The sequence below is a fragment of the Astatotilapia calliptera genome, chromosome 13, assembly GCF_964374335.1.
Source record: "Astatotilapia calliptera chromosome 13, fAstCal68.1, whole genome shotgun sequence".
Classification (NCBI taxonomy): Eukaryota; Metazoa; Chordata; class Actinopteri; order Cichliformes; family Cichlidae; genus Astatotilapia; species Astatotilapia calliptera.
Window position 1 is genome coordinate 3,804,182 of NC_137434.1, and position 72,089 is coordinate 3,876,270.

At 41.3% G+C, this 72,089-nt stretch overlaps 1 long non-coding RNA gene and 1 pseudogene across 1 annotated transcript; both read left to right on the forward strand.

The window, feature by feature from the left end:
- The first annotated feature begins 19,281 nt into the window (after positions 1-19,281).
- Positions 19,282-20,413, forward strand: LOC145419810 (uncharacterized). Its single transcript, XR_013901144.1, has 2 exons — positions 19,282-20,100; positions 20,382-20,413. It is a non-coding gene; the product is annotated as an uncharacterized LOC145419810 (long non-coding RNA).
- Positions 20,414-27,140: 6,727 nt separating this feature from the next.
- LOC145419801 (uncharacterized) lies at positions 27,141-35,928 on the forward strand (annotated as a pseudogene).
- The last annotated feature ends 36,161 nt before the right edge of the window (positions 35,929-72,089 follow it).

Here is a 72,089-nt window from a genome sequence, read left to right on the forward strand (position 1 = left end):
TCAGGATTTCCACACATGTAGGTAGAGAGCAGAATGCATGGTTAAATCAATTATGGCAAATCTTCCAGGTCTCGAAGCCACAAAGCAGCCCCAGACCAAAATACTACCACCACTGTGGTTGACTGTTGATTTGATGTTATTATTATGAAATGCTTTGTTAGTTTTACACAGCATTTTAGATGCAACAAGATGCAAAAGTTCAACTTTTGTCTCATCAGTCCAGGAAATATTTCCTCAAAAGATTTGACAATCATGTTTTGTTTTTTTATTTGTTTTTTGACAAATATGTGTTCTTTTTGGCCTAAAACGTGACAGATGTGCAAAAATAAGAGCTCAGGAAGGAGGCAGATACTTTTTTCATAGCACCATGGACTCCACACCCCAACTTTATTCTATTGCTTAATAAATAAATAATTTAAAATGTCACTTTTACTTTATTTTATTTTTATTTGAGCTCTAAAACTAACATTTAGGCTGTCAAAACAGATGGATATTCCAAAATATAATACAGACCACAGACGCTCTCTATTTGATTCCCAAAGATTAACTCCTTTTAACACTCTGATTGGTAGATCGTCCAGTTCCGGTGGAATCAGGCACATTACATATGTAGTCTTATCAGTATACGCACCCCAGCATTGATCTCCAATGTGTCTCCAGTGAAAGATGCCTTTGTGAAAATTGCTTTGATAAGTAATTAACAAATATGTGAGAGCACAGTGTGAGAGCACGAGAATAGTTGAGATGCTGAGTGCGTCCTGGGACTCACAGGATTAGTTTCCAACACAGGTGTATACCAGCTAAGCTCATTTATGTTATTACTTTATGGCATTTTAAACCCACTGAACAGTGTTGGCATCTATGTCCTTCAGGTTGGTTTTTCATATTAACAACTTAATTTGTCATTTCTTTTGATTTGACAAAGATCTGACTGGCAGCATCTGTTGAAATACATTTTCAGTCTGGAGTTAGTATGTAGATGTTTCCATTAATGAGATTAGTCATAATGTCAAAAACTACCCAAACAAGACCCACATTACAATAAACTAGATTTTTCTGTAATACATGAAAAACACCAACTCCACCATGAGACCCTATCTACTATCTCTGCTTGCCCCTCCTGCTCCCCCTCCAAGCACGCACACCAGTTTACACACTCTGTGACTGTGGCAGGGACAGAGATGAGCTCAGGACAGCTGCACAGCAGCCTCAGGTAAGACAGAAACTCCCAGTCTTGTACACAAGGGACCGACATGTACGCCGACATCTGTTGACGAAAACACACACACACACACACACACACACACACACACACACACACACACACACACACACACACACACACACACACACGTGCGCACAGACACGCACACACAGAGTCTTTGAACTTTTTCTTTTTCTTTGGCTAACAACAAGCTTTTGTTTTGGGCAGCCACCATGAGTTACATGTGGACAACTTTGACAACTTTGCAACTTAGTACAAATCTCCCAGACTCTCACAAGCTCTGATCAGAGCCTGTGGTGCACAGAGGAAGGGGAGTTCTCACACTAGCTTGGGGCAAATACACCATCTCACACACAGACACACACAAGCACTCAGAGTCCCAGCAGTCTTCAGCTGGCATGCGTGAGGCCCGGCAGCTGCAGGCTGCCAGGCTGTCTGGGCCTAGACGTTTACCCAGAAGAGGGCCACTGCCAGTGGGCTGATGCTCTACCCGTGGCCCAGGCCTAAAATAAGGCCTTCAGAGGTTTAGTCCCCCTGGCTTATGTGTGTATGTGTGTGTGTTTAATATTGCTGTAAGTGTTGGCAGTAATGTGTTGGCCATCTGGTAATCTGGACCCTCTAGGGCCACACATAGCATTACAGTAGCAGTGCTGCTGCCACAGCTATTTACAGGCCTACACTCTCAGGGACAGGGACACAAATACAGTACAACCACAGCAGCCAGCCGTATAAAGCTAGATCGTGACATCGCCAGTGGAATGCATTATGGGACCACTGTTCACACAAGTCTGACTTGATTATGGAAAATTCAGAGGCAGATACTGCTTTTGGGTTTGAACGTTAAATTGTGAACATTACAAACTAATTTTAAAAGCAGGAATAACACATTCAACTTATGTAGTTACATTTCATAGGGCTGTTGCTACGTTATACACCACAGATTTTTTAGTTATCTTAGCTGTGTCTAAATAGCTGTATGGATAACTCCCTAAAATGACACTACTTTACCGCATGCAGGTGCAGGGATAGCTCAGCAGGTAGAGTGTTTGCCCCATGATCGGAAGGTTGGAGGTTCAAATCCACTGAATGGCAGCCCTTGAGCAAGGTACTGTCTTTACACACTGCTTCCCGAAGGCTGGATTGGTAACTACCCACTGCTTCACTGTGTGAATGGGTTAAACGCAGAGGACTAAGTAGCTATATAAAGTATACCTTATTATTGTTTAGATTCTCTTTGTATCATCGGGGTGTTTTTTCAGTTTTGGTTAGTGTGTTTTCCTCCTTATTACCTGTTGGCATCTATTGTTCTGTTGGTATTGCACGTTTGCAACTACCCAGAATGCATTGCGGTTCCCAAGCTCTGTAGGTACACACCCACAGACACACACAAACACACAGAAACTGTAAAGACAGCAAAACAATTACAAAATTGTGTGCACAGATATAGGAAAACTTGTTTTTTTCAGAAATGCACAGAAATGCGTACACACAAACACACACACACACACACACACACACACACACACACACACACACACACACACACACACACACACACACACACACATACAGCCAGACTGAGACACTCTCACCTTCTAACTCTGCTGTCCTGTTTTCTGTTGCTTCATTGTCCATATTCTTATGTAATTTATGAAAATGTGATGTGCTGTTTGTGCTGCTATGTGATCCATGGACACCTAATGTTCTCCACCACCTGCTCGGCGTTTGGAGTCGGGGTCCTAATGTGACAGCGTGGGCGACACCGGACAGACCGAGAGCAGAACAGCCAATGACTCAGCAGGCTTCAAAAACAGCCAATGCCGAGAAATAATTGAAAATAAAAGTGCTTTATGTAAGGCAAGTGTGGTTAATGAGCTGTAGGCAAGTGTGATTTCTTTAGTTGGTATCTGCAAACCTTCTTTTGTTCCACTCCGTGGCTCTCTGTTACTGTCATTTTGTTTTTTTCCTTTGCTTTGTTACTTAAAAGTAATGCTTTGGAGTGTGTTTTGAGGTGCTGGCAGAGTATGCTACATTTTGTGTAGTCTAAGAGTAACTACTGTGACTTTGGCTCACTCCCTTCTCCTTTCAGTTCTTTGTATTTTTTTTTTCTCCACTGGCCGCTCTTGTTCTTCAGTGGGCTATTCGTGGTCATGGATATTAACAGATGGTTACTTGTGATTTCTAAGACTTAATCTGTGTTTCTCTGCATCTAACACTAAAGGTGTATGACGTCCAATGAGAAGCAAAAAGTTCAGCCAGTGTTTTGCCACATTTTGTCATTTCATGCAGGGATGTATAATTATTAAGTTGTTCGGTATTGTTCCTTTTAAAATTGTGAACATGATCAAATATAAATTCACCCGACACCTTAAATGGTAAATGGCCTGTATTTATATAGCGCCTTACTAGTCCCTAAGGACCCCAAAGCGCTTTACATATCCAGTCATCCACCCATTCACACACACATTCACACACTGGTGATGGCAAGCTACATTGTAGCCACAGCCACCCTGGGGCGCACTGACAGAGGCGAGGCTGCCGGACACTGGCGCCACCGGGCCCTCTGACCACCACCAGTAGGCAACGGGTGAAGTGTCTTAAAATTAATACCACTGCCATAAAGTCTCCTTTCATGAAGCATTTAAATAGTTTCTGTTGACACTATCAGGAACACCACAATGGTTTTGGTTTTGTTACTGTTTGCTGGTAATATGATGGTATATTCACAATATACTAAAAATAAGTGTTCTTTCGTAGTTACTTCTGTAACTTCTGTAAGTGCACCTGGTGTGGAGATTGTCTCAGCTAATAATAACAGTCATAAAAAAATACAGGGCTCACAAGTAAACGTCCTCTCCCCTGAATAATTTCCGATCCCAGAGATGTTTGGAGCCAAGAAGGTATCATTTACAATTGGTTTATTTGGCAAAGTAAGTTCTTACACAAGGTATGTAGCAGATCTCAACAAAAGACATGGAAAGAACAAATGTAAAGCATTGTAGAGTAGGAAAGACAACAACAACAACAACAAACAAGAAGCTGATTTTGTAGTATATGTACTGGCCAGGCAAGATGGAGCTTGCCATTTTGTGGCTGGCAATTTTTGTGCAATGGCTTTAAAAAAGAAGATATGCCCTGAGATGCAAGGCCATATTTCTCATTTCTCATCTAAAATCCATTGTTACATTTTAGAAAGTTAATGTGCAGAGTGTTTCATTTAAATATTTAGTAGCTGCTTATGGGTTTTTTAAAATAGCTTTATATACATTTGTTTTCATGTATTTGTGAATGCACAGAAAACATTCACCTTCTTTTCATGTCTACTGTTTCCTTTGTGCTCTACCTAGAATTAACTGTAGAGTTTGGCGAGTTATCCTTAAAGGGTTCCTACGTGGACAAAAACTCTTCTTGTGTGCATAAATTTTGTCCCCCAAAACAAAAAAAAGGACTGTTAATTAATTAGCATGCAAAAGTGTAATAGATTCCTTTTTTGGTGTCTTCAGTTACAGTGTTCTGCCTACAATAATACCCCCATAAAATTTACATTATGACTGAGCTACCACGTAATAACTGAACGTTTGAGTGACTGAATATTCTCTTTTCCCAAGGATGAATGTCCATTTGATTAGAGGAGGTATGCGGACTTATCAGGGGGATAATAGCCCGACCAAAGGAATCAGTGCACAAAATGAAACGTCTCATGCTTCTCTGACGCACATAGGAAGCAAACGGTGTAATGCCAAGGGCATATCAATTTTCAGCTACATCATATCCTTATTCCATGTATGTTTCTTGCTCCATAGCTATGAAATGTCTTCTATTTCCATTTACACTGGACCCTGGAAACATGTCAAATAGAAAAAGAAGAAACACTTGTAACCTTGTCAAAATTCATGAATTTCAGAATTTGTAGGCAGGGTGGCCTTGAGGTCCTCCTCTATATGAAATGGTCTAAATCCAATGCCTAGGGTAAAATATAAGTTCTGCAACAGGAACAGTGTAACTACTCACCAAGTCCCCCTAGAGGCTACAAGGTTGATTACAGCTGCCAAAGGGAGCATTAGGCTATTAGCTAATTTAAGTGAACAATACCAACATATACATAAAATAGATGTTCTGATGTTTTGGCCCAGTTGGAGGCTCAACTTAAATCTGACAGCTGACTGTTTGTGACACGGTGAGCTTTGAGCTAGGTAACTCTTCCAAAAAGAAAAACTTTCTTCACAGCTACACAAGGAAATGAAGGCTAAAGCATCACATCAGTCAAACGAACTGTAGTAATATGTCCACTTTTCTCAACAGAAGAACCATAATATCAGTGGATGGAATGGGGGCTGAAATGACACGAGAGTTGCATCAAATCTGCCTTTTTAAATCAATTTTTATGTCCTAGAATTTGTATTTACACAACCCTTGTGGACACATTTTAGAGTCAGGTTGAGCTGTAAAGCCTGAATTTCCCCTTAGCAGGTGGCAGTAATGGGAAACTGGAGATAATAAAACAGTGACGAAAAAAACCCGTTAAGCAGAAGCAAAAGACCATTAATATCACAAAAATCTTATGAAATATGTAATCCTAATTGCTAATAGACTTTAATCTTTCTGTAAAGTTTGCTGTTGGTAAATGATGCAAATCCTTGTCCCATAAGCAACTAAGCTGCTCCCATGAAACTAATTGATTTTGCCAAAAGATTTTACGGTTTTAAATTTGTGAGCTGGTTACATGCAAAGTTTGCAGGGAGGGATTTGTTAGAGTGACGATCAAAAACTGAAATAGATTACTTGCATTAACACATTTCATCTGATATGCTGTTATACTTGCCCTCATTTAGATTTACAAAAAGGACGAAACTGAGAAAAATAAAACATTTTGTTTAAAATAATGAGTTAGCAGGCAAGACACTGGCAAATGTATTTGTTTTCTTTTTTGGCCAACACTGGGTGTAAAATTTGTTGTCACCAGTGTTCTGTACAAATAAAAAAAATTATAGTTATTAACCGATACGGCAATTTTGTGTATTCATGGTCATACTACTACATATTCATTTAGGTTATTCCAAGCCTTTTTCCTATGTCCTAATGGAAACTAGATTTTGAGAATAATATCTGCAAAGTAATGACTCCACTATAATTAGCAAACGCTATGGTTATGAGTGTTTTTGTTTGAAAAATTAATACCACATTCTGCTTTTCACAATTGGAAAACCAGTGGATTTGAGCATTTTACTCCTCCCCCACAGCCAACACTACGCACACACACACAGACTCGTCCCACATTTCTATGTCCATACTATTATCCATTTTTCACGTCCAATTGCTCTGTTATGGTAATCGTTGAAGGCTCGCCATGGGCTGATTACTCACAGCTGACTTCAGAAGCTTCTCCCTCCTCTCTCCTGCCGTTTTCCTGCTGGCTCTTAATGCACTATTAACCCATTCCTGCTTATTAATTCCTTCCCAGTCATTGCGAAGCGTCCACTCCATGATATCTGTCATCATTCCATGCCTATTAGCTCCTCGGCCAACAGTTATTTCAAGCATGCCGCCACATTTCTTTTTTGTCCCCCCCCTTCTCTCCCTCCTCTAACAGTCTGTTTAAGGAAGTGTAATTGCTGTGGGAGGGGGTAGGAATTTAGGATACTGCTGCTCCGAGTCTGAGCTTCAGTTGTATTCTTGTTGGTCTTACAGTATGCGATTACGGAGCCGGTGATCTATTTGTGCTTTTTGTATTATGACTGACTACGTGTTGATTGACTACTGCAGGGTTGATGTTGTCTTTCAGTCACTATCTGGACAGAGCCTCTTCTGTAGTACTTTTATCTACATGCAGTGAAGTGTTGTGGTAGGCTCTCAACTACCTTTTCCAAATGTGAATAAAATGACCAGATTATATCATAAGGATGGTTTTCCAAAATACATTACTTGATTTGTTGGCTGACTTCTAGAATATTTGACATTTCCATTTCCATTGCAGGAGTTTTCTTCCTCTTCTTTCTCGGGTGGGAGGGGAAGGGGGGTGTCTAACTGTTTTGGTAAACATATTGTCCGTAACCAAAGTTTCTAAAACAGACCCAGTGCTTTCCTTGGTGGAGTACAGCTGTTATAAGTCTGTCTGTTGGGTCTTTTCTAGACAGATATTCTGCCTGAGTACTTTATGTTCTCCTGCTATAAATCCTAATGGTCTGCTCTTGGATGAAGAACAGGAATATTCCTCACAGTGGATCTTGGCAGCTGAATCTGGAACCACTGCTGGTGTCAGGGCCTGTGGTTTTGGACTGTCCTGAGACATATGGAGGAATGCTGGAATAACACAAAACCCTTAAGTTAGCAGGGCTCAACCACAGATCGTCTCAGGTTTCTGTAAGACCACATTAAAGTCGAGTAGTAGCTCTAAGTGTGGTCTTTTTGATGGAACTTTTACTGATTTTTCTACAGCCTGGTTACACATGACTCCACAGCATCAATCAATCAAAAGCAGTGTTTGTTCTACGTTTTTTCACACAAACGCTGAGCCCAAAGCAAACTTGACCACGAGTGGCCCAAAAGTGCCAAAGCAATGAAAAACTAAATTATAAAGACAGCTGTTACTGCAAATGATCTAAGACAATAACTACAGACTGGGTAGCAACCACAACCTAACAGTTGTGTTGATATTATAAGATGGTGCAGTCTACACAATCCAATTGTGGGTAAAACCAGTAACACTAAGCTATATCTCACATAACTCCAAGTACATCCTATGGAAAAATGCTAAAGACTGTAAAAAAACAAACAAAAAAACTGGTGTGCATGGTGAAAATTGTTTGTTGGGATACAGTAATGTCTGGCAGCCACAAAAAAGTTACATTTTTTTTAATAGGGTTGCTAACATAAACAATGTACAATGAACAGTTTCAGTATTCATGAAAGAGATTGCAAAGAACTAAACAGATATTAAGTGTCAAATTCACATATTTGAAGTTTCTTATATGTTAAACTGCGCATTTCACCTCCTTACACTTTAAATGGGTTGCCAGTGATCTGGTGGATGTAAGTGTACGTCTCTCCATTTTGCCATTATTTTGTCGTTACCATTTGCCTTTTAAAAGCTTTTCAATTTCACAAAAGAACTCAGAGAATCATCTAAAGAACTCCAGGCCTTGTTTGTTTCAGTTATGGTCAGTGTTCATTATGGGGGCATACACTGTACGATTTTTGGCTCATTTTGAGACGATTTTTCCGTCGTGCGACTGTTTTGGTGATCGGCCTGAGTTTCACCTTCCTCGTGTAGCATACGTGGGGTAACGAGAAGCGATTGACACCTTACGACCAGCTCCCGATCGTCAAATGCTTGGTCGTAAGAAAATCAAACCTGTTTGAAATCCTGTCGGCCTTTGTGAGGGTGTCACCGCAGCCTCTCACACTGCAAAGTGAAAAGACGGAGCAGCACGGCAGTGCAGCGTGTTATCTGGACACAAGCGATGGAGGCATTACTTGTAGAACTGTGGAAAGCTCATCCGAGCCTTTTCGATGTGGCCTCACAAAATTATCACGACCACAACAACCGTGAAAATAGTTGGATTTACATGCTGCTCAATCACAGCTGCCTGATCAATGTTTTTCATTAGCAATTTAGCAAAGTTGATGGTGGTGGTGTGTCTGTGTGAGTGATAGACAGAGTGGGAGAGCGAGCGACAGAATTTCTGTTATAACCTTCATTTTATGGAGGCACAGTGTGAGCACTCAGGTCGCATCAGAGCATCGGGCCGTATAGTGTGAGACCCTGCATCGTGACCTACGAACTTCTAAGCCCTGCGAGTCAATCGTGCAGTTTGAGCAGAAGCTGAATAACGCGACTGAAGAAATCGCCCAGCTTTAGGCAACAGTGAGAAGGAGACTGGGCAAGAATGGCATCTATGGGAGTGCTCCAAGGTGAAAATAACTGCTGACCAAAACAGCCATAACGGCTCATCTCATTTTTGCCAAAAAATGTCTTGATGATCCCAGGACTATTGGGAGAACATGCTGTGAACTGATAATACACATGTTAAACTTTCTGGAAGGTTTACACTTTGTTTCATCTGTCATAAAACTAACACAGTGTTTCATAAAAAGAGCATTGCAACCAACAGTCAACATCGGTGGTGGTAGTGTGATGATCTGAGGCTGGAGGACTTGCCTTTATTATTCAGACCATGAGTTCTGCTCTCTATCAGGAGGAGAATGTCTGGCCATCAGTTCATGCCCTGAAGTGCAAGTGCACTTGGGTTATGCAGTAGGACAATGAGGCGAAACACAACAGCAAGTCCACCTCTGAATAAAAGAAAGTAAGAAAGGAAAGAGTCTGAGTGGTCTAGGGAAAATCCAGTTGGCATGACCTTAAACAGGTCTTTATGCCTTTAAACCCTCCAATTTGAAAACAATTTTGCAAAGAAGACTAGGTCAATTTTTTTCCACAGCTATGTGAAATACTTATTGCTAGTTATAAGAACACTTGATTGGTTGTGTCATCCCTGAAAGCAAGACATGCTGTTATTAAATTTGCAGGGTACTAACTTTTTCACATAGGGCCAGATACATTTGAATAGCTTTTCCCCCTTAATAAATGAAATGAAAACAAAATGATGTCTAATTTAGAAAGAAATGTAGAAATTACAATCATGAAAGAGAAACAAATGACGGGTGAGTAATCAGTCTCTCACACTGTTATGAAGGAGTTCTGGTCCACTCTTCTTTATAAGGTTGTTTCATTGAATTGAGCCTTGTGGTTATTTATTCATTTATAGATCCCATAAGGTCCTGCCACAGCATTTCAGTGAAGTTGGACTTAAGCCATTACAAATTCTTTTCTTTTTCAGCAATTTCTTTGTGCATTTGCTGCTGTGCTTGAGGTTATGTTGTATGGTCTGTTTTCAGTAAAGCTTTAGGTTTTAGATGCCTTCACATTTAACTCTAGAACTTTTTAGGTGTAAAGAGGAGTTCATGGTCAATGGCTACAAGGTGCCCAGGTCTTGTGACTGCAAAACAGCCCAAATCAACCCTTCAACTACTGTACTTGGCAGTTATGAGGCGTTTGTGCTTATGCTGTGGTTGGTTCTGACTACATACATAGCATCAAGAATGGAACTGCTTATAACTAAAAGTCCAAGTGGAAACAGAAAGAATAACTTTGTATAAAGAATGAATTTAACCATTGTCATCAGAAACTCAGCCACATAATTAACAGACACTGGCAGATCTTAAAAGCTGAACCATCACTGAAATGTCTCTCCTTAGATCATTTCGAAGAGCTCAAACAATCAGAGATAATCGAGTACATATTTTTTAGCCAAGCAAACTAAATGATGCTTGGCTTCAGTTAAAAGGAAACTTTAGTGCACCCAGAAAGTATTCACAACACCTCACTTGTTCCACATCTTGTTGTTATGGCCTTATTCCAGAATGGATTCAGTTCATTTTTTTTTTACCTCAATACTCTACACACAGCATCCCATAATGACAAAGTGAAAAACATTTGCTTGAAATTTATTACAAATAATAAACAAAACTGTAGCATTTTACAGTATTGTCATTGTCCGGTTGGAAGATGAACCTTCACCCCAGACTGATGTTCAGAGTGCTCTGGAGCAGGTCATCATCATCTTTGCACATTACTGCATTCATCTTTCCCTCAATCCTCACTAGTTCCCCAGTTCCTGCTGTCAAAGACATTCCCATAGTATGAAGCTGCCACCACAAAGCTTCACTGTAGAGATGGTATGGACCAGTTGATGAGCGTTGTTTGGTTTCCTCCAGACATGACACCTGGGATTTAGGCCAAAGAGTTGAAGCTTTGTTCCATCAGACCAGAGATTTTTGTTTTTCATAGTTTCAGTCCTTGAAGACCCTATTGGCAAACCTCAGAGAGAACTTGAGAGAACCCATGCAAGAATAAGCTTGTCTTAGTTTTTCACAGGCATGCTTATAGTCCTGTGAACACTTTTATTTTTACATGAATGATGAATAATGAATGTTTACACACTAGCCGCTGCGTAAATAATTAAATAATTATGCTACCAATGCTTTGAGCCATATTCTATGGTTACTTTTAATGGAAGACGTAAAAAGTTCTTGAGGTGCTCTGTAAAAACTAGTCAAACTTCATTTTGAAAAAGACAATAAAAGTAGCTAAAGAGCTTTAATAATTTTTATAGACAATTTTGCACCGATGTGGCACCTGTTAGTGTCTAAAGAATTGATTGTCTTTTAATTTGCATAACGCTTCTTTGTTGTAACTCGTATGTGGCAGGAATGAAGGATCATGATTGTTAGAAAGCCCACTGTTTACACATTATTTGCTTGGTTGAAGTGTAGTGGTTTGTTTATAGATAGTGTTTGCGCTGCGGAAATTGATATGTCCTACGTCATTGAACTCACCATATCTATGCTGACGCTCCTTGAATGCACCACTCTGTGCCGTGTGCTGCTAGTCTGCCTTGTAGCTGCTGATAGCCAGCATTGCTCCTTGTGTCCTCTCATCAGCATTTCGTGGGTTTTGGTTTATTGCTGTGTGTGAATGCCAGAAGGTGGGTTCTGTTTACATGATGTTCCGTATGTCAGATGCTATTGTGTGTATTTGTTCCCTCGTGACTATGCTCATGTTATCTTATGCTAATGCGCTAAGACGCTATGTAAGCTACTAAGCTAGTTAATGCTAATTATAAATCTTGTGTAATTATTGAAGTTGTTATAGATGTGAGTGTTGAATACAGTTCCTTGTGCTATCTCTGTGCTAGAATAATGTCTGGGCATGTTGAATGTTTTATGTGTGCTGTACTGATAGTTGCTTTATGTATCGTTACTACAGACCACAGCTGAATAAATCTCCTAAACTTGGAAGCTGCCTCCGTGTTCTTTAACCGGAACACTCCCACCATACCTTGCCGCTCTAAATCAAATCAGCTAAACTCCCGGAGACAACATTCTCTCCATTTTATAGTCCTTCGAGCCGGATTAGAGTACTGATTAAGGTATGGAACAGACAGATGTCCAGGCTGACTCAGCACCCCCACGTGTTTCGCAGAGAGAGCGACGGCCACCTACTTACCTGACCGATTATGAGGTTTCAACACTCCCTCTTGAGGGACAAACTCAAACCAGGCAACCTGCTACTGCTTCTCAGTGTTCACATAGTGGTAAAACACGCTCATCCCAGAGGAGCTCCAGATCCAGATCCACAAGAGCATCACGCTCGGCGATAGGCAGATTCCCTTCCCACGCATTATCAGACCTGGAAACAGCCCAGCTCGAAGAGCGATTGAAGCAGATGGAACTTGAGGAATTCCAACAGCACCTAGAAGAGGATCAACAAGTCGAATATGAGTGTCAACGACTTCAAGCTCAAGCCAGAGAGGCCCAGCAGCTACAGGAAGAAGCCATTCGAACCCAAGAGTCATTGAGCAGACAGCTGGAGAGGCGACGACAGCTAAAGAAGAGGGTAAACGAGTCGGAGATAGCCAAGATGGTTACTTCTCTCCTTAAAGAGAAGGCACAAGAACCCAGTGGTTCCAGAGTCTCATCATGCCCATCGGAGAATAGTAATTCGAGCACCCATGCAGCTCTACCTTCAGTCGGTCCCGTGGGTCATCCTCCTGTACCGCTAATCGCTCCACCCTCAACACTTACTGTGGCTCAGCCTCCAGCGCCTGTGGTAGCTCCACCTCCAGTAACCATGGCCTCGCATCCATTGCATTCTCAATGCATGCCCCAAGTGCTGCACCCAACTGTTCCAGCTGGACCTCGGTCTACTACCTTTGCACCTGATATCTCTTACCAGGCATCTACTCCATTCTCAGTTCAGCCATCGCAGTACGCTCATGCAGCCTGCACTAACCCTGCCGAAGCAGAGTTATCTTGCACTCCCACCCGGACTAAGTCCGAGCTACATCAACTACCGACAGCTAATGCCTACCCTTTCCTCGCCACAGGTCATGGCATTCCCAAACCTATGATTCCCTCCTTTGAGAGTGGCCGTGAAAGTGACTTTGCCTTATTGAAAATGGCCCTTGACAACCTGTTGAACAGTCATCCACAACTGAATGAGCAGTATAAATATCAAGTGCTGCTTGGGCACCTACGGCTACCTAGTGCAATCCAGCTAGCTAAGACATACATGCACGACCCAACGCCGTACACCACAGCCATGCACGCCCTGCAGGACAAGTATGGGCAACCCCGTCAGCTCGTCCAAAGCGAATTGGGCATAATTCTGAATGCTCCAGCTATAAAATTCGGCGACGCAGAAGCCTTTGATGCATTTGCCTTGTCTATCCAATCTCTAGTAGGGATGCTTAAATGGTAAATGGTAAATGGCCTGCATTTGTATAGCGCATTTCTAGTCCCTAAGGACCCCAAAGCGCTTCACACTACATTCAGTCATTCACCCATTCACACACTGGCGATGGCAAGCTACATTGTAGCCACAGCTGCCCTGGGGCGCACTGACAGAGGCGAGGCTGCCGGACACTGGCGCCACCGGGCCCTCTGACCACCACCAGTAGGCAAACATGGGGTTAGTATCTTGCCCAAGGATATTTGGCATGCAGCCAGGAGGCAGCCTGGGATCGAACCACCGACTTTCTGATTAGTGGCTGACCTGCTCTGCCACCTGAGCTACAGCCACCCCTAATGCTTAGGACACTGGAGGGCCAGAACGGCTTTGAGCTAAGATGTGGGTCTCATGTCGACCGACTACTGAGTAAGATGCCACCCAGTTATCGCGATGGGTTTGTAGAGCATTGCCTGAACCAAGGCATTCTTCGGACAGGTACTGACCAAACCTATACCCTGCCTGATCTGAGTTCCTGGCTGCAGATGAAATCCCAAGCGAAGCGCATCGCAGGTAGAGCTGCTTCACTCTATAGTCCTGAAGCTTATAAGCTGACAAAGAAAGACCAGCGTCTTCCCAATAAACCAAAGGAGAAATCTACAGCCTTCTTCCTGACTTCCCGGGAATCCCCCAGCGCAGAAGGGAGTTCTTTCCGACCAAAGACCTCATCCAGACCAAAACCATATTGCCCGCGCTGCGAGAATTAGGAGCATTTCCTGAACGCTTGTGTAGAGTTTAAGAAACTGACCACCGACCAGATGGTGAGGTGGTTAACTGATGAACAGCGGTGCTGGAAATGTGGAAAAACTCACCAGCCGGAGGTTTGCACCCTCAAACGACCTTGTAATACCTGCAGAGAACAACACCTGACTGTACTGCATGATGCTATCCAGCAGATCCAGAAGAGTGTGCTCATGATGACTGCTCCGACTACAACAGTGTACTTGGATAGGCCGAACCGTTCCCCCAAGGTGATGCTGAAGGTTGTAAAGGTCTTGCTGTACAACAGGGACCAAACATTGGAGACTCATGCAATACTTGATGATGGCTCAGAACGAAGCATCATTTTACCACAAGCTGTTCGACGCTTAAAACTCACCCCAGAGCCCGAGACGCTTACCCTGCGGACTGTCCACCAAGAGGTAGTGCAGCTTCGTGGCGCCTCAGTCTCCTTCCAAGTGTCTTCCCCCTACAAACCTGGGGAGAAGTATCATATACAAAAGGCATTCACCGCCGATGCCCTTGGTCTCTCAGAACATTCCTATCCGGTGAGGATTCTCCAACACCGCTATAAACACCTGCGTGACTTACCTCTGCCTTTGGTAGACCATGTTCAACCTCTGCTGCTTATCGGCTCTGACATGCCTCATCTCCTGGCCCCCACAGAACCAGTTCATCTGGGCCCGACAGGGGGACCCATCGCTGTCCATACCAAGCTTGGTTGGTCGCTCCAAGGTCCCATCAGTATCGACCAGACTCCTGCAACTGAGCAGCAGTGCCTGTTCACAACAACCGTTGTGCCAACCAGTGAGCTTTTCAGGAATGTTGAGCGTCTCTGGCAGATTGATACGCTCCCTTATGTGAGCGAGAAGCAGGTAACCCGATCAAAGCAAGATCAGCAAGCTCTGAACCTACTCCAGACATCCACTATCAGGGTCACTGTCGATGGGACACAGAGGTATGCCACACCACTGCTTCGTCGCGCCAACTCCGCCACGCTTCAAGCTCCTATGGAAGCAGTCTTGCCAAGTCTGCGCAGTACAGAGAGGAGACTTGTCAAAGACCCACAACGTGCCGAAGTGTATTGTCAGGAGATTCAGAAACTAGAGAAGTTGGGCTATGTAGCTGTGGTGCCACATGAGATAGCTAGAACCACTGCAGAATCCTGGTTCATACCTCACCACATGGTGCGACACAATAACAAGGACAGGATCGTCTTTAACTGCTCTTTCCAGTACGAAGGGAAGTCCCTCAACTCTATTCTCCTCCCTGGACCTGCCCTAGGTCCATCTTTGCTAGGAGTTCTTCTTCGGTTTCGACAGTATCCAGTTGCTGTGAGTGGCGACATCAAAGGTATGTTCCACCAGATACACCTGTTGCCAGCAGACAAACCAGTGCTGCGCTTCCTCTGGCGGGACATGAAGAGGAATGAAGAGCCGAAGATCTATGAATGGCAAGTGCTACCATTTGGCACTACATGCAGTCCTTGCTGCGCCATCTATGCACTGCAGCAGCACGTCCGGGACACTTGTAGGTCCAATCATGACCTCGTCGATTGTGTAGAGCAGTCGTTCTACGTGGATAACTGTCTCCGCAGCACCCACTCCCAAGAGGAGGCTAAGGCCCTAGTCGACAGTCTGCGCCAGCTGCTCCACACCGGGGGCTTTGAGATACGTCAATGGGCCAGCAACATCCCTGCTGTCATTGAACATCTTCCATCCAATGTCAGATCTGAGAGTAGTGACCTATGGCTCTCTCAGTCTAGCACGGACCTTTGGGAGCCAACTCTGGGATTGACATGGGATTGCCTTCGTGACTCCTTCAAATACAGACATCGACTGGGGGAGAGAACTGAACCCACACTGAGGAACGTCTACAAAAAACTTGCGTGTCAGTATGATCCGCTAGGTTATATAGTACCGTTCACCACACGGGCCAAGATTCTGGTACAGGATCTTTGGAAGGACCAGCTCGGCTGGGACGACCCGATCCAGCCACCTAGCCTTTGTGACAGATGGCTTGCCTGGGAAAAGGAGATTCCTGATCTTATCCAAATGGAAATCCCCAGATGTTATGCACCAGCGTCTGCTGATTCATCTGCCTCGAGCAGAGATCTCCACATCTTTTGCGACGCTTCCGAGAGAGCGTATGGGTCTGTCGCTTACCTACGGACAGAAACTGCTCAGAAGGAAGTCTATGTTGCCTTTGTAATGGCTAGATCCCGAGTGGCCCCAAAGAAACAGTTGTCCATGCCACGGTTGGAGCTAAGTGCCGCTCTCACTGGTGCACAACTAGCTGGTCTCCTTCAAGCTGAGCTCACGCTGCCCATTCGGAAGGTTGTTCTCTGGCCGGACTCTACTACCGTCCTCCACTGGATCAAGTCAGAATCTTGCAGCTATAAAGTTTTTGTGGGCACGCGGGTGGCAGAGATCCAGAGTCTTACAGATGGGAGTACCTGGAGATATGTGGATAGCGCGAATAACCCTGCCGATGACATTACCCGGGGCAAGACCTTAAAGGAGCTGTCACGACCACACCGGTGGCACCAAGGCCCTGAGTTTTTACGTCAATCCGAGGAACATTGGCCGACCAGCCCACCAGTATATCCAGAGCCAGAGGATGGTGAGCTGAAGAAATCATATTTCTGTGGACAGGTTAGGGTTAACTCCTGCCCTCAACTTCCTGAAATCAGCATGTTCTCTACCTGGAAGACAACAGCGCAGTCCCTACATGGGGCGGCTGACCCAAATTCAAGCTCGCACAGTGAAACAGATGATTACATCAAAGCTGAGAAACTCCTCCTGATGAAGGCCCAGTCAGAGTCATTCCCAGATGAGGCTAATGCACTCAGGTCTGGCAGACCATTGCCAACCAACAGCCGTTTGAACTCCTTATCACCCGAATATGATAAGGATACGGAACTCATCAGAGTTGGTGGAAGGTTACGAAGAGTTGAGCAGCTGGAGCTAGACACGATCCACCCGATCATACTCGACCCAAAACATCCTCTGACTAAGCTCATCATCCAAGATTTTGATGAGACCCTCCTTCATCCTGGACCAGAAAGAGTGTTGGCTGAACTACGTCGCCGGTTCTGGATCCTCCGGGGGAGGGAAGCAGTCAGACGGTATCAGAGGGACTGCAGGCAGTGTCAGGCTTGGCGTGCCAATCCATCCATCCCAAAGATGGCAGATCTGCCACCAGCTCGTCTGCGTCTGTATAAACCACCCTTTTACTCGACTGGAGTCGATTGTTTTGGACCCTTTACCGTGGAAATTGGACGTCGAACAGAGAAGCGTTGGGGCATAGTCTTCAAATGCATGACGACCCGCTGTGTGCATCTAGACCTCCTCGAGAGCCTTGACACTGACTCCTTTCTGATGTCGTTAAGGCGCTTTATTGCCAGAAGAGGCAAACCCTTTGAGCTCCTGTGTGACAATGGGACAAATTTTGTCGGTGGAGCCCGAGAGCTCCATGAGGCCTTTGAGACCATGGCGCCTCAGTTGAAGGAGCGTTTGGCAGAGCAGCAGATTGCTTTCCGTTTCAACCCTCCCAGTGCTCCTCACTTCGGTGGTGCCTGGGAGAGAGAGGTCAGGTCCGTAAAAACCGCTCTTAAGGTCGTACTCAAGGAGCAGACGGTCCCTGAAACTGTGCTTCGTACGGTCTTTGTGGAAGTGGAAGGCATCGTAAATGCTAAGCCTCTCGGCTACGTCTCATCAGACATAGCAGATCCAGACCCCATCACACCTAACATCCTGCTGATGGGACGCTATGATGCATCACTCCCTCAAGTGGTTTACGATCCCAGTAACCTTATTGGGAGTCGGAGACATAGTCAAGTTCTTGTCGACCATTTCTGGTCCCGATTCATCCGTCACTACCTGCCTAACTTGCAAGAGAGACAGAAGTGACAGAAGGATTCGGAGTGCCTCAAACCGGACCAAGTGGTGCTCATAGTTGAGTTCTGGTCCACTCTTCTTTATAAGGTTGTTTCATTGAATTGAGCCTTGTGGTTATTTATTCATTTATAGATCCCATAAGGTCCTGCCACAGCATTTCAGTGAAGTTGGACTTAAGCCATTACAAATTCTTTTCTTTTTCAGCAATTTCTTTGTGCATTTGCTGCTGTGCTTGAGGTTATGTTGTATGGTCTGTTTTCAGTAAAGCTTTAGGTTTTAGATGCCTTCACATTTAACTCTAGAACTTTTTAGGTGTAAAGAGGAGTTCATGGTCAATGGCTACAAGGTGCCCAGGTCTTGTGACTGCAAAACAGCCCAAATCAACCCTTCAACTACTGTACTTGGCAGTTATGAGGCGTTTGTGCTTATGCTGTGGTTGGTTCTGACTACATACATAGCATCAAGAATGGAACTGCTTATAACTAAAAGTCCAAGTGGAAACAGAAAGAATAACTTTGTATAAAGAATGAATTTAACCATTGTCATCAGAAACTCAGCCACATAATTAACAGACACTGGCAGATCTTAAAAGCTGAACCATCACTGAAATGTCTCTCCTTAGATCATTTCGAAGAGCTCAAACAATCAGAGATAATCGAGTACATATTTTTTAGCCAAGCAAACTAAATGATGCTTGGCTTCAGTTAAAAGGAAACTTTAGTGCACCCAGAAAGTATTCACAACACTTCACTTGTTCCACATCTTGTTGTTATGGCCTTATTCCAGAATGGATTCAGTTCATTTTTTTTTTACCTCAATACTCTACACACAGCATCCCATAATGACAAAGTGAAAAACATTTGCTTGAAATTTATTACAAATAATAAACAAAACTGTAGCATTTTACAATATTGTCATTGTCCGGTTGGAAGATGAACCTTCACCCCAGACTGATGTTCAGAGTGCTCTGGAGCAGGTCATCATCACTTTGCACATTACTGCATTCATCTTTCCCTCAATCCTCACTAGTTCCCCAGTTCCTGCTGTCAAAGACATTCCCATAGTATGAAGCTGCCACCACAAAGCTTCACTGTAGAGATGGTATGGACCAGTTGATGAGCGTTGTTTGGTTTCCTCCAGACATGACACCTGGGATTTAGGCCAAAGAGTTGAAGCTTTGTTCCATCAGACCAGAGATTTTTGTTTTTCATAGTTTCAGTCCTTGAAGACCCTATTGGCAAACCTCAGAGAGAACTTGAGAGAACCCATGCAAGAATAAGCTTGTCTTAGTTTTTCACAGGCATGCTTATAGTCCTGTGAACACTTTTATTTTTACATGAATGATGAATAATGAATGTTTACACACTAGCCGCTGCGTAAATAATTAAATAATTATGCTACCAATGCTTTGAGCCATATTCTATGGTTACTTTTAATGGAAGACGTAAAAAGTTCTTGAGGTGCTCTGTAAAAACTAGTCAAACTTCATTTTGAAAAAGACAATAAAAGTAGCTAAAGAGCTTTAATAATTTTTATAGACAATTTTGCACCGATGTGGCACCTGTTAGTGTCTAAAGAATTGACTGTCTTTTAATTTGCATAACGCTTCTTTGTTGTAACTCGTATGTGGCAGGAATGAAGGATCATGATTGTTAGAAAGCCCACTGTTTACACATTATTTGCTTGGTTGAAGTGTAGTGGTTTGTTTATAGATAGTGTTTGCGCTGCGGAAATTGATATGTCCTACGTCATTGAACTCACCATATCTATGCTGACGCTCCTTGAATGCACCACTCTGTGCCGTGTGCTGCTAGTCTGCCTTGTAGCTGCTGATAGCCAGCATTGCTCCTTGTGTCCTCTCATCAGCATTTCGTGGGTTTTGGTTTATTGCTGTGTGTGAATGCCAGAAGGTGGGTTCTGTTTACATGATGTTCCGTATGTCAGATGCTATTGTGTGTATTTGTTCCCTCGTGACTATGCTCATGTTATCTTATGCTAATGCGCTAAGACGCTATGTAAGCTACTAAGCTAGTTAATGCTAATTATAAATCTTGTGTAATTATTGAAGTTGTTATAGATGTGAGTGTTGAATACAGTTCCTTGTGCTATCTCTGTGCTAGAATAATGTCTGGGCATGTTGAATGTTTTATGTGTGCTGTACTGATAGTTGCTTTATGTATCGTTACTACAGACCACAGCTGAATAAATCTCCTAAACTTGGAAGCTGCCTCCGTGTTCTTTAACCGGAACACACCCACCATACCTTGCCGCTCTAAATCAAATCAGCTAAACTCCCGGAGACAACATTCTCTCCATTTTAATGATCATATGTCATTAAATTAAAAAAGGACATGCTCTTTAGTTTGCAAAACTTGGTGTTGCAGATAACAATGCGCACAAAAAGACAGAAGTAGATGAGTGAAGAATTAAACAGATAGCTTCAGTGGATGACTCAAAACCTCCCTTTGTCTGCTTTAAAAGTTTGAAAAATTGTCTAATGCTATCTCACTGTAAGTCTGACATCGGAGACTTTGACAAGCTCTTTCACATTTCTCAAGCTCTTCCTTTCAAGCATTATGGGGCCTTAAAGTTTAATATTCTGCAATGTTTTTATTCACTATACTACATCTGGTTAATTCATCTTTTAATTTATCCTCTCTGCTTGATATGGCGCAAAAATGTCTTTGAACAAAACCTCACAGACTTTCAGGTCTGCGTGGTGAATGATGGTGATCCTTAGACTAACCTAGCACTTTGCTATTGACTGCTGGGAGTTTTTTAGAAGTAAAATAGACCTTTATTTTTTTAAATTACTGACAGTATTTAAGGACTATTACATTAGGACTGAGCTTGCTCTCGCACAGTTGAACATCATCCATTGTCTCATCCCCCTTCTTCTTAGTTCCCTTTTTAACTTTCCATCTTATTCAACACTAACCCTGACGATTTGGCATTCACACCAATTTGCCATTCACAACTTTGCTAATAACTCCAACCTTTTATTGCATTACCAGTTCACCACTCAGCTGCGGAAGTCATAGGCTAGCAGTTCTCTCACTAACGTGTTAGCCCCTTTTGATTTCCAGTTGCATATCAACCTGCAATTACAGGACCTGGTCTGGAAACTGTCAAGCATGACTGCAGAGGTATTGGAGTTATTGCAATTACACTCTGGTAATTGAGCTGCCACGGGTGACGATGTTAAACACTGTGTCTATAGTGGGAGTCCATGTTGCCACTGTCTCATTCCATTTTACTCCTTTTCTCAGCATAACACAATGTTTGAAATTCCTTTTTTCACCAGGCAGAGACCGTACACTTCAAAATAGCACGTAAGCCGATTTGTTTTTCATCTTGACTTCATGACCTTTTAGATATCAAATGAATGTTATATTATAAAAAACTTATGTCAGCACTGTAAACCCAAATGCTCAGAGTACTTAAATAATTAAGTAATGTCAGCTTAAGCTTTTAAAAACAGTCCTACTAACTCAAACAGCTTAAGATCATCTAACATTTTCTTAGTTCGGTGTATTATTTTTAATAAACTTTGGCTATTTTGCATATTAAGTACCTGTTACTTAAAAAAATAATTAATTAATTTAAATTTTATGGCAGTCATCTTGTAATGTTTTGATTCCTGGGGTCAATTTGACTACAAACATAAATGATATTAGTCTTTAGTCTGATATAACAGCTGGGTCAAGATTATGAGAAAAGACAATGGAGCATCAGTGGCTCACAGACAAATACAGTTTGACAAATCACTTTTTTTTTGCTTTGTTCTTTTGTTGTTGTTGCTTTTACTCTTTTTAAAACATGACACAATCATTGTAACGTAGCCATTTTTTTTTACTGCAATTCATTTATTGGGGCATTTAAAAATCTGCAAAAACCCCAAGCTTTAAAAATTCTAAACTTACCTTTTTGACCATGTAACCTGACCTTTTTGAGAGGTATGTATCAGGCTTTTGAAAGGCAGTTTCAGTCTCTTTTAACAATGTCTAATATTATTAGAAACCAAATGTGCTAGCAGCTTCTCTCACTTTGTTCTCACCATAGCAAAAGATGCAGGTAGGTCAAAACTTGGAGTACCCCTTAAACCTGAAGAACAAATATCACAGTATGGAGAACCATAACTATCATTTTATCATAGGTCAATTAATTTTGAACTCACTTAGTAGTTTTGCTGTAGTAGCTTTGCTACCCTCAAAGGTGTTCAAACAGAGCATGCCCAACATGTTCTTTGCCAAGCTTGACAGCCATCCTTTTAGCTGATGACCTTTTTCAAATAGATGGCTCCCAAAACAGGTAAGTGACCAAATGTTTTGGCTGCAATTTGAAAAAATTCGCAGTGGAAAGAGACTTGTCATGAACCTCACACTGAATTCTAGCATTAACCCACTTTGTTTTCAATCTTCAACATCTTTTGTCCACCATATCCACTATCCCCACTTTGCACACAGTTAAACCGCCTCACTCTTGCCTCTGTTTGTCACTTGGGTTCAGTTGCCTCAGAACTGTTTACTGTCTAGAACACAGATCATCAGTTGTTACTCATTCATATGTAGTTTGTTCTACAAAAATACAGAGTTGTAACTAAAATAATAAATAGCTTTCAAACATAACTCCTACACACTGGTTGACGGTTAACGACATAAAAGTATTATGACAATTTGCAGAATCTTCTGAGTCATGACTAGTGTAAACCACCTTTCTGATTAAGATGATGCAGATATGATTTGTAATAAAATCATTCTGTGGATTAGTTGATTCATTTTTTTTCATGCTCTCTTATTCATTCAGGACAAGTCTGATGTGGCAGATCTGGTTGGTTGTCATAGATTACTCATAATAGTATGACAACCACCCAGTTCATTACCAGTCTGTGAAAGGCATTCATTGTGACTTTGTGGAGGTCTTCCAAGAACTGCTGATAAACATCTTGGTAATGTTTGGAGTGATCGATGAACTACACCTACTACTGCAATTTTCACAACACTGTATTCACTCAGAGTATAGTAGTCTGGTAAACTGTTGTCCAACAGTTTACCAGACTTGTCCTGAATGAATGAATGAGAGAGCATGAAAAGTCTCAAGAGTCGTGATCACTGTATCAGAGCACAGTAGTAGTTTTTTCTAAAAGTCATTGTTATGAATATGAATGTTAACTAAGCAGGTATTGAAAAATAACAGAACCAGGACAGTAGTACAATGTATACATACAACAGTTGATCAAACAGTTTCAAAATTATTCAAAAGTAATATTGCTTTTGGCATTCATTACGTTTTAATTTTTTTATTTTAATATTTCTTGAATATTGACAGTGCAGTGTGTTATTGATGGAGCCCAAGAAAATACTGCTGAACTGAAGAAATGTACTTAAGCTGTTAAATTTAGCAGTACACGATCCAATTGAGGCAATCGGTTGCCTTAATTTGTTTTACGTTTGGTGAGACATGTTTTTGAGTTTTCAGTGTCCATATCTTTGAGTTTTGTTTAGTAAAAAAAATACAAAAGTGAAAAATAAATTTTTGCTAAACTGAAAAAGTGACTCTGCTGTACTCATTTCTTTTAAGCTACATCTACTTATTTCCATTGAAGACAAAATGAAAACTTTAAGTTCTAGTTACTAAAAATATTTACATTTAATTATTAAACATTTTACTTTTATTTTAGTCAAAAGGTACACGTCAAATAAAATCAAACTATCAGAGTTATGATAAGCTTAAATTCCTAAGTTTAACAACTTCAAAAAACGTTAAGACAATCGGTTGCCTTAATGTTTTTAAGTTCTGCTAACTTCATGTTTACAGTGCAGTAAAATGTTGCTAAGAGACATATTGCTTTTTGAAACTATTGAATGGAAGACATTCTTAAAGCAGCATAAGACAGTACTGAAGATGTTTATTTTTGAAATGTTGGCATATATTGTAGTTCTCTGCTAAAACATCAACACTGATGCAAACTGTGTTTGAAAAGTGTAAAACATTGACTTTGGCATGCGAACATTTCAGGCTGTCAGTGCGTGGATACATCACTGTTTCAGATACATTTCACTTGAGGTAAACTGTAACTGTAACCATGACAATCTATTATACAATTTATACAGCCTTTGACCTACTTGTGTTTACCTGACTGCTGTGGTCTTTCTCTAAGCGTGAGAATCTATCAAAGAAATCCAACATAATTCAGTATTCCTTTAATATAACAATCTTCCCTGTGAAATTGCACAACTAATACCACCTGAAACTGTGATCAACATGAAACTGTTATTTTACAGTAAACTTGTCTTAATCTGCAACAAGTTATTAGTGAAAAAAAAGATTGTGTAACTTTTATAGTTTTTATTGTTGTATGTTTGAAATATATTTTTTCTTTTGTTACTGTATTCTCATTATATTAGTTTAAAACACCTATCTATTTATAGAACAAAAGCTTTTTTTAAAGTATTTTTTCCTTTCTTGAATAAAGGCAAGATATGTGTTTTTGATGTAATTCCACGAGTCCCTTGCGGCTCATACTGATGGAAACACTGATGTATTCAAAATTTTTCTCATCAAATACACTAAATCATATCACACATTTATGTCTAAGAACAACTAAGGCGTAGATGTGCTATTGTGACAGTTAAATAATCAGTTTGAACATTTACATATCCATAATCCTTTGTTTTCACTCATGTGTAACTGTCAAAAGTGACCATGACCATCTTGAAGTTGCTTTCTAATTTTATTGGTTAACTTCTTATAACTTGCCTAGAAACCCATATTAGGTACTTTCTAGTTGCTAGCGATGAGTAGATTCATAATCTCAATTTAAGGTGACACAGTTAGCAGTTAATGCACCACCTCAAACAAAATGAAGCATAGAAAAACATGTTTATCACCCAAAGGCCTATCACACTTGAGTAATTATAAAAATATATTCTGTTCATTTGAAATAAAATTTTTAATCATGACATGTATTTATTAATTTTAGTATATCGTAACACAGTATCCATGTTCAATTTAATTTTCATTTAATTGTTTCATTTTTCTGTGCAATATTTTGAAATGATTGTTATCCCCTTCATTTGTCCCAAAAGGAAGATATCCAAGATGACATATGGTGACCTGTCTGTAGATGAAAACAAGCAACAGCGATAAAGGTTTTAGTGGGTTAAATAGTAGGTGGATAGGTCAGTATGTGGCAACCTGTTAAAGGCATTAAGACGCTTTTAGTAGAATTCTGCATCTATTTCGAGAGTCTCCACATGAACCTGCAACTTGTACTCTTCCACATCTCCTCAGTCGAGCCACAGTGTGAGAGAAAAAGTTGCTTAGCTCAGTAGTTTCACTGTGAGGCTATCACTGGTGTAGAGTCCTCCTATCAGCTGGCTTCTGTCAACTTCTATCTCTCCACTTCTCTCCCTTTCTCCTACTCCTTCTGTCTTCGCTCTCTTCTTCACTCCCTGCATGAACCCAGCTTTACTTCTTCCACGCATCTGCATAGCTATCTATCTGTCTCTCTCACCCTTTTCCTGTCCTCTTCTGTGTGCCTCTGTCGTTCAGTCTGTCTATATCCACTGACCCTGTCCTCATTACCGTCACAACACTGCAGCAGCTGGTTGCCTGAGTCACAGCCACCATTGTCGATTCCTCACTCGTCCAACTCGCACCCACTTAACAAAGTGAGGAAGGGAGGGAGAGACAGATACTGAGTAGAAAACAGGTGAAAAGAAGAGGGCAAGTGGGGAAAAGGAGAGTGAGGGAAAGTGTGAGTGAGGAAGGCACAGATTTAAAAAAAAAAGGGAAAGTGAAATTCACAGAAACAGGCAGTACTTCAAAGATATGTACTTATGCTTGTGGTTTTAAATGAATAGATTTTCTCTTTGGCATCCGTATAGATATCAGTCTCTATTCTGACATAAAACAATCAAAGTCAGACTCAACTTTTCTATTTGCTATTGCTTTCTAAGAACTCTCCTATGAAGTAGTTATAAAGACATTTCTACAATCATGATTCAGCAAGTTTCAGCCTGTGAATAACTGGAGAGCTCTGGTATGTGAAAGGCAGCAGTTCAAATATCTAATAGTATGATTAAGGATATCCAGGCCACATTACTGGCCTGCACAGTGACATCACATATATGACATATATGACATAATCAGAGATGGGCAGTAACGCGTTACTTGTAACGCGTTACTGTAATCTGATTACTTTTTTCAAGTAACGAGTAAAGTAAGGGATTACTATTGCAAAAACGGTAATTAGATTACCGTTACTTTTCCGTAGGAACGCTGCGTTACTGCGTTACTAAAACCGTGATTTTTTGCGAGAATGTCTCACGATAAGCGAGTGCGCCATTAGTGACAACAGCTGTGTGCAGATCAACAATGGATCATATATCGATTGTGGGAGAGAGTATGAGCGTGCAGCGTTTAAAGCTTGGAAGTACTGACCTTACTTTGAGTTTGATTCCATAAAAAGTGACAAAAACATTTGCGTCCATTGTGCGTGGGAAGAAAACTTCTTTTTACAGCGAAAAAAACCCCTAAACAAGCACCGAGTGCGCAACAACGTAATGGGAAATTCACAGAGAAACTCGCGGATTCTTCAACTGACCGCTGCACACCTGCACCAGGGTAAACCTCCGCCTACCCCAGTCCTGCTTTACAGGTGAAAATAGAGCAAAAGGACCGCTGAGTCTTTGACTTTATTTATTTTCTGCTGTGTTTTACTTGCATCTATTTGAAAGACTGAGTGTAAACACAAAAAACATTTTATTAGATAGAGAGGTGATATGATCATGGCAAGTTCTTCTTATTTCATTGTGTAATCTTCACATGCTTCATCTGAAGCACACTTTCTGTGTATTCATTTGCTAATTTATAGTCAGAGTATTCACTTACTGTTTCTTTAAGGTTTTGCTAGCTTAGCTTAGCTCGTAGCCAATTTGCTAGCAACATGGCCTCTTCACCTGAACCCCCATTGTGTCAGATGTTTAGTTACTCCTCGGCTTCCTTTAGCAGTAATGATACTTGTAATAAATATAGCCTATTAACAGCTCTGGAGGCCAGGATTGCTGAATTGGAGACTCGGTTTCACACCCCTGAAAAACCTGTTGCTACCCAGACCCCTGTATTGGGTGCAGCCGAAGGTAGCGTAGACCTCGCTAGCTCTCCCCCCAGCAGACTGCCCCGAGGAGCTAGGGAAACAGGAAGGCTGGGTGATGTTGAAGAGGAAGCATAGTCTTAAACAGAAGCCCCCGGTACACAACGAACCTGTTCACGTGTCTCAATGCTTTTCCCCACTCGGCAACACACCCGCCGGGGATCAAACTCTGATTATTGGTGTTCTGAGAAATGTGAAGCTAGAGACACCAGCAACTATAGTCAATTGTCTTCCAGGGCCCAGAGGACGTGACATTAGAGACATAAAACTGCTAGCTAAGGGTAAACGTAAATTCAGTAAAATTATAATTCACGTCGGCAGTAATAACACTTGGTTACATCACTTGGAGGTCACTAAAATTAATATTCCATCAGTTTGTAACTTTGCCAAAACAATGTCGGACTCTTTAATTTTCTCCGATCCGCTCCCCAATCAGACCAGGAGTGACATGTTTGGCTGCATGTTCTCCTTAAATTTGCTGCCTGAGTGGTGTCCAAAACATGACGTGGGCTTTATAGATAATTGGGAAGCTATCTGGAGGAAACCTGGTCTTGTTAGGAAAGGGTATATATATATATATATATATATATATATATATATATATATATATATATATATATATATATATATATATAAAAAAACACCCAGCACGCCCCTGCGGGCGGTTTATCCTTCAAGCTCGGGTCCTCTACCAGAGGCCTGGGAGCTTGAGGGTCCTGCGCAGTATCTTAGCTGTTCCCAGGACTGCGCTCTTCTGGACAGAGATTTCCGATGTTGTTCCCGGGATCTGCTGGAGCCACTCGCCTAGCTTGGGAGTCACCGCACCTAGTGCTCCGATTACCACGGGGACCACCGTTACCTTCACCCTCCACATCCTCTCGAGCTCTTCTCTGAGCCCTTGGTATTTCTCCAGCTTCTCGTGTTCCTTCTTCCTGATATTGCTGTCATTCGGAACCGCTACATCGATCACTACGGCCGCCTTCTTCTGTTTGTCTACCACCACTATGTCCGGTTGGTTAGCCACCACCATTTTGTCCGTCTGTATCTGGAAGTCCCACAGGATCTTAGCTCGGTCATTCTCCACCACCCTTGGGGGCATCTCCCATTTTGACCTCGGGACTTCCAGGTTGTACTCAGCACAGATGTTCCTGTACACTATGCCGGCCACTTGGTTATGGCGTTCCATGTATGCCTTGCCTGCTAGCATCTTGCACCCTCCTGTTATGTGCTGGATTGTCTCTGGGGCATCTTTACACAGCCTGCACCTGGGGTCTTGCCTGGTGTGATAGACCCCAGCCTCTATGGATCTTGTGCTCAGAGCTTGTTCTTGTGCTGCCATGATTAGTGCCTCTGTGCTGTCTTTCAGTCCAGCTTTGTCCAGCCACTGGTAGGATTTCTGGATATCAGCCACCTCCTCTATCTGCCGGTGGTACATACCGTGCAGGGGCCTGTCCTTCCATGATGGTTCCTCGTCTCCCTCCTCTTTCTTGGGTTTCTGCTGCCTGAGGTATTCACTGAGCACTCGGTCAGTTGGGGCCATCTTCCCAATGTATTCTTGGATGTTCCTTGTCTCATCCTGGACTGTGGTGCTGACACTCACCAGTCCCCGGCCCCCTTCCTTCCGCTTAGCGTACAGCCTCAGGGTGCTGGACTTGGGGTGAAACCCTCCATGCATGGTAAGGAGCTTTCTTGTCTTTATGTCAGTGGCTTCTATCTCCTCCTTTGGCCAGCCTATTACCCCAGCAGGGTACCTGATCACGGGCAGGGCGTACGTGTTGATGGCCCGGATCTTGTTCTTACCATTCAGCTGACTCCTCAGGACTTGCCTGACCCTCTGCAGGTACTTGGTGGTTGCAGCCTTTCTAGCGGCCTCTTCATGCTTCCCATTTGCCTGCGGGATCCCCAGGTACTTGTAACTGTCCTCTATGTCTGCAATGTTGCCTTCTGGTAGTTCAATCCCCTCAGTTCTGACTACCTTCCCTCTCTTTGTTACCATCCGACTACACTTCTACAGTCCGAACGACATTCCAATGTCATTGCTGTATAGCCTGGTAGTGTGGATCAGTGAATCGATGTCTCGTTCACTCTTGGCATACAGCTTGATGTCATCCATGTACATCCATGTATATATATATATATATATATATATATATATATATATATATATATATATATATATATATATATATATATATACATACATATACATACAGTGGGGCAAAAAAGTATTTAGTCAGCCACCGATTGTGCAAGTTCCCCCACTTAAAATGATGACAGAGGTCAGTAATTTGCACCAGAGGTACACATCAACTGTGAGAGACAGAATGTGAAAAAAAAAATCCATGAATTCACATGGTAGGATTTGTAAAGAATTTATTCGTAAATTAGGGTGGAAAATAAGTATTTGGTCACCTCAAACAAGGAAAATCTCTGGCTCTCACAGACCTGTAACGTCTTCTGTAAGAAGCTTTTCTGTCCCCCACTCGTTCCCTGTATGAATGGCACCTGTTTGAACTCATCATCTGTATAAAAGACACCTGTCCACAGCCGCAAACAGTCAGACTCCAAACTCCGCCATGGCCAAGACCAAAGAGCTTTCGAAGGACACCAGGAAAAGTATTGTAGACCTGCACCAGACTGGGAAGAGTGAATCTACAATAGGCAAGCAGCTTGGTGTGAAAAAATCAACTGTGGGAGCAATCATCAGAAAATGGAAGACATACAAGACCACTGATAATCTCCCTCGATCTGGGGCTCCACGCAAGATCTCATCCCGTGGGGTCAAAATGATCATGAGAACGGTGAGCAAAGATCCCAGAACCACACGGGGGGACCTGGTGAATGACCTGCAGAGAGCTGGGACCAAAGTAACAAAGGTCACCATCAGTAACACACTACAACGGCAGGGAATCAAATCCCGCAGTGCCAGACGTGTTCCGCTGCTGAAGCCAGTGCATGTCCAGGCCCGTCTGAAGTTTGCCAGAGAGCACATTGATGATACAGCAGAGGATTGGGAGAATGTCATGTGGTCAGATGAAACCAAAGTAAAACTTTTTGGTATAAACTCAACTCGTCGTGTTTGGAAGAAGAAGAATACTGAGTTGCATCCCAAGAACACCATACCTACTGTGAAGCATGGGGGTGGAAACATCATGCTATGGGGCTGTTTTTCTGCCAAGGGGACAGGACGACTGATCCGTGTTAAGGACAGAATGAATGGGGCCATGTATCGTGAGATTTTGAGCCAAAACCTCCTTCCATCAGTGAGAACTTTGAAGATGAAAGGAGGCTGGGTCTTCCAACATGACAATGATCCAAAACACACCGCCCGGGCAACAAAGGAGTGGCTCCGTAAGAAGCATTTGAAAGTCCTGGAGTGGCCTAGCCAGTCTCCAGACCTCAACCCCATAGAAAATCTGTGGCGGGAGTTGAAAGTCCGTGTTGCTCGGCGACAGCCCCAAAACATCACTGCTCTCGAGAAGATCTGCATGGAGGAATGGGCCAAAATACCAGCTACTGTGTGTGCAAACCTGGTAAAGACCTAAAGTAAACGTTTGACCTCTGTTATTGCCAACAACGATTATGTTACAAAGTATTGAGTTGTATTTTTGTTATTGACCAAATACTTATTTTCCACCCTGATTCACGAATAAATTCTTTACAAATCCTACCATGTGGATTCATGGATTTTTTTTTCACATTCTGTCTCTCACAGTTGAAGTGTACCTCTGGTGCAAATTACTGACCTCTGTCATCATTTTAAGTGTGGGAACTTGCACAATCGGTGGCTGACTAAATACTTTTTTGCCCCACTGTATATACACATAAAAAACACCCAGCACGCCCCTGCGGGCGGTTTATCCTTCAAGCTCGGGTCCTCTACCAGAGGCCTGGGAGCTTGAGGGTCCTGCGCAGTATCTTAGCTGTTCCCAGGACTGCGCTCTTCTGGACAGAGATCTCCGATGTTGTTCCCGGGATCTGCTGGAGCCACTCGCCTAGCTTGGGAGTCACCGCACCTAGTGCTCCGATTACCACGGGGACCACCGTTACCTTCAACCTCCACATCCTCTCGAGCTCTTCTCTGAGCCCTTATATATATATATATATATATATATATATATATATATATATATATATATATATATATATATATTAGGGGTGCAACAATACACAAAATTCACGGTTCGGTTCGGTTCGATACTTTGGTGTCACGGTTCGATATTTTTTCGATACAAAAAAAATGTTCATGCCTTTTTAATTTGTCATTTATTAAATTTTCACGGCACATTCCGCACCACATCTCTGTGCGTTCATCATTTGTTTGAAGCCAGCTCACCCCCTGCAACTACTTTTCCGAGAATACGTGCTTCTTTTGTGGTTCGGACTCCTTCTGACATTTCTTTGGAGGTGGAGGAACATCACAGTAATTGCTTAAAGGAGCTTGCTTCTTCGACATCTTTAAGAGTTCTAAACAAATGTCTGTCCTCCTCCTGAAAATCTTATGTATGCAAACACGCGTTGCAACTTCTTATCTTGTGCCCGTTTTTTATTTTGACAGCGAATGCGCACCTGCGGACCACTTATGTGCAGCCCTGGTTATTTCGCTTGTCATATTGCAGCCACAGAAATTCTTTTGTCCATGAAACCATAAAGCTGCACTTTCTTTTTGCCTTATAGTCTGATTTGTCATAACTTTTCCGTTTTGTGGTAAGTTTTTCTTTGGCTGTCACTTCTTCACCCTGACCTGTCTTATTTGGCTCAGCAGAACTAAAATATTGTGGTGAGCTCAGACAAGGAGGAGACGGAGGTATCGTTTGGTCTTGCTTCCCGTGAGCTAGCCAGGGAGCACAGCCGTTTATTGACATCTGCAGAAGAACACTGCCGCTAGCTAACTGCTCAGCGCGGTAACAGCACAGCAACAACAACACCACCACACAGGGCGCCCTCTGACCCCGGAAGGACACACCGTCGCAGCGAGAGGGCGTCACCCGTCACTATGGCAACATAAACAAAACAAAACATAACTGTACAAACAGAACCCATGTTGCAAGGAGAGCTTAACTTCTGTCTTGCTAGCTTGCCCTGCGCTCTTCCTTCTGACTATGCTGTCTGTGTTGAGCGCTCAGTGGATCTGCGCTCGACAGTGCAGCCTAGGCGGAGTAGTCGAACGCAGATTCACTGAGCGCTCAACACAGACAGCATAGTCAGAAGGAAAGTTGATAAAATAAATTACAAATGTTGTATTGTTCGATACATATGCGTACCGAACCGAAAGCACTGTATCGAACGGTTCAATATCGATACGAATATCGTTGCACCCCTAATATATATATATATATATATATATATTAGGGGTGCAACAGGCAAATTGAACCTCATTCAGATCTGGCGTTTGGAATTATTTTGGTTTTCATGTGAGTATGACCCTGAAGGTAAGCGAGTCATGGACTAAAGTAAAACAGTATGTTGGATGTGCCACACAATGCTCAATTACATGGGTGGGAACTAGTGTGTTAGCGCAGTTAGCTCGTTAACGTGTTGGCCGTCTAGCCCCATGCACGGAGCGATCGGCGGTAGCTCGTTAACGGAGATTTGCCGTGTTGTGGCGTTAAGGTTATTTCAACGAGATTAACCTGAAAGCACTAGTGGGAACACAATGAATATGAATGCACATTTACGCCGACATCATCCTAGTGCAAAGACAAAAACAACAAGCATGCTACTAACTTTAGCCGAGTCATTTAGACAGCATGATTCTCCTTATGCTGCTGAGAATATAGCCCAGAAGAAGCGGATAGTATAGCTTTTATTTTGGAAAGAGACATTTCTCTGTAATAAACTCTCTTTTCCAAAGATGAGTGATTCCTCAATCAGATACAGGGCTTGCAATATCGCTAGCCCGACGTCCTGGAGCTAGCGATTTTTTCAGTCGGGCTACCAAAATCTATCTCTGCCCTGCCCGTCGGGCTATTGTAGGAAAAATATATGTCAATGCTTTTGCATTCTTTCAGAAATGTAGCTGGGTAATTATGTCATTGGCATCGGTGAGCCACTGTCAATATGTGACATATTGAAGTCGCGTTTGAATTTGCGCTTGTTTTTTTGCTTTCACTTTGCAATCGTGCGAACTGTGTATAGACAGTGACAGCACTGATCTGTGAGTGATGATAATTTGTGCACCAATTCCTCTGACATGGTCTTATTAATCGTTAGCTTACTATGCAAACATGACAAGTGAAATCTCCCACAGCAAGCTTAAACATGTGAGAGGTTGATCGCGCAGAGAATCGCTGAGCTTATGTGAGTGAGTGTGTAAAAGCATTTCAGTTCTGCTGAGCCAAATAAGACAGGTCAGGGCGAAGAAGTGACAGCCAAAGAAAAGCTTACCACAAAACGGAGAAGTTATGACAAATCAGACTATAAGGCAAAAAGAAAGTTCAGCTTTATGGTTTCATGGACAAAAGAATTTCTGTGGCTGCAATATGATGAGCTAAATAACCAGGGCTGCACATAAGTGGTCCGCAGGTGCGCATTCGCTGTCAAAATAAAAAAACACGCACAAGGGTTAGGGTTAAATTTAAAAACTGTACTTTTGAGTTAAAATATATATTTATAATTTTAATAAATGACAAATTAAAAATGCATGAACATTTTTTTTGTATCGAAAAAATATCGAACCGTGACACCAAAGTATCGAACCGAACCGAACCGTGAATTTTGTGTATCGTTGCACCCCTAATATATATATATATATATATATATATATATATATATATATATATATATATATATATATATATATAATAAGAAATCATCATCATTCCAGCATACTCATACTCATATTTTCACTGCATCACCTAATAATGTCGTTATGGCTTCTTGATACGTTATTGCAGTAATATTTGCAACTGTAAAAAGGTTACATTTTTAATACATTTTCAGGAATCTATTGTACATTTATATCCAGCATCCAACATATCATACTTTACTCTTGTTCAGAGAATATCCATGGGTTTACCAGAAGGAGCTCACCATTTTTATTGTAGGCTACAGGACATGTCCTGCTGTGTAACAGAAATGTTTTTTTTATTATTATTTCTTAAATTAAATTATTTTTTTTTATTTGATAGTTAAACCACTCCAGTTTGAGACTTATTAGCATGTCGCACTGATGAACCAGTGATAGTTGACTATTTTCATGCTTTAGATGAGATGTATTGTTCAGAGGGCCCGGTGGCACCAGTGTCCGGCAGCCTCACCTCTGTCAGTGCGCCCCAGGGTGGCTGTGGCTACACTGCAGCTTGCCATCTCCAGTGTGTGAATGTGTGGATGACTGTGTATAGTGTAAAGCGCTTTGGGGTCCTTAGGACCAAGTAAAGCGCTATACAAATACAGGGCATTTACCATTTATAAATCTGAAGGCAATAATAATCACATCAATATGATGTCATTGGAAATAGGGTTTACTGTACTTTCTCATCACCTTTGGTTCCTCCAAGGTTATTACCCTGACTCCTTCTCGGATCAGTTATTTTGATGTTATACGATTTAGAAACGGAGCCTAACTAGACTAGACAAACATAACTTAACTCATTAAGGCTATTTCCCATGTTTCATGAACCATTTCAGAAAGGTTGATCCAAATATAGACAGATATAGACATATTCTTCCAAGCATTACAACAGCAAGAAGAATTCCTTATTCATTTATGAATCTGCATCAGCTCCCATTCTGGAAAACTACTAGAGCTGCATAGAATTTTAACCCATGTAAATGAAAAAAGAACAGTCTGAGTTAAACTGCAGAGGTGACTTTTGACATAAAGTAATCTCCAGCCAGGGAATAGTCATAAATATGGATGTGAAATCAAGATATTTTATCCTCTCGAACTTCTTTTTTTTTACTGTGTATTTATTGGTATAAATCTGTCTTTCGAGGTTTGTGTGTTTTTTTAAAGAACAAACTGAAGTTATGCTTTATGCAGTATGAAAATTGTGAAACACAATTGCAAAGTGAGTTGCTGGTTCCCAGTCAGTTTATGATTACTGTGGACCAAAGTCTGGAAGCGTGATTTAAAATTATTATCTATATTTGTTCAAAAATTACACCAATAATATAATGACTCTATACTGGGAGACACTCCCCTGGGTGGTACAGGAAACGTCTCTCAGAGTTTTTTATGGCACCAAAGACGTTTTTAGCTCTCTGTCCGATCATCACCTTTATTAAGAGTGGACGCTTGAGGCGAGCAGGAGAACAATGTGGATAGATAGTCAGAAGGACAAGGTAAGGCTGCTGCGAAGGAGGGCGAGATAGTGGCTGTGTGAGTGTGTGTGTGAGGGAGTGGGAGAACGGGAGGGGAGGGGAAGGGTGGGAGCAGGTCGAGCTTAGCCAATCCTGTGCCTTGCACTCTCATCTGAATTAAGCTGTGCAAAACAGGCCCCAGGGCTTGGTTGCTAAGCAGTGAGATGGGCTTGCCGATTTCCACAGAGACCTCAGTGGCGAGAGCCTCTCTGATGGCCTGAACCAGAAACCCCATAATAATGAGCAGCACCACGGCAACAATAGAGACCCCAAATAACGGGGTGTGCGCCTCTCGTTTGCTGTAATGTGGGGAATTATGCATGTTATGCAGGATAATTCCATTGTACTGCTTTACCTCATGTTGCGAAACTGAGAGTGACCTCCCAAAAATGCCTTGTGGGGTATGTTATCGCACTCTTTAGGCTCTTTTTTTTTAGCCAAGGAAATAGTCAGCAGTGTTTCCTTATGTCGCTGTTGGGTAATCTATGGGATCTCAAGTTCCGTTCCTCTTCCTCTTTGTTTGCATCTCTAGCTGAGGGGGGTCATCTTTCTAGCTATTTTGTAATTTGTAGCCATAGAGACATGTTGGTAAACTTGGTAACTGTGGCAGCAGGGATTCTATTTGTTTCCCTGAGAGCTCTTGAGGTCTGCTCATAAGGGCATTTTCCTGAGGTCTTGTTTTTTTTCCTTCTTCTTCTTCTTCTTTGGGGGGAGAGGGGCTGGGGTACAGCAGGCGAAGGAATTGCAGGTGACCTTTTGGATTTTAGAGAGTGGAGAAAGCTAAACAAGCCAAAGTCTGTTAGTCTGTCAACAAACACTTAAAGGTCTCAGGAGAAGTTGGGAGCCTCCGGGGGCCAAGGAATGCTATTCATCTGGAGTGTAGGCAAGTACGACCAAGGATGCTTCAACAGAGCACATAAACAAGGACAAATGCCCAGCCATTCTCGTAATAATCTGGTAGCAATATGCAGACGCTGGCTGGGGCACTGTATGGGACTGCATGTTAAAGGTTAAGTGAAACATATGAATAATTATGTGCTGTCTTACTGATTCCCTTGTTTGGAGGTCCAGAAACATTTGCAAATGTTAGCGATGGCATTGTAGATGTAGATGCATTTGTAGATTGCTGCAGCATCTTCGTGTTGTGTGTGTGTGTGTGTGTGTGTGTGTGTGTGCAGGCATGCGTGAGAGATGGGATGACTGACAGGGATGCTGTGACATTTTTGGTGTGATTATAATGTATTTTTTAATCTGATTAATATAGATTTGGACATTGCTGCCTGGAGGTGAGCTAAAATGTCATATCTGAATCACAACTGGTAATCCTGCATTACACTATTTCACTATTCTCTTTCAATTGGGTTTTTTTTTTAAGATACTTTATTAAATGGATTTATGTTTCATTGACAAAATTTCCCTCCCAAGTTGGGGAAGAGTGTCCCAGGAGATGTAGAAGTGACAGAAAATAGATCCTTTGACAGATGAATAAAATCAAACTCGGCTCTCAACTTTTTCCTTTTCATTGCTCAGTTCCTTTTTAGGGTCCACTTATATTCATGGATTAAGCAACGTATTCAATGGGCTCTCATGAGCCCTCTTGTGTCACAAACAGCCAGTAATATACCTTTAAACATGATGATTAACATAATACCGACTGATCAAACCTCTCCCGAGCAGAGTCCCAGCTTTTAAAATAAAAGTTTGTTGACTTTCACCTGCACTTCTCTAAACAGGACGACGATCTTGCAAGTACCGGGAACTGACTTTTTTTTGCTATTTACACTATACCTTTACAGAAATGTTAATTAACCGCATTTGAATAGGAAAAAAAAATACCCAGCAGAAAAAGAAGAAAAGTACATTTTAAATGACAGTGTTAGTGGTGGCCCGATGTGGCCAGGCAATTAGCTGCTGCCAGGGAAGGCGACTGTGGCGATTTTTCTTGCTTAACTCATTAGAGGGGTCTCCGGCAGTGTGCTCACTCATGTCAGGCCCGCATAATTACTTTAAAACAAGGGGGAAAAAAATCAAAGTAGCCACTGTCTGGCATTGTTCGCTGCCCCCTCATCTTGGAATTTAATTAGGCGTTCATTTTAATAAAAGCCCATTTGGGATGAAACGCGGCGTTAATAGTATTCTGGTCCCCTAAAGGCTGTCACGTCTTCATCTGTGGCTTAGATGGACACTGACAGGTGACAACTTGGCTTTTTATAAGCAGATATCAGCTTGCTTTGATAAGGTGGAGGAACAATAAAGTACACACCCAAATGGAGCTAAAAATTCACTCAGCATGCAATATTAAAACATTGTTTAGCTATTATGTAAATGAAGATGAGAAATGAGTGAGATTGAAGCGTTTAACTGGCCCTTGTGGACTGTACCATATGCACAGCATCAGCACAGGTAAACCTTCAAAAAATAATCCAGTAGTAGTGTGAAGCTTTATTTGACCTCAGTGTTTGGGCAGGGGAGAATAATTTCTCAACATTTTCCTGCAGGACAGCATGCAGTGACCTCACAATTGAGTCTACAGTGGGTTATTACTTCTTGACGATGTGTGTTTGTGGACTTTGAGAGGTCCAGCATCATGACACACCTTCCTCTTAATGCCTTACATCAACAAAACCCCAGCCACACGGGGTCTCACCAGCCAGTCCAGCCCTTTTATTTTCTGCCCTGCCCTGCTGCGATCTAATTGGTCACCGGTGAGTTCTCCTCTTCCCAGGAATGCTGATGACCACGGTACGGTCCATTCCCTATGAACTTCTTCAGATCCCCGAAGAGTTCCAAACAACTTCCATCCCCACACTCCAACCTTAGAAATTCACATTTGAGATGTGGATCAGAAGAGGTTGATCCCCTTAATGACCCATTCCATTTTGTTTTCCTGACTGCTGCAGACAGATATAAAAGGATGGGGGTTTAATTGAAGATGTAGAAAAAAGGTATAAAGGTTGAGAGAGAGAGATTTCTTTGAAATGTTCCACACCTGTAAACTGCAACCCCAAATGAAATTCTCTCTCAAGCAACAAATCACCAGCTAACTCCATATTTGTTCCAGACAGAATAGCTGCTCGAAGATAAAGGCAGAAAACACCAGCACCCTGTGTTGGATTTCAAACCAGGATATTGTAGACTTAGTACCAAAAAAGAAATTGACAAACCTACAGCAAGTGTATTTAGCCACTGAAGACTTCGTGCAGTCAGTTGAAGAAAGTGCTGGTTGACTAGTATTTACACCATTTGTATACTAGTTAAATATGAACAACCAGCAGGTGGCTGTCTGTTTTGCTATGATTTAGGATTTAAATTGGCCAGAAAATCCAAATGCAAATATTTAGGATACTGTTTTTAGATAATAATGCCTTGAGCCATACAAATAAGTTCTTCTACATTAGTCTGGAATTGGCTCTGAAAGGTCCACATCAGGCATGGCTTTATGTTTTTATTGCGGAAATCTTACAAAACTCACAACACATTCTGACCAGTCAGCATCTACATAAAAGGAATAGCAACAACCAATAGATGCCAGAAAAATAAAATCTGTAGAGCTATAAAAAAACAGTCCAACTGCTAAAAAATAAATTCTCTTCTTTCTTTATGGAATTGCATTTTATAACAAACTGGTCAGATATCTGGTAAAAAGCTGAAGCCAAATGACCAAAACTGATACCATGTGACAGTCCAACTTCTTATAAATTTTGAAATTAGCAGCCATCATGCTGATTTGAGAATACAAGAAAAATCAACTTGCAGTTTATGAAAATGTTCTATGGACGGATGGATCATAAGCACTGATCCCCATTTTATATAAACACAACTGGCAGTAAAGAGGAGCGATACATTACACACCACTAAAATCTTGAAGCTTATAAAATTATAGGTGTAGTGAAATGGTCAAATGACTTTATGTTTAATGGGATGTAATGAAGGATCAGTCTAAGTATAAAGCAATGCAGTTCACTCTGATAGCGTAAACATCGATTTAAACAAGTTTTCTCTGAGGTAACAGTTTCCTCGGGAGTTCAAAAGCTCATTTTACTGGAACTTTAAAAGGAGACAACCAAGCCTGCCTGATTTCCTGTTTTTATTGAAAAGCCAATGCTGGCTCAATACATGAGTAAATCACTGGATGAGTAAGTCTGGTCCTAGCAGTAATGTCTCCTTGCATCTCTGTTTTCTGTTTGCCTTGGATCACCTAACTGTGAATACCCATTCTGTCTGTCTGCATTATCAATCACTTTTTCAAGACCATTACACATATAAACAACGTACCAATGCCAGGAATGACACATCATAGTAACAAATCAAATGTATTTTTTTTTAAATTTTTATGTTTTTTTCAAATGCTCGGCAGTGGTGGTAAAATTATGATTCATATGACAAACACTGGTTGGCTTCCCTGTGTGCTTTGCAATTCCATGCAGCAGGGCTCTATAAACTCTGGAAGAGCCACTTCACATTTTGCCCTGTAAATTTGTAAGGCTCTGTATATATATGTTCTACCCTCAATTCTTCTCTTGTTACACAGAATCGATCACATGTACTCTGTATCCCTCCATCTTTGTATTCATTATGTGTGTGTCTATGTGTGCGTGTGTGTCCCTATCCACCCACCCACAGACATATTCTTAAGGGAAAGTGTTGTTAGATCGTTGACCGAAAGCAACATAGTGACCCCAGGGTCAAACTTTGTGAGATAACTAAAAAAGTCTGAGATCTGGTTAATGTTAACCAATGACTTCTGTTTAGTGCTTTGAACAAAAGTCACTTGTGAATGACATCTCATCGCCTGCATGAACTCCTCAGATTACCAGCAGATTTGAACTTAGAAACATCTATTGTGCTTCAAAATTGGGAATCTTAAAAAAATGTAAAATTCATGTAAAAATAAGTAGTAAGTAAGTAGGAGTTTTGGGATTATGTCTTTATAAGGATTTCTTCACCAGTGTGTTCAGGGCCCTGTATAGGACCAATACTCTACACATACAACATCTCCCATTGACTCTGTAGCATACAAGTAAACTCAATGGGAGACTGGGAGAAGACCCAAACTGTGAGGGTCACAGGCCAGTGTACTGCCAGTGCTGGTCCCAAGCATGATATATGGGAGGGTGTCAGGAAGGGCATCTGGCATAAAATCTTTAAAATGTTCTGACCCTTGGGCCACATGTTTGACACCACTGAAAAACTCCATCCCCTCATGAAGAGTGGGAGTTGGTGCTAACAATGACTGATGTTCAGGAATTAGCTGTTGTGATCTACTAGAAGATGGTGAAAAACATGGCCACAACAGCATTCATTTCTGACAGCATGATAATATTTAAGGCAATATTCCATCATTAAAAAATCTTCTACTTTTTAAAGTAATATATGATGCATTTTTTATAGGCAATACTTTGTCACTTATTTACCTGAAGAAAGTAATTTGTTACATTACTTGTTACATTTTTTGGATGACTCTGTCAACGTGGCCAGAGATACATTGTTATATAATTACTAGTTCATAATATATACCTAAACACAGACCTCTTTTCTAATGATGACACAGCTCCTTTAGTGTTTAATTTTCAACACAAAGCCGTTGATCAGAACCAGGCCATGAGCACTCTCCTGGAAAATGATGTGGTCACAGAGTCCACAGTAAAAACAGGTACAGGTGGAAACAAAGGCTAAAATGCTGCACGGCTGACTGCTTGTTACTGTTTTTGTTACCAGATGAAAATCAAACTTGGCTACTGGTCAGCACTCAATAGCACCACTCTAGGTTTGATGTTCTTTGGTAGTTGATTTATGCTAACATGCTGTCTTTGGAGGTATTTGCAAACATTTAACACCAGTAGTGGTTTCTGCCCTGTGCTTGTTTTGAAGTTTACTGTCATATCCATGTCCATTCGTCTAATAAAAATTAAACTAATATTTGTGCTCCAACAAAAATGTAGAGTGCTGTGTTATTTTTCTCCTCCCTCTACTGCAAGTTTACTCATAGTGCACGAGGAGAAATGGTATAATTACATGATTTTGTCCCTTATTTACTCCCTGAAGAAAGTAAGGTGTTACACTGGGTCACTGCAAGAAAATCTAATGTGACTACAGACCCACGATTGGTTCTAAAAAGTAAATAATGAAATTATATTTTGTAGAAAGGCATTAGAGGCCCATCTAGGGTTAGGGTTTGGTTAACACCTACCCTTTTACAGAATGTTTAACTCTTTGGAATTTAGAAGCCTTTAAAAAATACATAAAATGCAATAAAAAAAAAATTGCCTTTATAGCATGTGGCTAAAAAAACCCACCCCAACCATAACTCTGCATGACTCACTGATGACCTGGTGGATGTTAACAGATTAACATGAATAATACCTCAACCACATTTTGCACATACATTCATTTTTTTCTCGGTACCCTGGCTCACAGTGGTAAGTGTATGAAGATGAGAGTGCACAATCACTTTTTTTCACGGTAGTCCGCTCAGAATTAGTGACAGGGAGAGAAAGAGGAAAGGCAGAGGGAAGGGGACCACAGGGAGGCTGAGGACAAGTGAAAAGCTAATTAAAAAGATAAGTGACCAGCAGTCGCGGCCTGTCAGGGTGCAGAGCCAGAGCTGAAGTTAACCCGCTTTGTGCTGGATGGCAGCGGATGACAGCCTCGACCGAGGCTTTGTATGGCCTCACCTGTGATGGAGGCGCTCTCTGTTCGCAGGTGAAGGGCTACACAAGCCAGGGTGGCACTTAAACACACTAATAGAAGGACACACACAACCACACGAGCACACTCCTCTTCGCCTTCCTCTTTCACACTGTCTCGGTACATGTCTCCCTCCTCTCTCTGCTTCTTCCTCCTTCTTTTCCCAGCCTCTTGTGACAGATCCAGGCGGTGGGTGGTGGCACTGGCACATTGTTTCCTCCCCTCTCTCTCGCCTCTCTTTTTTCCCTCTTCCTAACACACAGATCTACACCCACACATGGGGTTATAATTAATACTTCTCCCATATCCATATTTCATACTGTTTGCTTAGAAAAAGCCAGCGAGCTGGGGCTGGGGAGGGTTGAGGGAGAGAGTGAGAAAGAGAGGGAGGGATGCTAAAAAAGATCTCTAAGATTAATTAACGGTGGAAGAGGGGAAAAAAGGGATGTGTCCCAGGAAAGCAGCAAGCTCTGCACAATGCGGCACACTTCATTTGAATAACGGAGCAGTGTGTTTTTCTTCTGTGCATGTGTGCATGTGTCATCGTGACACCGCTCTACCTGATATGAAGGATAACTAGTCCACCGGATTAGAAAACGCACCATCTATCCTACGAGTCCTCCTCTCTCCTCCCCCTGCACCCCCCCCCACCACCACCACCACCACCCACCTTCTCCCCATTATTTGTATTCAAGGTTTTTTGAAATGACATTGCAATCTGATGATGCACCAGCCCATTATATTGTCTAGCAGGACAAATACCCCAGCGTTTTTCTGTGTAGAACTAACACAATTTTTCCATGTCACAGTGTGTGTGTGTGTGTGTGTGTGTGTGTGTGTGTGTGTGTGTGTGTGTGTGTGTGTGTGTGTGTGTGTGTGTGTGTGTGTGTATGAGAGAGAGAGAGGGAAGGGATGTGTTGGTGGTGGGGTGCACGGTGGTAATATTCCAGCGGTCCGGGGTGGAGGCGAGGCCCCGGGAATGCTGTCATTAATCCTGGAGGAGGGCCGTCGCGCACTCGGATTATTAGAGAAATAAATTTGCATGCTGCATATGAGCCAGGTGAAAAGCACTGAAGGCGCAAATTATATTTCCCTGACAGGCTGAGCGGGAGAACCGGGGCTGCCACCACATCGTTCCATTACACACACACTCACACACACACACACACACACACACTCATATGCATTCCTATTCCTGCTGCTATACACAGTCACTCAGGAAAGCTGTACGTGCGCACATGTATGCGGTACACACATTATAGAAAAGAATATGCTGGGCTTTCGATACGGGGTCAGGAATGTACTGTGCGACTATCTCTGAGCTTCTGTTCACACACTTCCGCAGACACAGCTTGTCACTTAGCTTGTAAGTATCGACAAACCCCTAAAGAAAGAATGCCAAGTGTGGACATAATAACATTATGCTCTGCTTTTATGTGTGATTGTGTGTGCATGTGTGTGTTTATTCCGTGGGGTCCTCTGGCTTTGGGCTGTCCTCTCACCCTGCCTGTAATGGTCCATGCAGGCCCAGCCTAATGGGGTGGACACTGGTGTCAACTTCATTACTTTACATCTCCCGCCAAGATGAAAAAGTCTCTCCCTGCTTGCACTTTGACCATGCTTCGTTAGCGCTTCCCTCCGCCTTTGCCTTTTTTTAACCTCCGAAGAAAATGTGAAACACTTTCAGAAATGTGTTCATGAAATTATTTTGTTTAGGGGAGATAGCGGAGCTGTAATTATGGGAAATAAGGCTACTCAGTGTGAGTACAGGCCTGGCTGTTACTAAAGGCACTGATGTTTTTGCATTCACCATTTCAGAATGAGTCACTGGCTGCTTTTCTTCGCCAACCGGAAACCTCCGGGGCTGCAGTTCCTTTAATGGACACTTGAGGGTGGCTCAAAATTGGAATCACAACGTAATGCCCAGATTCAGCCGAGAGATAAACATTTTCAGCCTGGTGTAAAAATATTTGGGGGTCCTTTATTTCTAATTTCTTCCTTCATGGCAGCTTTATTCATGGTAAATATTTTTTTTGAAACTGGATAGTATTTAGGCAGGGGTGGGCAACACTTTTCCCTAGAGGTCCAAGTCTGAGTGTCTTACAGCCAGCAGAGGGCCAAAACCTGAACAACCAAGTAGAAACATGGCACACAAAGAGCTGAAATCTGTTAGAATCCATGGACTTAAACAGACATGTTAGATTCTTTTCCCAGAAACCAACAACTTACTGTTAAAATTGTACTGTTACTGTTAAAAACTCTTTGTACTCTTTGTACTCTTTGTACACTCTTTGTACACATATGACTGTGTGGCCACTACCAGCTCCACCACCATCATCAAGTTTGCTGACGACACCGTCGTGGTGGGCCTGATCTCTGATAACAACGAGACGGCCTACCTGAAGGAGATTAGGAATCTGGAGAACTGGTGCCAGAGGAACAACCTCCTTCTAAACGTCAGTAAGACAAAGGAGCTGATAGTGGACTTCAGCACTAAGCAGGAGAGGAACTACCAGACCCCCGTCATCAACGAGTGCCCAGTGGAGAGAGTGGACAGCTTCAAATACCTCGGAGTTCACATCACGCAGGACCTGTCATGGTCCTGTCACATCAACACCGTGGTGAAAAAGGCCCGACAGCGTCTCTACCACCTCAGACGCTTGAGAGACTTCCAACTGCCCTCCAAGGTGCTCAGGAACTTTTACTCGTGCACCATAGAGAGCATCCTGGCGGGAAACATCTTAACCTGGTTCGGGAACAGCACCATGCAGGACAGACGAGCTCTACAGAGGGTTGTGCGGTCAGCTGAGCGCACCATCCGCTCCGAGCTCCCTGACCTGCACTCAATCTACAGCAGGCGGTGCTGGACCAAGGCCAGGAAGATCGTGAAGGACCTCAGCCATCCCAACAACAGACTGTTCTCTCTGTTGAGGTCAGGAAAGCGATTCCGCTCCCTGAAGACCAACACAGAGAGACTGAGGAGGAGCTTCTTCCCGCAGGCGATACGGTCTCTCAATCACACCACCACACAGTACTGACCCACACATATGGTTCTTACACACACTGGACATTCTGGACATTGTTTTTGCACAACACTGGTCACTATATTCTTCATTTCCAGTTAATACTTGTACAGCTGCTGTTATTGTGTATATATTTATTTATATTTAGATTTCTTCATACATTCTTATATAGTTCTATACTGTGTATTGTGTATTTTGTTGTACAGTTATTTTATTTTCAACTTTAATTTATATATTTTATCTTATTCTTCCCAGTTAAATTTACCCTTCATTCTAATTTGTGTTGTACAGTTATTTCATTTTTAACCTTAATTTATATTTTATTCCTTCCTAGTTAAATTTACCCTTAATTTTTCATATTTATTTCCTATCTTATTCATAGCCTTTCCTTTTTTGTTTTCTTTAGGTCACGAGCAGTTGTCCAAGCATTTCACTACATATCGTACTGTGTATGACTGTGTACGTGACAAATAAAATTTGAATTTGAATTTGAATTTGAATTTGAATTTGAAAAATATGCTGAGTTTTCTGCTGTACCTTAATTGTTTAATATGTGATACATGCCTGCATGAGTGAATAAAATAAACATTCACAGATACAAACAAGCAGCACTCAGAGAACGCAAACCTCGACCGAGGCATCTCACTCTGTGTGCAGTATTTCTTTTTATGGACACAGTAATGTCTTGGTAGCTGGAGATTGGTACACCAGGGCCTCTGCTCGTGGCCTCCACCTGGTGCACATTGCACCCAACCCCTATGGCACCCCCTGCGGGTGGTGGGCCTGCAGAAGGATGGGCCCATGTCCTCTTTTTGGGCTGTGACCAGCCGGGCCCCACTGCCCACCACCAGACACTCGCCCTCAAGCACCCTTGACGGGCCTGGCTCCAGGTAACCCTATCACAGGCAGGGTGATTACTGTGTTTTCTATATATTCATTTTGTTTTCTTCGTTCTTTTTTACGTTAAGAAGTACTTTAAGAAATTTGTAGTACAGTGAGAATCAGATAAGGTCAGCATGACAGAAGTTTACTTTGATTACACAAACATTGTTATTGGGAGCAGATAATGACTAATAGGTACCGATTTGTAAATAACTGGAGATGAATAACTTATATATAATTTAACATTATATTTCTAACCAAGCAGCAGTCCCCTAAAAAACGGAATTGTCTCGTATTCAGAGAAAATATTACGCGTTTTGTATTGAGGTGAAAAGGAAGGCAGTTTGTCCCGTACTTCAGCTACAACGAAAAAGACACAAAGCTGAAGTTCTTCTGTGTCTTTGCAGCACAACTGCCTGTTCTTCTCTCATTCGCTCCCCATCCCTCTTCTGTTTCTACTTCAATCATGAAATTGATCAATGATCAGCTGAGCTTTTCAGCTTTTCTGTCGCAAGTCCCGTCTCTCTTGTTTGTTTATCGCCCACTTTGCGCCAGAAAGAAGAAACCAGCGGAGCTCGGCAGTAGATTGACCTTTAGATTGACCTTTAGGTCAATCTACTGCCCTTAAAGGAGAGGTCAGAGGTCAGATGTGGTATGATACCTGTTGGTTAGACCTTGGTGGATGTAAGTCAGATTTTAAATGATTTTTGTGTTTACACACAAACACCAGAAAAAACACAAGCTTGTTAGTGGAGACAATTATGAACATATTCATGGTCATATTCATGAATGTGAGTAAAATCATTTTCTGTTCTGTGATGACCTGTGTGAGGACTGTTTTACAGATGTAGCATTAAAGACCTGAATAAAGAGAACAGGTCTAAAATGAGTGGAGTGGCTTCCTGATGGGTGCGTTGTAGTTGAGGGCAGCTTCGTCACCATTAACCTATTTAACTCAACTGGATCTCAAGAACATGGTTGTGCTCTTGGTAACATTTTTGATGGAATTACCTAACAAATATTACAACTTGCTGTGAGATAGATACTCCAAGAGGTTTGTTCAGTTTTGGCTACTCTTACTCAACACAGGTGACCCTCAGAGTTTCTGGATTCAGGTTGCTAACCAAGCTTGCTGTTGAGTTGATACTTTTCTTCTCCATCCCACAGTCTAAAATATGGTCAATTCTGCCTCCAAAAACCAACATGATGGGTGCAAAAACTCACATTACAAATTCCAGAAACCCATCATGTCTTTCATTTTTAGCTCACCCAATGCTTTCCTTAACACATTGACGGGAATTTTGAATACATTAAAACATTTTGAAATAGCATCCCATTTACAAGATAACACATGATGCTGCTGATCTAACACAGTGAAAGGGTAGCCATGTGGCAACGACAAAGCTCCTTACAGGGAACTGGCCCATTACCCTGTTTTTATTTTTGTCTTATCTTATTATTATCTGCAAATTCACCAGTTCCATTCTATCCTGTTGTGTCTCTATAGTCACACTCACCTTCCACACCTAGACTGAAAATCAAAGGCAGGTTTAGCTGTAGTCATAAGTTGGCTGAATTCATCTGTAAAACTGCAGCTGTTAAAATATGTCCTAGTAAGCAGGAATTTCAGACAATCTAAAAAAAATTCCGATTCTAAAGATACTTGAGAGTCACAGTGAGATATCTGAGAATCTTTTTGAGGAATTTATTGATTCACATTAGTGAATGAAACAAACTTTTCAAGCCTTATCAACCTTCTTTTGAGTTCCCATAAAGAAACAAAACACACAGAGAAGCAACAAGTGCCTCAAATATGGGGGGAAGTGTTCAGGAATTTACTTTTTATTAGAGGCTATTCAGCTCCTGGCTACCAGATATGGAAAAAAAATACATTTTCAAAGTTAAAAGCATGCAGATAACATTTTGGCAAAAAATCATGGGTGTAGATGCAGATTAACTTTTAAGGGTGCTTAAAAGGGTCCCTGATCGCCACGCTCGAAGGTGGAAGTGCCTGCTGTTAGAGTGTTTTCCTGCTGCCTTTGTTCAGCTAAAAGAAATGTTACCTTTGAACAAATTCCACCAGAAAAGGAGTGAAAAGGTTGCTTTTGTCTGTAATTTATAAGCGGCTTGATCAAGAACTTTAATCTGATAGATGCAAGTTTTTGTTTTAAGAAGAACCATTTAAATACACCTGCAAACCAAGAACACTTCCTCACAACACAAGCTTCATTAATACGTAATGGTTTCAGAATAGGATACAGAAACACCGCCATGGACTGTACAGATGAAGACACACGGTCCTATATGTCCACTGCAGATCGCTTGCCAGCCATCTTTCATCTCTTGGCCTGTGCCTATAGGCAGAGAGACAGAGAGCAGCAGGCAGAGAGTAAATTTGTTCTAAAGCCCCTAGTTAGGCATGCATATATTCCTATTATAGTCAGCGCTCCCGGAACAAGACAACAGACAGCAAACAGAATGACCTTGAAATATTTATCCCCAGCCTCGCTTTGGAGAATTAAGTTTGGTGTCAGGGGCAACTTGCAGCTATCCAGCTCCACTTTGTGTGGAAACATGTACTCTCATGAACACACACACACACACACACACACACACACACACACACACACACACACACACACACACACACACACACACACACACACACAACCATCCTCCTTTAGCGGGTTATGTAGACTGAGACAAATGGCTCATGTACCATCTTGCAGTTTTGAATATTAAAGGCGGTCAGGGAGGCAAAGCTTTGATTGGGACAATAAAGGCTGATGAACAGGATCTTAGAGCATGGGAGAGGAGTGTGTGTGTGTGTGTGTGTGTGTGTGTGTGTGTGTGTGTGTGTGTGTGTGTGTGTGTGTGTGTGTGTCACAGTGCAAGGGACACAGCCAAAACCCTGAAGTGGAAGCCAGGAGCTGCCCGGCCCAAAATGCGGTCTGTGTGTGTCTGTGTGGTGGGCAAGTGGGAGGGTGAAGAAGGGTAAAAAGTGACCTAGTCCAAGCAAATGTGGGTCAGATTGTTGAAGAATGTTGTAAATTGGTTTAATGTGTGTAGTTTTCTGTGACTTTGGATTGTAACTCAAACCGATTGCATGGTGATGTAAGTTTGTTATTGACTGACCACATTTGACTGAGCACTAACTTGCTTTCATGAAAAAAAATAGTTACAAAGGAAAAACTACAACCTGCTATTCAGTTAGCTAATTTACAAGATAACCTGAAAGAGCTGCCAGATGTTGACTGGTAGGTAAACAGGAAAGCTAGCAATGAAACTAGGTAAAAGTTTAAAATTATACTATCAGTTTCTCTTATAATTAACAGTCTTGATTTTATTAAGAACAGTGAAACTATGCAGCTCATCTGGTCACAAAGCAGTATAGTATAAAACATGGATGTAGCTTCTGTGAAAGTGCTTTAAACCTGCATTCTGTCTGAAAGCTACAGCTAGCAAAATAGCTGATGACTTCAGATGAAGTCATCTGAAGTCCAGATGACTTCATGGACTCACTCATTTTGGATCATACTGAAGAAAAGTTATATATTTAAAAAAGGAGGACTGTGCATGGTATTACGGCTCATTGTCTGATGAGCAGGCAATTTCACAGTCATAACCTTAGGCATGCTTAGCTTAGCTTAGCTTAGTTTAGGCAACATCGCCTTAAAACTTTCTGTCCCTCACCTTATTTTTAACATTATCTCAGCTATTAGCTTCTTCAGAATATCTTGAAGAAATGTGAGCTAAAACTGTTTTTGTGCCCCAAGTTTTGAGCTTTACCATTTTAACACTTGATCCAGTCAGTGTTGACAACTTAGCAACTTTGTCGCTATATTTAGCGAGTTTTCAGACCCCTTTAGCGACTTTTTTTTCTAAAAAGCGACTAGCAACAAATCTGGTGACTTTTTCTAATGTTATTGGAGACTTATTTAAGACGACTTTTTGACGTGAAAGGGCATGTTGCCTTACTCTTAACAAGCAGCGGGTGCTGCCGTGGGCACCACACCAGTGCTAAAGCGTTCACGGGCGGAGGATAGTCCTCCCCCAGCTGCAGATTCACACCTATGCGTCCAAACTGCAAATGAACCGCGCATGAGTGAAGCCACTGCTCCCGCACTGACTGTAACGCAGTCAGTTCTTCTTTTACTGTTATGCTGTTTTGTGGATCACAAGGTTTAAAACTACTTATAAACACACACACACAAAGAAACTCCACCAGAGTGCCTATTTCAGGTCACTTTTGCCGGTTGAAGCCCGGATAAAGGAGTAGGGTTGGAATTGTGACATTAAAAAACAATAATTGCTAAAAGATTTAATTTGTAGTTCTAAATAAATTCTAAATGCATTTAGGACGGTGTTTTGCTCACTTTATGTCTCTTCCACGATGTTATTTCTCTCTCCAGCAGTGTAGGTTACAATCAGAGATGGGCAGTAACGCGTGCGTTACTTGTAACGCGTGCGTTACTGTAATCTGATTACTTTTTTCAAGTAACGAGTAAATTAAGGGATTACTATTGCAAAATCGGTAATTAGAATACCGTTACTTTCCTGTAGGAACGCTGCGTTACTGCGTTACTAAAACCGTGATTTTATTTGCGAGAATGTCTCATGACAATGACGTAAGCGAGTGCAATATATCGAGTGCGAGAGAGAATATGAGCGTGCAGCGTTTAAAGTGTGGACGTACTGACCTTATTTTAAGTTTGATTCCATAAAAAGTGACAAAAACATTAGTGTCCGTTATGAGTGGGAAGAAAACTTCTTTTTACAGCAAAAAAAACCCTAAACAAGCTCCGAGTGCGCAACGACGTAATGGGAAATTCACCGAGAAACTCGCGGACTCTTCCACTGACTGCTGCGGCACACCTGCACCAGGGCAAACCTCCGCCTACCCAACTCCTGCTTTACAGGTGAAAATAGAGCAAAACGACTGCTAGTCTTTGATGTTATTTATTTTCTGCTGTGTTTTACTTGCATCTATTTGAAAGACTGAGTGTAAACACAAAAAATATTTTTATTTTATGTGCTGGAATGTGCAGAAAATAGGTTTAAATGTTAAACTAATTTCTTCAAGTCAGAGAATGTTGCACGTAATTTAATTTTTACTTGATGCATAATTAAAAGATTAAAACTAATAAAACAAGTTAAAAAAAGAGACTTTTCCATTTGGTTACATTTTGTATGATGGATTATGCAGAAAAAGTAGAATTGGGCTGAAAGATCTATCGCTTTATCACCTATTCAGGCTGTAAATCGTGTTTTTAAAAAGTAACTGAGTAACTAAGTAATTAATTACTTTTGAAAATAAGTAATTAGTAAAGTAACGGGATTACTTTTTTGGGGGAAGTAATCAATAATTAGTTACTGAATACTTTTTTCAAGTACCTTGACCAACACTGGTTACAATTACATTAGCATGACCAATTATGCAAATTAGGTGATGGCGTCATTTAGCGACTTTTAAGACAGCCAATAGCGATTTTCCTTACTGAGGAGTTGGCAACACTGGATCCAGTACACCATAGAGCAGCAACCAGCTAACTTCTTGGCTTTCTGTGCTTAACTGCTAAAAGAATTAATATCACAAAACTGATATGTAGGACTCAGTTCAGCATCAGCAAAGATCATGGTAGAAGTATAACTTCCAACTTTCAGGTGTTATGACTGCTGAGTGGTGAAACATCTAGATTGACGGCGAGTTAGCGTACATGTGGTTTATCTGCTCTGTTTAGCCTAAATAGCAAATGCTCTGGACCAGAAAAATAAAGCAAAGCACTTACACAACCAATTAGACTACAAAGGCTGGAATTACAGGGAGGACTTTTCAAATTAAAATAGATTAGAGTATTAAAGTTTTCATTGGTAGTGTTTTTATGACTAAAACAATTCCACTAAGCTACCAAACATGCAAAGATGCCTTTCCTCTCATAATGTGTGTTTTACCAACTTAGTTTGAAGTTAGTATCAAACATCATTGTTCTTCCTCTTCAGCCAGAGATCAAAAAGAATCACAAACAACTTTGTGATTTATTTGGAGATATTCTATGTAATGATCCATTACGGAATATCTAAGGGGACGTCTGTACAGAGGAAACATGTTGGAGGCTTCGCCAAAAGCCTCTTTGTTGTACTTATGTAATTGTCATGTTCATAGGGAATTTTTATTGAAACAATAACAAAGCGCATGTCCACAAATTAGCTTCACTTTCTCCCATTCAACTTCTCATTGTCTGCAATGCCTGTGAGGGCTTACAATAATGGATGATTGGAGAGGAGAAAGGAAAAGCAGTATGCTGTGTGTGTGTGTTTGTGTGTGAAGGGGGAAAGCATGTTGGCAGTGTGGTAAAGAAAAGCCTGCTGGATTGTTGGAGCACAGTGGAAGGATGCCTGCCAGTTTCTACGCCACCGGGACTCTCTGACCTGCGCTTATGTGTGTTGTGTTTGATTGTGTGTATGCAGCTGAACTCAACAACAGAAAACCTCCGCCTGCTCCAGCATGCGTTCACACTGTGTGTGTTTGCTGTTTCACTGAGTGTGAAACTATGTGTTTCTACCCTGCGTTCAATTTGTGCTTAAGCCGTGTGCACCTGCGTATTATATTGTGTGTGTGTGTGTGTGTGTGTGTGTGTGTGTGTGTGTGTGTGTGTGGGAGGCAAGCAGATGAAGACGGTGCTTGCCTCATATTCAATGTGATCTGCAGCCTCACCTCTGTCATTATATTTAGCATACGATCCAGCTCCGTGTTTCATTATGCATTCCCATCTACTGCTCTGTGGTGTGAATCTTACATCTCAATTAGCCTCTGTGTTCTGGACATAAAATGCATTATTTGTGGCAAGCAATGGAAGACCAAAGCAATTCAAACTTGCAACTAAAGTGCACATGAATGACCCATCGTAATTTAGTCTCACACATACACATAATGTGTGCACAGCGATTTAAAAACATCCATTAGTTTTTTTTGTTTGTTTGTTTGTTTGTTTTGTTTGTTTGTTTGTTTATTTGTTTTTTGGGTGGAGTTTTGTCTTAGATTCACACAGATGCAGCTACAGTTAATGTGAGCATGTGATGTATTTTTTTTATTTACATATTAAGTACATCTACTGAACCCTTAAAACAAGATCTAAACTTTTCTAAGACACTCTCCTCAGTATTCATAATTTTGCTTCTCTGCTACACAGAAATATTTAAGCTTTAGCTTGTCAAAGGACCCCTTGATCCCATTTCAGCACACAAGTAAATAACAAAACCATAACTTTTTACCCAAGCTAACCAATTACTTTTTCATCCCTGTTGTTCACGTAATATTTTTTAGTGTCTAAACCTAGCCAATGAGACACAAACCACAGGAAACTGGCTGACAAACGTAAGGGACATTTAGCACGAGAACCCATTAAAGGTCACTTCAAGGGACAATGGGTGAAATAACCACTGGTGATGTAACATGGGCGGGTCCTGATTTGAACTTTTCTCAACTTTTTCTCAGTCTTGTCTACTGACATATGACAGGTTTACTTTTAAGCAAACCAACACCTTTTTATTCCACCACCGTTCTAGCTTCCTGAGCGGACATTGTTGCTTTTTAAAACACCACTCTCATCAAAGGATGCCTGGCCATGCCAGAACAGTGCCATACAATGTTAATGGGTTAAAAGATGTTAATTAATAAGACTAAATAAACCTAAGCACGTATACCTGCCAGCTGGCAAAGCTGGGTGTATTTGGAGATATTGCTATTTGATTTTTATATCAGTTTTCCCTTTTACATTAAATGTGCAGCAGTATGCTGTCAGTTGTGATGCTGACACTTATTGTCATGAAGCGACGGGGGGTATTTGGTTTTAGTTGTGTTGGCTATCACAGTGAGAGAATTTGGAGTTTGATCCTCTACACCTTCATACATGTCAGCAAGAACGTCTGAGAATTTCTGTTTAAATTAAGGCTTAGATCCAAGGAATGTGCTGCTTCCAGTCTGTACTGTACCAAAGAAAATGATGTGAAACTTTAGTAAAGAACGAATATTTTGAAATCCTTACATTCACTTTGCAGAAAATCCTGGAATCAAAATCAAATAAAACCAAAACTACCTCTACAGTCATTAGGAGTAATCGAGAAAATAAGCTTTTCGTAATTTAGATCAAGTGACCCTTTAAACACAGACCATGCCTTTGTGGTGATAGTCTGCAGCTTCACTAAGAACAGCAGAGGATTTGATGTCTTGCTCAAGGGCACCTTGACGGTAGTTGTTCAAGGAGGAAGCGGCTTTACTCGAGTCACAATCCAGGCTCAAAATGCTGCCCACGTCACGTCAGCATAATCTTGGATCCTTGCCCAGACAGTTTTCCTTAATCTCACATTACCATATCTTTTATACAGAGCTATATGAACCTCTGAAATGGTAGTGAAAAACCTAGATATACATGCACACATACCCTATACCCTGCTAGTTGTCTCTTGGTGTTATGGGCAAGAGCCTGATTTTGCCTTTTTATCAACACACTATAAAAAAAATGCCAGCAATATGACAAACATTTTCTTTTCAATTGTACCATCTAACGTCTAAGCTGACTCTTAGCACCTTAGCAGAGATTGTATTTCAAAAAGATGTTATTTGTTTAAACCCTAAAATTACCAGGTGGAAAGTTAAAAGTATGGTGCTTTGATCATGTTAAAAATAAATAAATATTAAAATTAGCAAATGCATCACTTTAAAAAATAAATAAATGAAAAGATGAACTCAAAGGTCTGGATGATAACCTGATACAAACCCTACTCTTAACCCTAGATATATCACCAGTAACCTGGCGTTAAGAGGTTAGTCTGACCGTTTTTAGAAATGTACATAAAAAAGCATATATCCACAACCAATACTGTAAGCAGTATCATCCTAATATACAGATCCAACGAAATACAGTAAATATGCCGAGGAGTCTGCTATCTTGTTCCAACATCTGGTTTTAACAGAAGTCCACGTCTGGGAGGAAGGTCACCATGTAGATTGCTCAATCAGACAAGACCTGGCAATCCCAATATCAGGTACCTTACTACAGTTCTCGCCAATGTGGTCCTGTAAATTATCTTCATTCAATATTGAAAAGACCTTCAGATTGTCCAGTTTCCTGAAATAACTGCAGTAGTCCTGTAGCAAATGTATTAAAGAAAGTAATAATGAGATTCTAATGGTTTCTTTTTTTGATATTTTATAAAATATTAATACATACATTGGTTTTACAAAGTCTTTTTTTTTTAACAGAAGATCAGAGAAAGACCGATAACCAGTGAAACAATAACTAATTAGGTGTCTGAACATGCTGCACAAGTTATAACACTACATAGTCACTTATTACTTTTTTGGTCATAGTTAGATTAGTTAGTTTTATTCGTATTTAACAAAAATAAGAATGAAAAGTGTTACACAACCAAAATCTACCAGAAGCAGATACTTTTGATATCTTTGTTTTTGGACACACAACCGCAACAACTCATATTGGAAAGTTTTCATGTCCGTTTTCTGTCTGCTTGGTAATGACTCACATTTATGAAGTTCATTCAGGCCGGTACATCCAGTCCCATGAACAATAAAAGAACTGTGAGCTGAGAGCATGTTAATGACATAAAAATTGAGTGGTTTTGTTTTGATAGAATTCTATCCAGTACATGTTGATTTTATTGAGTCAGTTCTAGTTTAACAACCCAAAGTTAAAGTGGCTCAGGAAATATAATCTGTACGAGAAATAACACCTTGTATCCTTAAAGTCTAATTTGTGTTCCCTCGTGATGCCTCATTAAAAGAAAAAGTTATGCATTACAATTAGGAGACAGGGTTGAAACCAAATGACGGCAGTATGCGTCTTCATTTGCCCTCCTAAGCCTTTGGCTAGCGATGTTCACTGACCTGTCACAGTCAGCCTGGCTCACCTTCTCCAACAGGGCCCGACAGCTGACACTAGCGCTCCCCTCCTCTTCTCTTCCTAATGTGTTGTGATAAGGAGCTTATGTGAGGTTTCCAAGGCAAGATTACCCCCTCAAGGTATTTTAACAGTCTGCCGTATGTGGGCGTACGTTTCATGATCACTTCCATGCAAAGGTGACGCTAGCAAGCAAAGATGTTGACCAGGAGAGGGGGGTGGGTGATGTTTACACGTTAACCTGGTCTGAAAGACAAAGCTCGGAGAGGCCAAAGCCTGAGGACATGACAGAAGTGATTTCCATTGTTTTTCTGACACGCAGGGACATGTGGTAGCCTGTAGCTGTTGCAGGGATCAGCTGTCCGCATGCTTTTTGATTGCATGAGTCTGCCAGAAGGCTTTGCTGAAGTGAACGCAGTTATTGATTTTAATTGGGTGCATGCCCTTCTGAACCCCCCAAAAATAAATACCAAAAGCAGATGTGCCGATCCGGTGAAGTGCTTTCTCGTGATCCTACGTCAGTAAGACACAATGGAAAAGGATATTCTAGCATCCTAATCTTTGACAGCATTTCAGCAGCAATCAGTTCCACATGCAAGCAGTGGCACTAATGCCACAGAGTTTACATCGACAGATTGTGATGGTTTTCTTCTTTGTCTATATGCTTCGAGCAACTGGCTTCTACGTGAGTGTGTTTCGTGGAAATGCGTGTGCGTCTTGATGCAGACCCCACATGTGTAGCATGCTGGCATGTGAGCGCTGATCCCCTGAGCTCAGACTCTAAGATGTCGATAGCCAACCTGTAAATGACAGGCACAGAGGGAGTGTGTTTAGCAGTTTTGCTGGATCTTAAAAAGGTCACATACGCACACACAGACATGCACAAAGTCACATACACACATATATAAAAGGACATGCCAGGATGACCCCCTTTGTCACCTCCATCTAGGGCCAAATTACTACTTTGTGCAGTATTTCTTTAAGCTTCCTGAAGTTTCGGTTACTTTTAAAGCAAATCCATCATTCACATTGTTCTAATAACATCTGGTTACGACGGGAAACTCTGAAACTTTGCAGCTGCACCAAACCAAGTTGCTGCCGTCTTGGGAAGACACTCCAGCTCAAATTTGGTGGATTTGACTACAACTGAAGGATTATGACTGGTCTGTTGGCTGAGAGAAGTCTGTGACCCCTTGGGCCTATAAGAGACTTTGAAAACTCACTGGATAAAGAAATCAATTAAAAACTGCATTTTCACACAAATAGAAATTAGAAATATAAAACCTGTTTTTCGAAGAACTTTCTTCCCTCCTGTGGGGTTCTAAACACTGAAACGTATAAGTCGACTGAGGCTGCATATTACACACAGTTTTAGTGCTGGAGGCGATGGAGCAGTGGCCAGATACCACTTGTTGATTTGGGCTCTAATGTTCATAGAAAAAGTGTGGCTGTGGTTTTGCTGTTCTGTCGGAGTGATTTTGATTAGTTTCAGTAGATCAATTCATGGTGATGAAACTGTAGAAATACATTAAGTTTCTTTCTCAGCAATGCTGGCTGTGAGGCTCAACAGTGTCATTTGGCTGAGTGACTGTGAAACCACTTTCTAGTCCAGGATGCAATTTTTCAGCAGCTGCTGTATGGACTGACTGTCACGTGTCAACAAGTAGTTGCCGGGATGAAGCAGAGTAGTTTGGGTGATTCCTTGACTTTTCAGTTAAATCCTTGATTGTTTGTTTGCCTTAGGCACACACACCCAGAAACTCCAAAAAAAGTTTAACACAAACGAAAAGAAAAAAAGTAAAGATTGAAAAAACACTTTGTGCTGTCTGTCTTTTATTCTTTTATACACTTTCTCTGCACATCTTCACCTCTGTGCACTCTTTCCTGCCTCGAGAAGTCTGAAATATCATTACTTTTATAGTGATTAAAATATTTACCGTTAGAAACACAACGGCTGAGAATGATGAGCTGTAGTGGAATTTTTTTAGAGCTGTTCCTTTACTAAGTACCAATGCTACACAGGGCGATCGTGGCTCAAGAGTTGGGAGTTCGCCTTGCAATCGGAAGGTTACCGGTTCGAGCCCTGGCTCGGACAGTCTCGGTCGTTGTGTCCTTGGGCAAGACGCTTCACCTATCGCCTACTGGTGCTGGCCAGAAGGGCCGATGGTGCGATATAGCAGCCTCGCTTCTGTCAGTCTGCCCCAGGACAGCTGTGGCTACAACTGTAGCTTGCCTCCACCAGTGTGTGAATGGGAGGATGACTGGGTGTGTAAAGTGCTTTGGGGTCCCTAGTGGGGACTAGTAAAAGCGCAATACAAATACAGGCCATTTACCATTATATACACAGTTTATTATTGCTAAAAAAGAGAGAGAGAGAGAGAGAAAAAAGTAGCTATTCTACAGACAAATGGTCTCCACTTCTCCCCAGTCTTTTATAGATTACTATTATTGCTGCTGATGTTTAAAGTTGAGCTCTTTATTATTTATTTTTTCAATGTGTCACATTCTATAAAATCAAGTTTACAGTGTGTCTAAAACAAGTTTTTAATAAACCTAGAAAACCAGACCTCCGCATTGATTAAATACACCATATTAAATATATTAATAAAATGTAAAAAAATAAAATAAAATCTCAGCTGAATGAAAAGCCATGAAATAAAAGGTCTACAGGGGGGTTTAACATCATTAATGGAAAACTGAGGGGGTGTATTTATCAAAACCGTGGACTAAACTTTACGTATCTGGTTAAAAGTCATCACTTATAGATTGTGGTTGAGCCTGTTCAGTCTCAGTGGCTGGAGTTGAGGTTCCCGCTCAGTCATCAAGGCTTTCACTGGTAACATGTTAAAGGAGTTTTTATTTTCTAAATCTATTTTTGATACTTTCTTCACACTCCAATCTAACTCCTACATCGAATATGTTAGCCAAGATGGCTTGCAAGACAAAACTTTTTCTCGTAATTTACACATTTACTTGTTACACATATCTGTGCATGAGTACAATAACTCATAGCAATGAAAAGAAGAGCAAGGAACAGCTTGTTTAAATTCAATTCATGTTCATTTTATTTAGAAAGCACCAAATCACAACAACAGTTGCCTCAGGGCTTTAGCATGCTGGTTTTCTCTCAAAGACATCAGCACTGATGCCACCAGTGCTAGCTACCTTTTAGGTAGGGCTAAAATCCCACATTTTCTTGTGTGTTTAGTGTTTATGCGTTACAACTTCTCATCTCCACTGTAGAAGAATTTAGTAAAATATGTGGTCAGAGAATTGTGGCAAGTTCCAGATGTTCACAAATGCAGTAGCTAGCATGACAATCATAAGATGCTGTAAACATCCTTTTTGTTAAATGTACAACTCAGTGTTCGATTTGAGACGTTTTCCTCTTGAAACTCACTGTATGTGTGCACTGTGTGAAAGACTACATGAGAACTCCACTTGTAATTTTGCATTTATGTTATTTTCACTCAATTTTTGTTGATGTTGAATGATGAAAATGACTTGCTTAGGTTTAGGAGTAGATAACGCTGTGACTTAAAGTCAAGCATTGCAGCATTCGCTCAGTTCCCTGGCGGACTACTCGTGCCCTTACATACTAAAGTTTTGTCACTGGGGACCAAGGGACCTACTAAACAATTAGCTCTGGCTCAAATTCCACTTCTGGTGTAAAAACATGCAGTATAACAGTAATGCAGTACTAATGCATGCACATTTTTTTTTCTTTGCAGTGGTTGAGCGGTTTTCCTTCTCTGATGTCCTCCCCGAGCACTGGAAAGAGCACAGATCGAGCCAGCACAGACAAGTAAGTGAGAACATTTCATAAAAATCAATATGAACCAATGTTAAATTATGACATGTTACAGTAGACAGTAGTATAGCAGCTCTTTATGTTGCGCTTGCACTTGTGGCATCACCTGTGTATGGTGTCACTGGTGCCGCAGCTCTCTTGTTTTTTTCTTCTGTTTGTTTCTTTTCTTTTTTATCTTTCTCCACCATCCTCCCTCCATCTCTGTGCTGCCAAGCCTGAGCTTGGTGGAAGAAGAACAGAAAAAAAACAAACTCAGAATGAGAAAAAGAAAGAGCGAAAGAGGGAGGGAGATCGGATTTCCATTCCACATTGGATCACTGGAGTGGAGTCTAAAACCACAGAGTGCGCTGGCACTGGACAAAAAGGCTGGATTCAATAAATATGTGGACTAAGCCCTCCTATTCAGACCCTGCAGTATTGAGTTCCTTATTTAGGTCATTTAGACTGGGCAAAATTGATACAGTATGCAGCTCAAATCTATAGCTCTATTTTTTTCTTCTCCTTTTCTCTCTGTCTTTGCCCTTCTAAATAAAAAAGAGATGAGAGGGAATCCAGTGTGTGGGAGTGCAAGAACGGCAGCTAGAGAAGGAGCAACAGAAAAAAAATAGGCAGGGGGATTTTTTCTTTTCTGTGCAACACTGGGAATGTTTGTGTATTTTGAGAAGAATGACAAAGACAAAAGAGAAGCAAAAAATTAGGCAGAGTTCACGTAAAGGAAAAAGAGATTGAATGAAGGAGATTAAGACAGTGATCCAAAGACAAAGTGTGTGTGTTTGTAGGAGAAAGGTGGTATTTTGACATTTTATTAGAGTCTCAATGAGGTCTGCACAAGACAATGCTCTCCTGCCTCCTCGTTTAGCCTGATCTTAATTGGCCATTAGTTTGAAAAATAGCCCATACCTCCTCCACCTCCTCCTCTGTGCTCTTCCTCTCCTCCTCTACTCTGCAGCTTCAGAGCTGATTAGACTTTTGATTTACTAATAAACACAGAGAAACAGATTAGCTGCAGAGCGGCGGTGGCAACAGCCAAGCTTTACTGTGCCCGGAATAGGAAACTACCCGCTGCGGCCTCTGAAATGCTTGCTGAAAGCTAGCTAAATTTAGTTTAGTCTTCTAATTTAAAGTGCTCTGATACTAAAATTAACACTGACAACTGGTATCTCTTTGAATAGGGATAAACTGGTCTTCACATCTCATGGAAACGTACAGTTTGGGGGTTTTGGGTTTTTTTTTTTAAACATGACACAATCAAAGTATTTTCTGGAACTTGCAAAGTTTCATTCCCCGATGCCAAGCCATTTTAAGAATATATTAACCTGCTGTTTTGTTTGTTTTGTTTTGTCGCCCTTATCTTCCATAGCTGCAGATGACTATGCTTTGTGCTTTTTCTTTCTACAAAACTCACACTGGCCTCTTATGATAAATAAGACATTACCCACAATGAGAGGAACTCAATCAGCGCTTGTGTTGGCTGAGAGTGAGAAAGACAGGGATAATTACTCACTAAATAGGCAATCACCGAGGTGGCGCCCACACAATCAAGCCTGCATGTGTATTTTGGGGAGCCTTCACAGAAATGCCGGCCAAAAGCCTCAGAAAACGACGAACCAAGCAATAAAGTAGGCAAACAGCAGTCCCATCGGGCTAATACTGTAAGCACGGGTCACAGGTAGGGCTTGAAAGTGTTTTTTAAAGGGCTGTAATTCAGACTGCAAACTCATGTCCGATTGCAAAGCGAGAAGAGACAGTCCTGCATCATGAGTAATGGACGAGCACGTTCCTCTTCATCATTCATTCCAAGCGGCAATTGAGTTTCGGTTGTGTATATTCTGTGTTGGATTTTGTGTTCATTTTCTTCTCCCACACCTTCTGTGAATATATCTGTTTAGTGGCTACATAGGGATTTTCTGGAGTCATAAACTTGACTGATGACTAGACTGACAAAGAAAAAGTGGAGAGCGCAGACTGTATATGGACAAAGCCACAGTGTCATCTGCCAGTTTGGACTTCCATTTCAAAGCTTTGAGTTTGACTTTCTAGCCATCCTGACTGTTTCTATAATGCTCAAGACTGTATTTGAACATACCAGCCAACACTATTGCTCGCTACCTAGCTTTGTTAGTAAGGCATATCTATAATTCATTGTAGCATTAAACTGGGTGCTAACTTTGGGGAAGTGGAAGACTGGAAATCAGGCCTTAGATGTATTTATTTCTGCCATAAAGTATGACTTTTTTAGCACAGTTGTGGAGCCAACCTTAAGGAAACTACCACTAATACTAGGAGAAAGACATGCAGGTAGCAGAAGGACTAGGAAATGTTTTAATTTGCTAAGTTTGCTGAATTATTTTGATGAGTCAAGTTCTTTTGAATTGCCTTTTTTGTTTTTGTTTTTAAACAATTTTTTATTTAATTGCTTTGACTGACTAAAAATAAGTTTTGCTGTTGTGTAGATAATAATTGTCTAATTCAGTGCTGTTTCTGTCTACTTGCTCCCAGCTGTGGCAAAATTTTTATCTTACAGACAATTACCATTTTCAATCCTCTTGAAAACCTTAAATGATGATGCATACAAAACTCACTTTACTCGGGCACAGTAATGACAGCTGACTGTGGAGCATTTCAGTACTTCTACCACTTTATTGTCTTTGAAACACAAATTGTTTGTAAGGTAGTTAAACAACTTGATAGTTAGTAATGGTGGCCATAGCTTTTATGAGTCTCAAGTCTCTTTATTTGAACAGACATTGCATATATTTGAACACACTTCAATAAGAGACCTTCCTCTTTTCTGAACTACTCTGCTGTCAGTGCTTTTTGCACTAAATGCAAAGTAAACCTGACACCATGTCTTCCTGCTGTTAAGATGAATTCTCACTAAAAGCCTCCCAGTGACTAAATGACTACAAAGGCACAATCCATCGTCTTTGATGGTCTTTTAATATGAAAAAAAAAAATCTTCAAAAAGAGTATTCCTTTATATTGACAGCAGCTTAACAGTGATCAAGAAAATGCTCGAATCAGAACCTAGAGGAATGTATTTGAAGATGAAGGCAGACAGTATTTCTCACAACTAAAGATTGGTCAGTATGCTTGAATATGTATCATAAAGATGTGTACATTTCACCGTGTAATATAGAATATTGGAAGTTATAGCCCACAATTTGTGAACATCACCTTTCCTTTCAAAGTGGCCAGAATTTCTTCACTAGTCTTAAGTGCTTTAGCTGAGCAGTTTTTAGTCAACTAGTCCAAGCCCAAAAGAACCTCTATAAACGAGGCACTTTTTTTTAATAGTTGTTAGATTCTGAAATGGTAAATTGGTCCACAAGGCTGTCCTGATGTGTCTTAGAGGGAACATTTAGCAGAAAGTCCGGTCCGGTGTGGCGTGGGCCATCATCTACCAGGATAGATCACACTGAAAACCTTCATGGTTTGGCAGACTGTGTGGAGGGAGGACGAGGACCCAAATGCAAGCTGAGCTGTTTGTTTGTGGCTGGTAAAAGGTACAAAACAAAAGGCAGATGCACACTGAGGCAAAACTAACTGGGACTAAACTAGGAAAAACTAAATGTTAAACACAAGAGACAAAGAACAACACCTTGATCATTATAAAAACATGGAGGCATGGAAACATAATGAGAACTAAACAGACGATCTGACAGTGAACAAAGGAAGACAGAGGACTTAAATACACAGAAGGGTAATAAGCGAAGTAGAAACACGTGGGGAACACACAAATGAATACGACCCCACAGCAAAACTAAACTCACTGAACACAGAAACACGAGACTGTCAAAATAAAATGTAACGCGCTGCGGACACTAAAGCGGTCGCGCCAGAATGTCACTCTAAAAAGAAAGATTCTTTAAAATACAAGGGGGAGCAAGCGAGTCAGATACGAGAGGCACAGAGAGGGAGCAGGTCTGATCAGAAACAGTTTATTACTAGGCCAGGGAGCACAAATAAAACACCCTTAAAATGTGCATAATAAAATGTTTGCTCTCTACTAAAAACAATTCTAAAACCCATAAAACTACCATTTTCTACATTCACTAAAACCCCCCCTGCTATAATTAGGCCACATGTTCATTATGGGTCCATCAGCAGGCCAGGAATTCCTCCTTTAGAGCAGAGTCCACGCCAGCCCCGTCTTCAGCAGACAAGAAAGAGCCACCCATCTTCTTGTCCTTCCGCTGGCCCATCACTTCCCAGCCCGGCTTGCGTTCTGCACCCGAATCCATGATGCGACCACCGCCACAGCTCCCCTTGCGTCAGTGTCCTGCAACATAACAAATAGGGGCCAGAACAATGGTCCCAGAAGCGGCCCTGGCTCAAGGCCATGGTGACCCTCTCCCAATCCAGCTGCACCCAGTAAACAACAGTAGAGACCCTACTCACAAATGCAGGCAGAGGTAAACCTCTGCCCTGCTGCCAATCACACGCGTTGTCTCTTACTGTTGCCGTTCCATGAGGTCAGGACTTGGTCGCCGCATCACACTGGCCATCTCGCATTAACCTTCCAGTCTGGGGCCTCTCTCTTTCAGTGCCCAGCTAGCCTGTTTTTAAAAGGTCTTTACACAGCTGATAGGCCACCTCTGGACACACCCCTGCCTCAGCAGCCAGTGCAGCCAGTCCACAGTGGATAACAACCATGTCACATAAAACACTAAAAACCATGCAATAGAAACAGAATAAAACCATGCAAATAAAACACTCATAAATAAACACTAAAAATCAGAATAAAAACAATATACAAGATAAATACAAATTTCCACTGTGTGACAAAAACAATATAATGAAATATAATGAGATGAAGACTGTGACAACGTGACATGGACAACACAGACATGAAACACATAGCAGACTGGGCAGATGACACAGAAGGAGAGGAACATGGAAACAGAGAAGGGGAACAAGACATAACTCGAAAACGACACATAAACAAGGAAGCATGGATTAAACTTTAATTAAACAAAACCTAACTAACACATGCTAATAATCAGTGTTGGTGAGTAACGGAATACATGTACCGCCGTTACGTATTTAGAATACAAAATATGAGTAACTGTATTCCGTTACAGTTACCGTTTAAAAAGGTGGTATTCAGAATACAGTTACTTTGTTGAAATAAATGGATTACACTGCGGTACTTTCCTGTTTCATATTGTGGCGGGTCAGGACTGTTTGGGTTTTGTTTGACAGCTACGTTCTTTCGTTCCAGGCGGCAGCGTTACGGTTGCCATGGTTACAGGGCGACGCTCTCTCTCTCTCTCTGCGACTGTGTGTTTCCTGGGTGAGAGAGTGCCTTTTCGTTGTTGTGCTAAGCTAACAGGCAGAATGCTACAAGCATAGCTCTAAAGAATGCAGCCTCATGGGCAGTGTAGTCGTGTTGCAGGGAGAATGCACTGCCATACACGTTATGTGTCTGTGAGCGCGAGGAGGGAGAGAAAGGGGAGTGGAAAGGTACGAGTTGTCGTCGAGGAAAAACGGGAGCTGGAAGCATGTAAATATAATAATAACCACTGCAGCCAAGAAGAGTGCCTGACGAGCCCAGTTGTAAGTAAGCTGTTAAGACTCGACTGTACACCGTGTTCGTGTTTTCCTCCGAAAACAATAAGTTCCGTTGGAGCAGCCTTTCAACGCCTCTCTCTGTCTCTCGCAAGAAAAATTGACCCACACAACAAAGTAAAGCTATTTTTCGGCTACGAGCCGACAGGGACCCCGCCGTATTAGTCAGAGGTCCCTTTACTACAGTTCGGAGTCGCGGACCTTCAGTAATAGTAATAAATCACACAGCAATAGTACATTCACGTTGTTGTAAAAAGCACGATAATATATTAAGTAATCCAAAGTATTCAGAATACGTTACTCTCATTGAGTAACGTAACGGAATACGTTACAGAATACATTTTGGGGCATGTATTCTGTATTCTGTAACGGAATACATTTTAAAAGTAACCTTCCCAACACTGCTAATAATAACACTAGAACTTACCATTAGTCTGATACATCATAAGAAATCAGACATACAAAATACACTCAAAATGCTAAAAATGCCAAGTGCCCTGACAGAAAACAGACATGTTTTTGGCAACATCAGCAAAACCTTTGCTCATGTCCTGCCCCAGTTGAAAGATTTGACTCTCTGGAACTTTTCCAAAGGATTACTAAAGGATGTCCATCACCCATCACAGATGCACAAGTACAAGGAGACTTAACAGGACTTCTACAGCATGATCAAAAAATAGCACCTGTGTTGAAAATAAAGTCAGCCACAGTCCAATAACCAAAAACTAAACATTACTAGCTTTATAATCTTGTGATAGGATACAAACTTTTGAAGTATTCATGACCATGACAGATAAACCCAGTTTTCCCATTTGATATTGGCTGACATGAGGTGCACGAGAAGTTGGTATTGAATGTAAGATTGGCTACATTTAGTCATTCGCAAAATTTTTCAGTCATGCATGCACGCATGCGCCAACCAGCGTGCAGCCTGTTACAGTCGCTCCTGCTTTTCTCTTAGTTTAGCTCTTTTTTCTTACGTATTCTTTTTTTTTTCTGACTTGTATTTTCCTCCGTTTTCTATCTCTTACTCAATCATGTGGATTGAGAGAGTTTTTGTTCTTCTGGTGGCCGTGGAACTGTTACTTTTATCATAGAACGGGACCGCGGCACATCTCCTACACGCACGGACTGTTTACTCCAGAGATCAGCTGATCGCCCTGATGCCGGCCGGCTCGCTGGCCAGGCCCGCGAGCCAGCCGGCGAGCACTGTGAGGGTCATGTTTTTTGACTTTTCCAGTGCTTTCAACACCATCAGGCCGACCCTCCTGGGTGATAAGTTAGCAGCGATGCAGGTGGATGCTTCTCTGGTGTCCTGGATTGTTGATTACCTGACAGGAAGACCACAATATGTACGTCTCCCACAGTGTGTGTCTGACAAGGTGATTAGCAACACAGGGGCACCACAGGGGACTGTCCTCTCCCCCTTCCTCTTCACCCTCTACACCACAGACTTCAGCCACTGCACAGAGACCTGCTATCTTCAGAAGTTTTCTGATGACTCTGCGGTGGTTGGATGCATCAGCAGGGATGATGAGACAGAGTACCGGGCTGTGGTCGACTCCTTTGTCACGTGGTGTGAGCAGAATCATCTGCAGCTCAACGTGGCAAAGACCAAGGAACTGATCGTGGACTTCAGGAAGACCAGGAAACACTTGACCCCTGTTTCAATCCAGGGGGTCAGTGTTGACATTGTGGAGGACTATAAATACCTTGGAGTACACATTGACAATAAACTGGACTGGGCTAAAAACACCACAGCACTTTACAGGAAGGGCCAGAGTCGTCTCTATTTTTTGAGGCGACTGAGGTCCTTCAACACCTGCCAGAAAATGCTGAGGATTTTCTATGAGTCTGTGGTGGCCAGTGCGATCCTCTATGCTGTTGCATGCTGGGGGAGCAGGCTGAGGGTCGCAGATGCCAACAGACTTAATAAACTGATCCGTAAGGCCAGCAATGTTGTGGGGATGGAGCTGGACTCCCTCAAGGTGGTGTCGGAGAGGCGGATGCTGTCCAAGATAAAGACAATGTTGGATAACACCTCCCACCCACTCCATGACATGTTGGTCAGTCACAGGAGCTCGTTCAGTGAGAGACTGAGATTACCGAAAAGCACCACTGAACGACACAGGAAATCATTCCTGCCTGTGGCCATCTCCCTGTACAACGCATCCACTTAACACACTGTTTGCTGCTACAACTACACATGTTTCTTTTCCAAATATTTATTTATAAGTGACTTATGTATGTATGTATGTATATATATGTATATATTGTACTATTCTTAGTTAGCGTATTGTCTGTCTTGTCTTAATGTTGGTTTAAAATGGAGCACTGTAACAAAAAATAATTTCCCCCAGGGATCAATAAAGTATTCTGATTCTGATTCTGATTCTGATTTTACCCACCTAAACATTGCAGACCAAGAACCCCACAAACCCAAATAACAATCTGCTCTCTCTCTCTCTCTCTCTCTCTCTCACACACACGCACACATATGGACACAGAAACAAAAACTGCTCTAGATTTGGTCGAGAATCACAACAAAGAGCCCAAGGCCTTCGAGGCAAACTCCTCAGATCCCAATCCCATTGAGCATCCGCGTGATACACCGAAAGCCCATCAAATCCGTGTTGCTTTGACAACTATGCCTAATTTTGGCAGCATTAAAACACTTTGTTCAACAACCTTTCAAAGAAACCCAAAGAGAAAAAAAAAACCCTTGTAAAACTGTAAATTATTTTTATGCCGCATACAGCAAGTCCATCTAATCAACTACAAATGGTGCTTAATTACTTTGACTAAAATATGAATCTATCAAACACAGACTCAGTATCTCCCTTGAACAGATAGTTAAGTGCATACAATTTAATGACAGTATCTGAATAGAAAGCATATTTGCATACTGTAATATACATTATTACTTAGCAATTATTAATTGGCATCTCGCCAGACAAGACAAGCTCCTCGGTGTGGGCGGGAGGGGATGTAGCTAATTTAAGTCTGTAAGAGACTCATCAAATTTGGCATGATCACATAATTTACTAAATGGTTATTGATTTCACTCAAGCTGTATCAGCAGCAAAATACCTTTCAGTTAACAGTGATAACACCGGTAAACTTTGTCTTTAAAGGTGCTGACACAGGAGAACCTCGGTTCAAAGCTATGTTCCTTGGTGGCATGGTGGCATACGATGGGATGTGCTGCAGTTTTCCCTAATCCTATGAATCTTGCTTAGAAAAATACACTTCCAGCTTATATTTACATACTGAGATAAAGTTTTCCAGAGTGATATGTAATTCATGCGTTTTCCATGTCATGTGTATTAATGTGTTTTCCATTGCCCCCATTTCCTTATTTATGTTTGGTATTATGAGACGTGCTGTCAAATTTTCTGGAATGATTTGATATAGCCCTTGGCACGTACATTTGTGCTGCACCACAAATTGTGTATCTTTCTGTGTGCATGTGTGTGTGTGTCCTAGTTTAGCTTGCCTCACAGGTTGTTAAACAGGCGATTAGGTTCACAAGGCAACACCTTTTAAACTTTGACAACTGCATTTTCGTGGGTTTAAATAGAGTACCAGTGTGCTGCATATAACAGTGTATGGGTGCATTAGCGTACAAGTGTGGATGAGTGCACAGAGTATATACTTGTCTGTGTGCTAAAATCTACCTACCTGAACATATAGCATACTAAAAGGGAACCATTTGTTGACTTTTAACTGGGGCTGCAAAGTGCAAGCTTTGCAGTGCAAGTTTTACTAATGGATTATTTATGTTAAGCATCAACAGTAAACTATTAAGAGGTACATTTTCCATAAAAGCTCTATTTTCCAACTTTTCAGCGATACTTACTATTCAGTTAATATATCATAGTAAAGTATGTGGTAAACAGCAGAAGTTTAAAGTGAGCAGAAACACATTTCTGGTACGTTCAGTTAATGAGTTATCAAAATTGAATTTAATATATAATAACAAATAGCCAGTTAATTTCCCATGTGCTGAAGTCCGATCACCCTTCAAGCCTTAAAGAGAGGCAACAAATTGTAAAATAATATCTCACCTTTGCACACAACACACATCTTTTTTGCTGCTTCTCATGTCTGTCATTTTTCATGCTGCTGATATCAGTGGTCATGTTACCTGAGAAAGTACAGGTACATGTTTAAACAGCTCAAGTAATACACTAAACACAGCCTTTTCTGTTCACCTTGGCACATAGTCAGTGTGGCTAGCCAGTGGTATAGCTGCTGTATTTTCCAAAGAGGGAAAAAAATTGTTAATACTGTAAGAAAGAGAGGACAAGCGAGGTAGATTAGACATTACTTCTAAGATAAGGACTGCTCAGTGTGAGCTTTGATACCTGAAACCTGAAAGTTAAGTTTCCCTTTTTAAATGTAATTAATCAGAAAGTGATCCGATCTGTACATGATTACTGAATTTAACTGGCCACTGTATAATATGAAATGACTGAAAAACAAACTGAAATATGATAACTGTGCAAAACGCCAAATACTTTAAACATACTGTGGTATGTTAACAGTAGTGGGCTTAAGTTTGAGTGGTCCAGGTCTGACTGTAAGATGATGATGCTCTTTAGCAGCACTAGCTAAATTTCACCTTTGCACTAGAGTTATAAAAAACAACTTTAATAGCTCACGTAACATCCACTCATACATTTAGAAGGCAGTTGCCAAATCTAGAGCAACAAACCTCAGATACAGGAACAACACGCGTCATCTGGTCACAGCATGTCCACAAATGAAAGAAAGCTACTGCAAAAAAATCAGTTTAGGTGTCATTTTTCTTTATGCACTGCTACACTGGATCCTGGTTGGACTAATGTAGTCTAAACCTTTCTTTCTGGTCTCAGCAAGAATGACTTTAGCCTTTAACTTAAAATATTTGTTAGTAAGTTAAAATGTAGTTTGTAACATATTCCGTTAAGTTACTCAATGTCAGTAACACATTCAGAATACTTTGGATTACCTGATACATTGTCATGCTTTTTACAACTACATGAATGTACTGTGTGATTTATTACTTTTACTGAAGGCTACTTACTAGGGCTGGGTATCGTCACTGATTTCTAGAATCGATTAGATCCACGATTCAATTCCATTCGATTCAATTCGATTTTGAATCAGTCTGAAATATTATTATATGAACCATAATATATATAAAATTATGATAATTCACCTTTATATGTACTGTCAAAAGAACCCTCTAAGCTTTGTGAATGAATTATATAAATTTCAAAATTAAGAACAGATACTAAAGCAGTTACAATAATTTAAATTTTAATTAACATTAGTATATATTTATTTTCATACATACATTTCAAGTGGATCAGGGATCCAGTATACTGTATATACAACACATCTTTTGTAAACATCAGTAAAACCTCAGAGTAATAGTGTCTCACACAGCTTTTCTGAAATCCACTATTGTGTTTTGGAGACACACAGTTTAACACAGCGTGTACAAGTGAACTGACAGAAACTGACCGATCAGAAAATGAAAAACTGCCTTTTAAAATCAAAAAATGAAAACATACTGAACAGTATTGTAAAACCTCTGTGAAACTCACACAATGGTCATGGTCCCTCCACCAGATCAAAGGATCCTCAGAAAGTGCAACAGGCTCAACGTCCCTGTATCGATTCACTTCTTCCTTTGCCTTCTGAGTTGGTGTTTTCTGTGGTACTGTGGTTTTTGTTGAATAGGCTGGCCCAAGGAGAAAAATTAATGCAGAGTCCTTTGACCTCTTAATTGGAGGGACATAATCCACTTTATCAACACCACCAAGAGAGATGTCAGGGACAGTTTCCTCAGATGTGTCACCATCAGACTGTTGCTGTAGAAAAATGAAAACTTAATTAATAAAGAAATTACTATTTATCTTCTAACTCGAGTAGTGCAAAAAAAACAATAATTTTTTGTTTTTGTTTCTGTAACTCACAATAGCTGTGTCCACGTTCTCCAAACCTGCTGCTTCCAACACCAACTGAGAGAATGTGTTGTTACAGGTCTCTTTGGACAAGAATGGCAGGGCCTTAAAGCGAGGATCTAATGCTGATGCAATGTACAGCTTGTCCTTTAGGGCCACATATCTTGAAAAGAGATTTTGCACATTTAAGTCAGTTTATTAAGTTGGATATAAATGTGCATGGTTACATACACTCATGCAAGATCAGAAATGACTTTGTTTCCATAATTTATATATAAACATCTATAGATAGATAGTAGGGGTGCAACGATACACAAAATTCACGGTTCGGTTCGGTTCGATACTTTGGTGTCACGGTTCGATATTTTTTCGATACAAAAAAATGTTCATGCCTTTATTAATTTGCCATTTATTAAAATTATAAATATATATTTTAACTCAAAAGTACAGTTTTTTAATTTAATGTTGCTGAAACAACAAAGTAATAAAAAAAGAAATCTATCTGATCGAGAAATCACTCATCTTCGGAAAAGAGAGTTTATTACAGAGAAATGGCTCTTTCCAAAATAAAAGCTATACTATACGCTTCTTCT